The sequence below is a fragment of the Schistocerca americana genome, chromosome 3 (assembly GCF_021461395.2).
Source record: "Schistocerca americana isolate TAMUIC-IGC-003095 chromosome 3, iqSchAmer2.1, whole genome shotgun sequence".
Lineage (NCBI taxonomy): Eukaryota > Metazoa > Arthropoda > Insecta > Orthoptera > Acrididae > Schistocerca > Schistocerca americana.
The window spans coordinates 863,167,516-863,239,604 of NC_060121.1; the positions used below are offsets into that span (position 1 = coordinate 863,167,516).

At 40.8% G+C, this 72,089-nt stretch overlaps 1 protein-coding gene across 1 annotated transcript; it reads left to right on the forward strand.

Annotated features, from left to right (window-relative positions):
• The first annotated feature begins 17,070 nt into the window (after positions 1-17,070).
• On the forward strand, positions 17,071-54,803 carry LOC124605757 (eukaryotic translation initiation factor 3 subunit E). The gene is made up of 9 exons (XM_047137643.1): positions 17,071-17,234; positions 17,316-17,432; positions 33,592-33,753; positions 42,672-42,794; positions 42,984-43,216; positions 51,029-51,143; positions 53,359-53,570; positions 54,338-54,572; positions 54,698-54,803. Exons 1-9 carry the CDS (start codon positions 17,145-17,147, stop codon positions 54,722-54,724), a joined length of 1,314 nt encoding a protein of 437 aa, XP_046993599.1. The 5' UTR covers positions 17,071-17,144; the 3' UTR covers positions 54,725-54,803.
• The last annotated feature ends 17,286 nt before the right edge of the window (positions 54,804-72,089 follow it).

A 72,089-nucleotide genomic window follows, 5' to 3' on the forward strand; every position in this document is an offset into this window, starting at 1 on the left:
TAGTCTGGGCATTCAAGAAATTCAATTATTATTTATTTGGGAAACATACAGTAATTTATACCGATCACCAGGCCCTGACATTTTTGTTAACTTGTAAACTTGTACATCCTACACTATCATGATGGGCTGTTACTCTTCAGAACTAGTCTTTTGAAATTAAGTACATAAAAGGTAAGGACAACACCACTGCCAACTCTTTGTCTAGTCTTCCACAAGGTATGAATGAAACCAACAGTGTCTTAGAAAAAATAAATGACTACAGGATTCTCTTAATGCAAGAGAAGCAGTATCACCAATATTATATTGATATGTGTAGAAACATGGCTAAATTACAAAAATCTGATCCTCACTTGTATAAGACAATAACATTACTGGTAGAAAAACACAATCATCCTTTGACTAAGTATTACAAGTTACACAATGATGTATTACTTTATTGCCGACATCCAGATGCTACTAACTGGCGTGTATGCATTCCCAGAGAGTCTGAACATAATTTGATTTGGCACACACACTTATTTTGGGGTCATTATGGGACAAAAAAGTGTTTGTCAAAGCTCAGCACATACTGTTATTTTAGCAATATGAGAAGAGAAATTTACAGGGAACTGAAAACATGTGTCATATATCACAAATAAAAACCTCAAAATTTATCCACAAAAACAGATACATTCTATTTTTCCGAGTAAACCCCTGGAAATTCTGTGTACTGACATAAGTGGACCGCATCCAGCAAGCTCTGGAGGGGTCAAATATATCTTAGCTTTCTACAATATATTTTCTAAACATGTAAAACTTTATGCTTTAAAATCCGCCACTGCAAATGCTATAATACGCCGATTCTCAATTGATTACCTGATGCACGTAGGAAAACCTAAAGAAATTTCTTGAAGGACAATAACATTAAAAGTATATTTATTTCAAGGTTTAGTCCACAATGTATCGCGACTGAGAGACTTTTACGAGAACCAAACCGATTCATGAGTACCTATATTTCATCAAAACATACTAATTGGGTGTTCTACCTATGTCTTTTCGAAGACGTACATAATAACTTAAATATTTACAATACAAATTACACACCTAACGAGATCATGTTCGATTGCAAACAGAACGATCAATGGATAGAACCATTACCTTAGTTGTCAGACAAGGAAATCACACCTGAACAGAAAATAAAAGAAGTATTGACTACACTGCCACATCACGCACAGATATGAAACAAACATCACACGAACATAATAAAAAGAAAACAAAAATTCAAGGTAGGAATGCTTGTACTACTTCGTACTCATCATAAATCTGTAGCATTCAAGCGACGCAATGCTAAGTGGCGTCTGCTATATGAAGGACCTTATATTATTGTTAACATACCGCATCCTGGTGCATATCTGTTAAAACATCCTAGAACTAACAAAATTATTGGGCTATACGCACACCGAGATCTTAGAGTATTTCATGCTAAATAATGTCAAAGTCATATCCATGAAAACATTGCTAAGCAACTCGCAAAACTCTGTTTGCTACAACATAGATAATAAGTAGTATAGAAATTTTCATTTCAGCTGTACCAGTGACGCAGTTCAAGACAGAAGAACTTTTCTTTCAATTCCGTGGCACTACCAAGAAGATTGAATATTAAGGTAAAATTTACGATTACGTAGCAGTGAATGATATATTAATTTTTCACGTAACATATGTAACTGTAGGTACCACTGACTTGGTATGACACATAACAGACCGACAGACATCATCTGTGAAGTGATCTTTTACTTCGAGAAATAGATTAGACGCACATATCTTAGCAAGAAAAGCATCTACCAGTAGCCAAGGCCACACAGACACTATACACACACGCACAAAATGCGAGGAATCTTACAGTCTTCCTTCTATTATTATTTTGAATATTTATTGAGTAGTGCAAATGCCTGGTCTTGCCTACTGATGTAATAAATGTTGTGTCTAACCTATCTCAATTTCAGATGACATCACAAAAAACATCGATAAAAACCCAGCAAAACCATAAAAGAGAATGTATACATCTGCAATTCTTGTAATCAAATGTGACATACTGTAATAATTTATAGCTGTGTAATGATGATGTAAACATGTTTATGTGTAACTGTATTATGTTTATGCTAAGAAAACATGTGACGTGTACATGAATGATTACTTTTTTTAAAAAAAAATGATGTATAATGTAACTGTTACTATGTGAAAATTTGAATGATAACAAGTGCCAAAATGTGAAAAACTTTTTAAAAAAATTGGATAGTGAACCACTGCTCATGGACATCAACATACATTACTAAGTCTGCAACTATGCAGAAACCTATGTGAAAGAAACTGTTAATGATATTCATCATTCATCGTACCTCTGTAAACGCGATGAACGATTTCTTTGGTAAGTACTACAAACATTTAGGTGAGCTATACTTAACAAAAAACTGAAAATGTGAAGTGCATAATTGGTGCATCGTCTAGTGACATTACTACAGTATCTAACTTCAAGATGTTAACTAGATTAAATGGTCACAACGTGCCTGTCCAGGAAACAACACGACGAGGGGAAGAATTTTGGTTGGAACTTCAGGGAATGGAATGTTCTCGAAATGTGACGGACACATTTACCTGGACTATCCAAGGATCGAGGTTCCGCCTGAGGTTCTGCAACCAAGCTTCCACGAAATATTGAAAACGAACTGCATATGGACCAATTACTCGACGGGTCACGTCCGATCTGTAATAAACAATGCTTTTTGACACAACGAACTGCATCACAACGACTATAATGGAAATAGGAAATGGATATGCTTATGTATCAATTACGTTGTTCTACAGCGATGTTACTGTGATCAAAAAACTACCACGACGACACTAACCTGTGAAACATTGCTGTGCAGCAGATGAATATAAACTGTAATAACGACACGATGTGTATAGGTCAACGCACCTGAAACAAAAAGACATTTTTCTTTGAAGCATTTCAATGCAATACTATGTAACTAAGAACATTCAACAATCTAAAGTTGTATTGTATTATAACAAGTATTGTAATTTTAAAATGAAGTTGCCTGTCATAGAATGTACTCTTCATATGTAATCTTTGTGGAATATATTCTTTGTGCAACAACTAAGAAACGCGCATCCACACGAACGATATGAACTGCAATACTGCGTCGCGTGATCTAAATTTATGATATAACGCCAATGCCAGAGTCAAATAGACGCTTCTCTGCATGCACACACTCTATTTTGCCAGCATAAGAACTTTTACGGCGCATGCGCATCATTCAAATTTTGTATATAATATACTGTATAAAGTATATCATGTAAATAGTTGTAGATAACTTAGATTTTCTTGTGCCTTTAGGTGAATCGCTCGCCTGCAGGGGTGTCCTTTCGCCTCGCAATTCAGGGGGCAATATAAAGGCACATTTGCATGCCGTGTGTGAGTTTCCTCAGAAACGCGAAATCTTAATTAAATAATTAATCTCTGACAAATAAATAAAGCCTATGGCACAGAACTGCAGCGCTATGCCGCTGATAAAACAAAATACAATTACGACACTCATGTTGTATTGTATTCATGAAGAAGAAGTAGGTCTTGTACAATAACTGGTGTGGGAAGCACGTATACTTTATTAACTGGCACACTGCCATATTTGATGTTATATAAGATCACTGCGAGTTGCAATCTCAATAGGCACTCGACCCTGTAAAGATTCTATATTTATGAAAGTAAGTTGAATTATTTAACTGTAGGCTTACTCGTTGAATATATCAGATTTAACTAACTGTGTAAACTTTTTTATGTTTAGTAGACAGTCACCTCTGTACGACGTATTGACATGGCTAGCAAATTGTTCTAATATTGAGATTTTGAGTCCGGATCTACCGCAGCAGTCGTTGGAAGCGATTTAAATACGAAGTCCAATTATTTGAGTTACATTTTACGGTCAAATACGAATAACATTGCATTCACGAAAAAGCCATTGTCAAGCATCTGATACCAAATAATTAAACGTCCACATTCCAGATAAGAAAATATTAATTACAACCAATCACTATCATACATATACAATAATTAATATTTTATTTTATTTTTTTATTTATTTCTTTTATATCATTCATACTGTCGAATCTGTTCCAATTAATTATGTTACAATGAAAATGAATAAGAAACTGTCTCTTGCAGAAAGACTTAGATATACACAGGGGTTTGAAAACCTGCATAAATTGTAGGAATTAATCAGATTGTCAAGTATAAATTTCGTCTACATTTGAACATAGCACCAGTATGTCTACACTGACTTGCTTTTAACTCTGACTTACAATTTCGAATTTAAGTTCACTTCACACTAGCTGTCAGGGCACCGTCACATCATGGCGCTTCACATCAAAGTGTATTCAAATTGTGACGCCACAGCAAGTCAGCTTTTCATCTCACGTGATCTCAACTCAGATGACTGTCCTCAACTGTTTTTTTTTTTTTTTTTTTTTTTTTTTACTGCAGGAATTTCGATCCTCAGACTATGACTTTCAATTCTTTTACATGTGAAGTACAGATACACAACGCAGTAGCTTACATACAAGGATGCTGGAGTCCACATTTGTAGGAAAGTGACATTGATTACGCTCAAGTGGTTTTGCAGCTTTCAGGGATAGCTTACATATTAGTGAAGGAAAACAGAAGTGCAAAACAACACTAAAATGTGTGTGAGCCCGAAAAAGTTATCAAATTGTACAGTAGAAGAATTTCATGTACTATACAAGGAGCTTGAGGACTGTTAATCTGCATTTTATAATTTAAAATGTCTAAGTGTTCAGTATTCCATTTGTTTCGTCAAGCTGCACCAAGAATTTCTAAAAGACACACAATGTTGTGAGCCATTATCACAAAAATTGGTTTGTTGAAAGGTAACTTTAGTTGCTAGTTTAGTGCAAATTTTTGTGCAAATTTTTGTGCAATTGTCATATTTCCTTCAATACGATTCCCTTCACAATTCATAGGTATTCTTTACATATTGTATTTGGATTTTAATTGTTCAAGTGCCTTATTTGTAGTGGGTTCGCTAATGAAACCATATACATATTGCTCACTGATGCTTGCAAAACTGTTTCACACACAATCCAGAGAGACACTTAACAATAAATAGGCCTGCCTCAATCACATATTTAAACAAACAACTTGCAGTATCTGAAGGTTCAGTCCATTTATTTACGCAACACTGCAAATGCCTGACAACATACAAATAAATTATATGTACTCATCAATCTGATTCTACCTACAGTACTTTTTCACTTCTATTTACAGCCATATTGCAATCCATTTCATTGTAAAATATTCAATATGGTATGAGTATGTGTAAAAATCCACTTTACAAATGTAGTAGAGAGCAAGTAATTTACTGTAGTCAATGTATACAGTTTGGACTGCTGCCTCAATGCTTCAATTAATCTTTCATCATTTACTATAAATTTTAACAAAAGAAATAACAAAACGAAACAATTTACAACAAATAACGATCAAAAAATAGCTGGTATTAACTACGGCAATGTTTTTCAACCTTTTTGAAGACGTGACCCCTTTCCAAGAAATAATATTCTGGCGACCCCCAGAACCAAAGTTAAAGTATGTCAGCGATTTCAAAGGCAATGTATTTATTTTTTTCTGTTGATGCTATACTGATCAAGGAATCAAGTGCAATGTGAAAAGATGCCACAGTGATCTGTGAGCAGAGATATAATTATGTTCTTTGCTGTGGTAGAGATGTGGGGGTGAGAAGAGGTCAGCAGGGGCATAGTCACGCGTTTTCGGTCACTACACTCAGTTGTCCGAGTATGCCAGCAAGTATGGACGTGATTATTGTCTTCGCACTTCGCTCTCAGCGAGCATAAAATGGACAAGTTTCTTCTGCTTTATCCTGTGACCGCGACCCTCTAAGAAGGGCTTTGCAACACCCCAGGAGATCGCAACCCACAGGTTGAAAAACACTGAACTAAGGACACTACAGTGAATAAAAAAAAGGTATGGAGATCTGTGCATGTCCATGTATTGGGAGGATATGAGCTGGCGAGTTATGTCAACAACAACAGGCGGATGAACTCAGTCATCAAAACTTTCTTGCTAAGAAACCCTGATGGTGCCCTGATATGACGTGTATGATGGGATAGCCAGTGTGGATGCCGCTATTTGAAATGCATTGCAGAATGTTTTGACAGAACAGGATGCGATAAGGCAGTCAATGTGAAGTGGCCTTTATCTAGCAGTTGTCTCATCAACACATGGCCACAAATCGCAGAAACTATTTCTACAATACTGTGTCTCGTATTTTTCAATATATAAAGTGCCTCATATAGGCCAATTCACTCTGGCCATCACATCCCATCAAAACATTCTGCAACGAGTTTCAAGATGGCAGCATCCACACTGGCGATTCCACCATGTCATATCTCATCAGGGCACTGTCGAGGTTTCTTGGGAAGAAAGTTTTGATGGCTGACTTCATCCATCTGTTGTTGATCGCATGACTCTCCAGCTCATTTCCTCCCAATACATGGCCATGGACAGATCTCCATACCTTTTTCCTTTTGTTTCATTGTACTTCCCATAGTTGATACCAGCAGTCTGTTCATAGTTATTTCGTTTGTTAAAATTTATAATAAATAATGGAAGATTAATTGAAGCAGTGAGGCAGCAGTCTGAATTGTATCCCTTGGGTGTACTAAACCACTTGCCCTCTACTACATTTTTAAAGTGGATTTTTATACATTCCCACACCATATTGTATATTTTACAATGAAATGGATTTCAATATGGCTGTAACTTGAAGTGAAAAAAGTACTGTAGGTAGAATCGGATTGATTAGTACACAAACCTTATTTGTATGTAGTTAGGCATTGCAGTGTTGCATAAATAAATGGACTGAAGCCTTCAGATACTGCAACTTGTTTGGTTAAATATGTAATTGAGGAAGGCTTATTTATTGTTAAGTGTCTCTCTGGATTGTGTGTGAAACAGTTTTGCAAGTATCAGTGGGCAATGTGTAAGTGGTATCATTAGCCAACCCCACTTCAAATAAGGCACTTGAACAATTAAAAGCCAAATACAAAAGTAAAGAAAACCTATAAATTGTGAAGGAAAATGTATTTAGGGTGATATGACAATGGCACAAAAATTTTCTGCAAACTAGCACCCAAAGTTAACCTTGTTATTGTTGTTATGGTCCTCAGTCCACAGACTGGAATGATGCAGCTCTCCCTGTTACTCTATCCTGTGCAAGCTTCTTTATCTCTGAGTAGCTACTGCAACCTTCTGAATCTGCTTAGTGTACTCATCCCTTTGTGCCTCAGAACGTGTCCTACCAACCGATCCCTTCTTCTAGTCAGGCTGTGCCACACATTCCTCTTCTCCCCAATTTTATTCTGCACTTTCTAATTAGGTATGTGATCGACCCATCTAATCTTCAGCAATTTTCTGTAGCACCACATTTTGAAGGCTTCTATTCTCTTCTTGTCTAAACTATTTACTATCCATGTTTCACTTCCATATGTGGCTCCACTCCATACAAATACTTTCAGAAAAGACTTCCTGACGCCTAAATCTATATTCATTGTTAACAAATTTCTCTTCTTCAGAAACGCTTTCCTTGCCATAGCCAGTCTACACTTTATATCTCTCTACTTCAGCCATCATCAGTTATTTTGCTCCCCAAATAACAAAACTCATTTACTACTTTCAGTGTCTCATTTCATAATCTGATTCCCTCAGCATCACCTGATTTAATTCGACTACATTCCATTATCATCGTTATGCTTTCGTTGATGTTCATCTTATAACCTCCTTTCAAGACACTGTCCAATCTGTTCAACAGCTCTTCCAGGTCCTTTGCTGTCTCTGACAGAATTACAATGTCATTGGCAAATCTCAAAGTTATTATTTCTTCACCATGACTTAAATCCTACTCCAAATTTTTCTTTTGTTTCCTTTATTGCTTGCTCACTATACAGATTGAATAACATTGGGGACAGGCTACAATCCTGTCTCACTCCCATCCCAACCACTGCTTCCATTTTCTGCCCCTCGACTCTTATAGCAGCCATCAGCTTTCTGCACAATTTGTAAATAGCCTTTCGCTCAATGTATTTGACCCCTGCCACCTTCAAAATTCGAAAGAGAGTATTCCAGTTAACATTGTCAATAGCTTTCTCTAAGTCTACAACTGCTGGAAATGTAGGTTTGCCTTTACTTAATCTATCTTCTAAGATAAGTCATTCCCCCCTCCCCCATGAACCATGGACCTTGCCATTGGTGGGGAGGCTTGCATGCCTCAACGATACAGATAGCCGTACTGTAGGTGCAACCACAACGGAGGGGCATATGTTGAAAGGCCAGACAAACGTGTGGTTCCTGAAGAGGGGCAGCAGCCTTTTCAGTAGTTGCAGGGGCAACAGTCTGGATGATAGACTGATCTGGCCTTGTAACGCTAACCAAAACAGCCTTGCTGTTGTGGTACTGCGAACGGCTGAAAGCAGGGGGAAACTAGAGCCATAATTTTTCCCGAGGGCATGCAGCTTTACTGTATGATTAAAAGATGATGGCATCCTCTTGGGTAAAATATTCTGGAGGTAAAATAGTCCCCCATTCAGATCTCCGGGCGGGGACTACTCAGGAGGATATAGTTATCAGGAGAAAGAAGACTGGCGTTCTACGGATCGGAGCATGGAATGTCAGATCCCTTAATTGGGCTGGTAGGTTAGAAAATTTAAAAAGGGAAATGGATAGATTAAAGATATATATAGTGGGAATTAGTGAAGGTCGGTGGCAGGAGGAAAAAGACTATTGGTCAGCTGAATACAGGGTTATAAATACAAAATCAAATAGGGGTAATGCAGGAGTAGGTTTAATAATGAATAAAAAAAATAGGAGTGTGGGTAAGCTACTACAAATAGCATAGTGAAGGCATTATTGTGGCCAAGATAGACACGAAGCCCATGCCTACTACACTAGTACAAGTTAATATGCCTACTAGCTTTGCAGCTGATAAAGAAATTGATGAAATGTATGATGATATAAAAGAAATTATTCAGATCATGATGGGAGACGAAAATTTAATAGTCATGGGTGACTGGAATTCAACAGTAGGAAAAGAAAGGAAGGAAACGTAGTAGGTGAATATGGATTAGGGCTAGGGAATGAAAGAGGAAGCCACCTGGTAGAATTTTGCACAGAGCATAATTTAATCATAGCCAACACTTGGTTCAGGAATCATGAAAGAAGGCTGTATACATGGAAGAACCCTGGAGATACTAGAAGGTTTCAAAAAATGGTTCAAATGGCTCTGAGCACTATGGGACTTAACTGCTGTGGTCATCAGTCCCCTAGAACTTAGAACTACTTAAACCTAACTAACCTAAGGACATCACACACATCCATGCCCGAGGCAGGATTCGAGCCTGCGACCGTAGCAGCAGTGCGACTCCGGACTGGAGCGTCTAGAACCGCACAGCCACCGCGGCCGGCTAGAAGGTTTCAGATAGATTATATAACGGTAAGGCAGAGATTTAGGAACCAGGTTTTAAATTGTAATACATTTCCAGGGGCAGATGTGGATTCTGACCACCATCTATTGGTTATGAACTGTAGATTAAAACTGAAGAAACTGCAGAAAAGGTGGGAATTTAAGGAGATGGGACCTGGATAAACTGACAGAACCAGAGGTTGTACAGAGTTTCAGGGACAGCATAAGGGAACAATTGACAGGAATGGGGGAAAGAAATACAATAGAAGAAGAATAGGTACCTTTTTGGGATGTAGTAGTGAAGGCAGCAGAGGATCAAGTAGGTAAAAAGACGAGGACTAGTAGAAATCCTTGGGTAACAGAAGAAATATTGAATTTAATTGATGAAAGGAGAAAATATAAAAATGCAGTAAATGAAGCAGGCAAAAAGGAATACAAACGTCTCAAAAATGAGATCGACAGGAAGTGCAAAATGGCTAAGCATGGATGGCTAGAGAACAAGGGTAAGGATGTAGAGGCATGTCTCACTAGGGGTAAGATATATACTGCCTACAGGAAAATTAAAGAGATCTTTGGAGAAAGAATGAATATCAAGAGTTCAGATGAAAACCCAGTTCTATGCAAAGAAGGGAAAGCAGAAAGGTGGAAGGAGTATGAAATGGGAGATATGATACTGCGTGAACAGTTTGACAGAGCACTGAAAGACCTAAGTCGAAATAAGGCCCTGGGAGTAGACAACATTCCATTAGAAGTACTGACAGCCTTGGGAGAGCCAGTCCTGACAAAACTCTACCATCTGGCGAGCAACATGTATGAGACAGGCGAAATTCCCTCAGACTTCAAGAAGAATATAATAATTCCAATCCCAAAGAAAGCAGGTGTTGACAGATGTAAAAATTACCGAACTATCAGTTTAATAAGTCTCAGCTGCAAAATACTAACGCGAATTGTTTACAGTCGAATGGAAAAACTGGTAGAAGGCGAACTCGGGGAAGATCAGTTTGCATTCCGTAGAAATGTTGGAACACGTGAGGCAATACTGACCCTACGACTTGTCTTAGAAGAAAGATTAAGGAAAGGCAAATCTACGTTTCTAGCACTTGCAGACTTAAGAGAAAGCTTTTGACAATGTTGACTGGACTACACTCTTTCCAATTCTGAATGTGTCAGGGGTAAAATACAGGGAGCGAAAGGCTATTTACAATTTGTACAGAAACCAGATGGCAGTTATAAGAGTCGATGGACATGAAAGGGAAGCAGTGGTTGGGAAGGGAGTGAGACAGTGTTCTAGCCTCTCCCCCATGCTATTCAATTTGTATATTGAGCAAGCAGTAAAGGAAAGGAAAGAAAAGTTCGGAGTAGGTATATAAATCCATGGAGAAGAAATAAAAACTTTGAGGTTCGCCGATGACATTGTAATTCTGTCAGAGACAGCAAAGGACTTGGAAGAGCAGTTGAACAGAATGGACAGTGTCTTGAAAGCAGGGTATTAAAGTAATAAAGGAGTTTTGCTATTTGGGGAACAAATTAACTGATGATGGTCGAAGTAGAGAGGATATAAAATGTAGACTGGCAATGGCAAGGAAAGCGTTTCTGAAGAAGAGAAATTTGTTAACATCGAGTACTGATTTAAGTGTCAGGAAGTCGTTTCTGAAACTATTTGCATGGACTGTGGCCATATATGGACGTGAAACATGGACTATAAATAGTTTAGATAAGAAGAGAATAGAAGCTTTCGAAATTTGGTGCTACAGAAGAATGCTGAAGATTAGATGGGTAGATTACATAACTAATGAGGAGGTATTGAATAGAATTGGGGAGAAGAGGAGTTTGTGGCACTACTTGATTAGAAGAAGGGATCAGTTGGTAGGACATGTTCTGAGGCATCAAGGGATTACCAATTTAGTAATGGAGGGCAGCGTGGAGAGTAAAAATCGTAGAGGGAGACCAAGAGATGAATACACTAAGCAGATTCAGAAGGATATAAGCTGCAGTAGGTACTGGGAGATGAAGAAGCTTGCACAGGATAGAGTAGCTGCATCAAACCAGTCTCAGGACTGAAGACCACAACAACAACAACAAGATAAGTCATAGGGTCAAAATAGTCTCACGTGTTCCAACATTACTAGGAATTCAAACTTATCTTCGCTGAGGTCTGCTTCCACCAGTTTTTCCATTCGTCTGTAAAGAAAGTTAACCTTAAACAAACTAAACTTTCAAGGGATATGGTGGCAGCTCGTAACACTGTGTTCCTTTTGGTGCCATTTGACGAAACAAATAAAAAACTATACGCTTCGACTTTCTAAAATATAAAATGCAGATTCCTGTTCCTCGAGCTCCTGGTAAAGTGTGTGAAAGTACCTTTCTGTAACATATGATAACATTTTTCGGAACCGTAGTCTCATTTGTGTTGTCTTGCACTTCTGTCTTCCTTCTCTAATGCGCAAGCTGTCACTGGAAGCTGAAAACCATTTGAATATAATAAATCACATTTTCGAACAAATGTGGACACCAACATCCACATGTGTAAGCTGTCACGTTGTGTATGTGGATGTGCACTTTGCACATAAAACAATTGAAAGTCCTGTTGCGAAGATCGCAATTCCCGTGGAAAAAACAGTTGAGGACATCCATCCGAACTGAGATCAAATGACTTTAATTGACTTGCCGTGTCTTAGGCAACAGACAGTGTGAATGCACCTTGACGTGACATTGTAATTCCGTGATGGTACCGTGACAGGCAGTATTAATTGGCCTTATTAATATGAGATTTACAGTATACATTTGTTGTATATGCGTATGTAAAGTAACTGGTCCTCTTTTCACATACTTCTCTTGGCGTTTGTAGCAATACTCCACTATAGCTGTTAGTAAAACTCAAACAAGCAGAAACGTGTGTAAAACGAGGTGAATATGTGTTATACTCAAGTTCTGGCATTACAGTGAATTGTAGATAAGCAGCATCGTTCCAAAATCATTTGACTAGTCCGCTTTGATGTTAGGAACGTTCGCAGTAGCTTATGCCCATTCCATAGATATACATACACTATGGTATGTACCACAGACACCTACAAACCTCCTTGGTACGTACACATTTGGTGTTCTACATGGGATGTGTGAGCTTGTAATATTACCCATGATGCACCGGTTCCACTGGCCTCTGCTATGTGGATGAGGCCACTTGCACGAGATTCACGCGTACGATCACTGTTAGATGGAAAAGCTTGGATACTATACTCATGGCTATGAAAGTGCTTCACGTATGCGCAGATGACAGACTGAGAAGGGCAACTGACAAACAGCGAACAAACGTTGTAGTTCGTTAATCTCAAGAACAGTTAGTGGGTGGAACATCTGCTACAATCATTCTCTGTAATTTAAACAATAAGACGCTTCTATGAGGAAGTGAATGTAAAGCCTGTTTTACACTAGACTTGCGACTCTCACAAGGTAGTCCTTGTCTACTACAGCGCTCCATGCGGTAGAACGTCCAACCACAAAAAAGCGTTTGTATGGGACGTCTCTGTCACGTCGTCTGCTCTACGTGTTTCGTGCGATTGTTGATAACTTCCAGCATGTAAATCGGCGGCTTTAGTTCGCTTTCGAGACTTTCGGATATTTTATGTTTTTTAAGGGCTCTACATGTATTTGTGTTTTAGTTGGTCACTATGATGCTGCGTTTAATTGTTTTCATGCAGTTTATATGAACTATAAGTCGCTCGTTATAATAGCCGTTTAAATACTTCCAGAAGACAAGGCTCAGAATAACCCTACCCTAGCTGCGGCTTTCATTATAACGAAAAAATCGGAAGGAAGACTTGATAAAAAGAAGCTGCTTGGTTTGGCTTCGGCTGTGGATTCAAAGAATGGACTAGAAAAACGGCTGTTATTCCCACTTGATGAAGGAGTTGAAGCTGGAGGATCCACAACAGTATAAAATTTTGGTGAGAATGGAATGACAAGCTGTTATCCTTCACTGAACCCAATATTCGCCTGAGAGACACCGTTATTAGGGAAGCAATTTCGCCAAGCAGAAAGACTTTAAATTTGTTCGTATATTTTTTCTTATGATTGTTTGTTCAACTATATTAGCCGAAGATTGTCATATTTTATTCCTTTCCAGGTTAACAGTTACATTGCGACTTTTGGCAACTGGCGAATCTTCCAAGAGCTTATCGTTTGCCCATCGTATTTCAGTTTCGAGTCTGTCTAAATGGATGATAGATGTATGCTGTAAAATCCGTAACTTTTTGAGGGATAAGTATTTGAAGGCACGTGTTTCCTGTATTACTGAATCAAAAACAAAGGTGAGAACTTTCACTCCACTTCTACTTTCTTACAGGCTCCAACAACTGAAGAGGAATGGCTTAAAATAACCTTTGATAAATTGTGTAAGCGAGATAAAGCTTCAAATAATATTTACCAAAAATTGCAAATATTTCACGCGTTAACTCGTGTGAGACAAATAACCTGCTGTATTACGTTTCGCTGAGCAGGAGTGAGGTACAACATAATTCACATAGAACGTCGCGCCGTTTGTCTGCTGTGCTCCCCACTTGCCCAGATAGCACAGTAAGCTGGTTTCAAACTTGTTTCCAGATGTAAAGTTCAAGTATGTAAGCTTGATCAAAGTTGGAATATTCAGGCCTGTTAGTTGGATTCAAGCTTGAAACAAACATCAAAGTTGGCAGAGTTCAAGCTATATTTCAAGCTTGACTTATCAAGTTTGGCTCCAGCTGTATCTACACACGTGGAATACAGCCTGGTATTTACAGCTTGTTTTAAGCTATATAATTATTAATCTGAATTTATTGAACCTAATTAATTAAATAAATATCAGAATGGAAATGATGTGAAACAAACTATTAAGACATGTATGCTTAAAAATTTTTATTTTCAAAGTGTTTAAAATTGTTTTATTTTAAAATTTAATTATTCTGAAGCCCCTCCGGCCCCAGCACACAGACCAGAGCACGATCAAATATCGCTGACTTCTGCTGGTATAATGATCCTGTAACAGGTAAAAGAAAATGTTAGCCATACCTAAACATAAAAAATGTAAAAAGTTGAAACTGATCAACGTAAATATAATTTATGCCCCAGATTACCAAAATAACTTCAAACTCAGTGATGAAGTAAGAATCATTAACTAGTATAAACGTCACTGAGTAAGCAGCTGCTACTGGTGACTTCATTCCAAAGAGTTTTTAAAGTAATTTGAAATGACTTTTTGTTTGAAATTTTTAAAGTAAAGATTACATTTCGGTAATTTTGCGATGACTTCATGAAGAAGCCACACATCACTATTTCTAACAGTTTCAGGGCCATTTAATCTGAATTATAAAGAAACAATTACTTGAAATCATATACACCTCATACTGTAAGCTTATAAGGAAACAACTGTTTAGAAAAATGTAGACGTTTTATTCTATCCACAATTATGTTAGTGCAACTAAACACACACTATTTAAGCTAAATACAACATTAAAAAGGTACAAACATTCACAATAAACTCAGATTTTTTTTAAGTTCTAGTCAAATGAAAAGTGTCCCCTGTTGTTCATAAATGTTGGAATATGGTAAGCTTTCTCAACAGTATTACAATCATTCTCAATAGATTCATCCATTTCAGATCCAAAATTTGCCACTACTTTCCATGAAAAGTAATGTTACACTTATTGTGAATATGCTTAACTTTTGCCAAGCATGAGTCACAAGAAATTTTGTGTCCATCATCACAGAAAGAATTAAGAGCTTCAACAAAATCTCTCAAGACTGATGGCGCAATAACAGACTGCAACTCTGATTTTACTGTTGCCCCAACTTTAAGACTTCCTTGACTTGAATTTCTTGAGTATGTTTACTTTGTGCAAGAGTGTCATACTAACGGGAAGAAATTTCATATTACCGCAATTAAAGAGCAGTCAAAGCTACGTAATTAAAAAAGACTGACACCTACGTAGTGACTAGTTCTTGATGTACTTTTTCCCGTTCACCATGTCATTACGATTTGTATTCGCAAAGAAACTTTTCGCACTTCACGATTATTCATTCATGGTGTGACACACGCGAGTACTTACAAGTAAACAAATGTAATAGGGCGATATATATAAAAAGGCGAAATTTTAAAAAGGTTGTAATTTATTGGTGCCACATACTAGAGAGCTAGTTTGAAATGACCTCTTTTTGCTGAACAACTTGTAATATGTATTTTTAGTTGGTAATCCATTTCAGTTTCACCCAGGCTCAATTTTTCTACGTAAAAGAATATGATATTTCTTTATGTTACATAATAATATTTATCGTTTGTAATATTAACGTACCACTAGAGAAAAATGCACCAACGTACCTGTGATAAACCATGTATCCTCTTCAGACCCAGTGTAGCTGTAAGGCAGGAGATGCCACACACTTACCGAACTATTTTCCAGTATAAAACAAACTTCACAACAGTCAACGATCATTAACGCGCGTCACAAAGGTAAAATGGCTGTCAGTGCAACGCTTATAAACGCTTGTGGCGCTTCCCATGGACGTCTATGGAAGCTATGCTGCGCGCGCATCTGCTGTACAGCCTTCCAGGGAAATTACAGTTTATTTCAAGCTTGGGAAAATTATTTTAATTCAAGCTGAATTTTTACAGCTTGATGTAAACTGTGTAACAGCTTGATTTTTCAATCTTGAATTTTCAACTGAACCTAAACTCAATATCCACCTTGAAATAAGCTGTGTAACAGGTTGATTTTTCAATCTTGAATTTTCAACTGAACCTAAACTCAATATCCACCTTGAAATAAGCTTGAGTGCTAACTGGGTGGTCGTCTGCACTTGCGCGAAGCAGCTACATACACGTGAGAGTAGGGTCTATCTCCTATTCCGCCTTCTAGTGATCGTACGCGTGAATCTCGTGCAAGTGGCCCCATCTGCTGGCGGAAATGGTGCATCATGGATAATCTTGCAGACTGTAGAACAGGCTAAAATCAGTGATCCGGACCTATCTGGAAGTGCTCTAATATGTTCTTGTTCTCTCGCACCTGCACTCACGCATGACCCATAATGTGTCTTCTCACTAAAGGAAAAAACGTGAGTTAATCTAGTGAATTAATGTTGGCGGCAGAAAAGCAGCACTTCTGTTAGTCTGTCCATGGTTTCCAGCTTTTATAGTGATGTTATTTACACATGTAAGTAACTTACTTTCACATAAACTGCGCGAAAACAACTAAACACGACGTCACAGTGTCCGTCTAAAATTCAATTAAATGTAGTAATGATTACAAAAGGACATAAAATACTTGATAGTCACGAAAAGTCAATTTAAGCCGTCGGTTCACTTGCTACTTGCTAGAAGTTGACAACAAAAACAGTTGATACGTAGAGCAGACGACTAACTGGCATGTTTAATGTTAACGCTTTCTTGTAATTGGACCGCCTGTCACGTGGAGTAATACATGACGACTTTCTTGTTCTTGTCGCACGCCCCGCGTAAAATGTGAACGACACATTTGGAAGTTCTGCGATATGCCATCTTTGACTCTGTAATGTCAAAGAAGTTCATCACGAGCTTAGGACGGTGCACGTTGTGTTGTAGTGCTGTGTGTTGTGTATGTGTAGTTTTAGACAATGGCGAAGTTTGATTTGACGTCGACGTTAGGACAGTATTTGGATAGACATTTAGTTTTTCCATTGTTAGAATTTGTGTCAGCGAAACAGGTAACAGGAAGCAAATGTGTGAATGGGTGATACTTGTGCCATATGTAAGTATTGTCTTCAGGTTATGTTGTCCCTTTACAGATTTACGATGAAACGGAACTTTTACAAGGGAAGCTGGACATTCTCAGCAAGACAAATATGGTAGATTACGCGATAGACATACGAAAGCTGTTGTATCCGGATCAAGATGTGCCAGAGGTAATATGAATTTCCGATGCCTCCCTTGGTTGTGAACGCCACTGTTACGTTTTCGCCGTTCTTCTGAGTGTTTACATCACCACTGCAAGATCATCCATCAACTGCTCCGTGCGGCGCCAGTGTTTCTGTTCATACTTTATCATATTTGCAACCCTAGGCACTCTGTGTTGTTTCCAGAATTTATTCACTTAATGTTAATTCGAAATGTCCTTACACGACACCAGTTCTTACAAAGTGCAGCCTGTGGTTATTATCTAGGACAATGAACAATAATTGTCTTGCACATAACTATTCTGTCAGCCTTTCGAAAATACTATTCGTAATTTAATGAACTTGGAGGCTGCTCAGCACGCCGAGTCATGGTAATAAGTTAGCTGTTGGTGTGGTACGTAACACAGGTTCTCTGAAAAACCCTAATACTTGCATACGAAATGAATGTTCCGAACACGAGATTAAATCTGCCACAGTTCACTGTGGAATTGTTTTGTGGCAAATATTAAAATATTCTGTATGCATTCCAACCAGTTGGAACGCAAAAGTGAGGTGTTTTGTGCATGAAATCATAGACAAATAGGCTATGTTACTTGCATTGTGCCATATTTAATCTTAATACATTTGTTGCAAAGTATGTTTGGCAGTTGGCCTACTTGAACATTGTGCGTAAACATCAACACTATGGTTTGGTCTTCAATGAGGATATTAAATGCATTGCAACCTTGTGTTAACTGTTTTAATCCTTAGCACTGAGACTCTTAATTAGAAAACCATTCAAATGTTGGGCTGCACCATGATATGAGACCCCCTGAAATCTTGGTAGGGGTGACACTGATCTGTAGTGTATCCTGCGTGTTAGGTGAGATTGCAAAGTGATAATTAGTTCAAGAGTTGACAAAGCTAACGAATGTGAATGCTAAATAAAGTTTCTGGTAACAGATTGACTGGTAGTGTATCCTAATGTTTACGTTGACATCATATTTAATTCCACCACAAAAAATAAACCTGTAAGATAAATTGAGAAAATGTGTGCTAGGTAATGAACACAACTCCACATATTTTGATGAATGTTGTGTAGCCTATGTATATTGTACATGAAGTTCAAAAAAAATTGTGGAATTACATGGAGTAAGTCAGTGTGATTTACTCTTCAAAACACTGTTCCAAATCAACTGTAAGTTAACAGGTGATTTCAGCTAAATGAACCAATACCAGATATTGGCTTTGTCTCGTTAACATAATGATGATGTGGCAAGTGTTGTCATCAGTGTGCAAACAGAATGAGAATGGAACACTGAGTCTGTATTAGTTTTTGGAATGTAGCTTGTGCCGACACACTGATCTGAAGCATGACCCGAAACACACGTTAGGTTGGAAGATAACAGTTTGATTGTGAGCAGTGAAGCCTATCAAGCGCTTCATTTAATCCAACTACTTTCGTTTGGGAGCATGGTGATATAAATAATTACCTTGACTGGCCATCTAAATTTGCATTTTCCACTGTTCCCTTTGGAAAGTAAATGGTTGATTTTCTTACGTACACAGTGCTTGAACTCTGTCTATAATGATTTCATTGTTATGGATTGTTAAAGCCCTTAACTATTTATGTCATACAATGGTCAATAGTGAATGGGGTGACTGATCGGCCATCTTTACACATTTGGCTCACTGCTCCTCAGGAAGAATTTACTGACATGTTCAGTATTATTTGTGCTGTTCCACCACCGGGTCTAGTGTAGCAGGGGATACAACCCGTCGGCTTTGGACAATGACGTCACAAGTCACCAGAGAGCAGTTTACCATTTTCGCTTTTGCTGTTATGTTTCAGTTTCGTTTTTTTACTGATTGCTTAATAAAGTAAATCTGTTTATTCTATCTTGTGAGATTTTTTTTTAAAAAGCCAAAAAACACTTATCAGCCACTGAAGGGAGCTACAACAAACACTAAGAAGAATCGCTTCTCGATTGGCGACTTGTGACGTCATTGTCCAAAGCCGACAGGTTGTATCCCCTGCTACACTAGTCCCCCACCACCACACACTGACATACCCCGGACACTCTCAAATCTTCCAAATGACTGCACACTTGCATGGCTGATATAAAAGATTGCAAGCACAGTTAAGTGCCACTCACCTTCAAAATATCATGAATAGTTTCATTAATTGTCACACCAGCGGCTATCGCAACTATAAAAGGATAAAGTAAATGGTCATGAATTTCAGCAGAATTAATATTCACCCTTGTGAAAAACTTTACTGTGGCATGTTGTACAGTGACAATGCACTCTTTTTCACTCTCTGTTGCAGTTCTTGAATGGTTGGAGACTGCAACATACCCAGATCGCACACTTCTCTCCAAACGCCTCTTCTCGTGTGAAGTGCAGACCTTGAACCCAACATGCATTTAGTAGTTGCTGATAAAAAAAAAAAATAATTTTTATTTATACCTTGTTTAGTTGCCAAAACTACTAATATAAATGGATCAGCAGTTTTACATGTGTGAGAGGTTCAAGCTCCTTACAACACACGAGGAAAGTTATGTGGAGGGAAGGATTGAGCTGGGTTTGCTGCATTTTCTCTGCATTCAGACTCTTCAACAGAGAGAGAGAGAGGTGCACCCCACTGTTGCACAGCATTTCATAACAAAGTTAGGGCCAACAGAGGTGTCTGAGTCCACCCATCTGCATTGACCCGTAACATAATGGCGTGATGTATGTGATGTCATTATGGTGCGAAGTTTTTTGAGTTGGTTGTGTTTGTAGACGTTGTGTTGGTATTTGATGGTGCCCTCTGGTGGTGGGTGTGCCTAGTTTAACTTGTGGTATTGGGTTCATTTGAGTTTTGGTTGTCCTCATGGTAACGCAGTTTTGAGTGTAGGTACTTGGTGCGGTAACGTGGGTTGTGGAAGTGTGTTCAGTGAGTGATTAAGGTTCATTTTTGTTTACGTGTTTGTCGTTTTTGTTAGGTCCAATTAGTTTCGTGTTTGTTGTGCAGAAAGAAGTCTTTTTTGATGGGTATGGATATGACTGTGAAGTTCACAAGTATATCATTACATTTTGAGATGGGTGATGACATGATGTCTGTCATACAGTTTCTGTAGATGTTTGGTCTTATTGCTGAATGTTGTGTGTCAGGTTTGTGGCTTAGTGTGGCATTGCCGGTGCGTGCACGTGTGTGTGCGTGCCTAGATGGTATTGCTGGCTTTTGTTGGCAAGTAATTTTTGTTTTGGTGGTAATTGTGATGTTTTATGTGTTTATTTATGGTAGGTCGGTTGTGTTATAATTAGTGTAGTTAATATAGGGTATTTGGGTTTTTAAGTTGTGGGGGTTTTGATTCCACTTCTTGGAGTTGTAAGTGTTTGTTTTTGGGCTGTGGTTGAGCTATATAGGTCAAGGGAAATGTAAGATCCCTGTGGTTTTGTTGGTGTAGCGGAATGCTGTAATTTAAATTTTTTTATATATTATTTGTCTGCCATCTGCATTGACCTGTAACATAGTGGTGTGTGTGTGATGTCATAGGGCATATTTTGTCCCTGCCCTAAACCCCAATTTTCCAAGGTTGACCTGTTATTTTTTTTTTTTTTTAAGGTGTTATTGTGTCATTTTTATTTTTGTTCACAATCCTTGGTGTATACATGGGAAATAGCCATTCCACCATATTGATGACGCCATGGGTCAAAGCAGATGGGTGGAATCGGATGCTTCTGTAATGCCCAAAGTTTTTCACAAAGGAGAATGTTAATGCTGTTGAAATTCATGACCTAAGATGATGATGGTCCTTCACTGTCAAGAGTGAAGCTTTACACATATAGCAATAATTACATAGAACAGATTCCTACTAACCACATGGAGGAAGCCCTGCAGAGAGGCACATTTAAAGTACATTTAATGGTAAATTGAGTTATCGGACAAAGTGTTTCCTGAGACATAAAAAAAAAAACACACACACACACACACCTGAATTCCTGCACACACAACTCAAACGCACTATCATGTCAAGGTGCTGAGGGCCAAGCATGGTGAGCAGTAGTCTCAGCTGGAGTGATTAGTGGGAGGGGGAGACATAGCAGAAGATTCTGTAATGAGGCCGGTGGGAATGTGTGCGGACAAGATGGTGTACTGTGAAGTTCACTCAAGGGGGGGGGGGGGGGGGGGCGACAAACTGTGTGCATGTGCACTACGTGGATTGCTGGTGTGGGGGGAGGGGGGGTGAAGTAGGGGGAGAGAAGAGGATAAAGGCAGATGACGTGGAGTAGCGAAAGTTTGCAACTCTTCATGTGAGCTTCAATCTCTCTCATTTTAACTTCAATGTACTAGGAAACGTCTGGTAGAATGTAATGAATTTAGGGGTAAAGGGGACCACTCACCGAATAGCAGAAGCACTGAATCGTTGATAGGCACACACAAAAGAGAAAAAAACTTGCTAGCTTTCTTGAGCCTGGGTACACACACACACACACACACACACACACACACACACACACACACACACACAACCTGCTTAGTGCTGGTTGGATGCACAATGCCGTAACTGCTGTTCAAGGGGGTGGCGGGACTTATACATCTCCATTTATACTCCGCAAGCCACCCAACGGTGTGTGGCGGAGGGCACTTTACGTGCCACTGTCATTACCTCCCTTTCCTGTTCCAGTTGCGTATGGTTCGCGGGAAGAACGACTGTCTGAAAGCCTCCGTGCGCGCTCTAATCTCTCTAATTTTACATTTGTGATCTCCTCAGGAGGTATAAGTAGGGGGAAGCAATATATTCGATACCTCATCCAGAAACGCACCCTCTCGAAACCTGGCGAGCAATCTACACCACGATGCAGAGCGCCTCTCTTGCAGAGTCTGCCACTTTAGTTTATTAAACATCTCCGTAACGCTATCACGGTTACCAAATAACCCTGTGACGAAACGCGCCGCTCTTCTTTGGATCTTCTCTATCTCCTCCGTCAAACCGATCTAGTACGGATCCCACACTGATGAGCAATACTCAAGTATAGGTCGAACGAGTGTTTTGTAAGCCACCTCCTTTGTTGATGGACTACATTTTCTAAGCACTCTCCCAATGAATCTCAACCTGGTACCCGCCTTACCAACAATTAATTTTATATGATCATTCCACTTCAAATCGTTCCGCACGCATACTCCCAGATATTTTACAGAAGTAACTGCTACCAGTGTTTGTTCCGCTATCATATAATCATACAATAAAGGATCCTTCTTTCTATGTATTCGCAATACATTACATTTGTCTATGTTAAGGGACAGTTGCCACGCCCTGCACCAAGTGCCTATCCGCTGCAGATCTTCCTGCATTTCGCTACAATTTTCTAATGCTGCAACTTCTCTGTATACTACAGCATCACCCGCGAAAAGCCGCATGGAACTTCCGACACTATCTACTAGGTCATTTATATATATTGTGAAAAGCAATGGCCCCATAACACTCCCCTGTGGCACGCCAGAGGTTACTTTAACGTCTGTAGACGTCTCTCCATTGAGAACAACATGCTGTGATCTGTTTGCTAAAAACTCTTCAATCCAGCCACACAGCTGGTCTGATATTCCGTAGGCTCTTACTTTGTTAATCAGGCGACAGTGCGGAACTGTATCGAACGCCTTCCGGAAGTCAAGAAAAATAGCATCTACCTGGGAGCCTGTATCTAATATTTTCTGGGTCTCATGAACAAATAAAGCGAGTTGGGTCTCACACGATCGCTGTTTCCGGAATCCATGTTGATTCCTACAGAGTAGATTCTGGGTTTCCAAAAACATGATACTCGAGCAAAAAACATGTTCTAAAATTCTACAACAGATCGACGTCAGAGATATAGGTCTATAGTTTTGCGCATCTGCTCGACGACCCTTCTTGAAGACTGGGACTACTTGTGCTCTTTTCCAATCATTTGGAACCCTCTGTTCCTCTAGAGACTTGCGGTACACGGCTGTTAGAAGGGGGGCAAGTTCTTTCGCGTACTCTGTGTAGAATCGAATTGGTATCCCGTCAGGTCCAGTGGACTTTCCTCTATTGAGTGATTCCAGTTGCTTTTCTATTCCTTGGACACTTATTTCGATGTCAGCCATTTTTTCGTTTGTGCGAGGATTTAGAGAAGGAACTGCAGTGCGGTCTTCCTCTGTGAAACAGCCACTCGGCTCTGTACCAAAGGGGGTGGCTAGAGAGAGAGAGAGAGAGAGAGAGGCGGGAAGTAGGAAGAGGGGTTGAGGGTGAGTAGCTAGCGGCTTGTAGGGAGGCAGCTAGTTCACTGGCTGGGAATGTGAGAATGAGTCGTGGCATGTGTACGAGCTGGACATGCGATGCATTGTCTTGTACCCAGTGGGGGATGTGAAGACATGAGTTAGGAGGAGGTTATAGGACAGAGGAAGGAGAGACTTGGTTGGAGTGGATTAACGGAGGTTGAGGCTAGAAGGGCTATGAGAGCATACAATATGTTAGAGATAAATCCCATCTGCGTAATTCAGAAAAGCTGGTGGTGGAGGGAGAGATACAGATGGCTCAAGTTCTCAAGCAGCCATTGAAATAGGGCATGTTGTGCCAATGGATGGTCATCTTTATTCTTTGCCATTTTTGACAGTGGCCATTCATTCAGATGGGTACTTACATAAAAAAGACTGTGCAGTAATTGCAGCAGAGTTAATATATGACATGGTTGGTTTCATAGGTGGCCCTGCCTCTGTTGTTGTAAGATACTGTGCAGGTGGATTGGGCAGGTCTTGCAACTGGGTCTTCCACAGGGACATGATCCCTGTGGCAATGGGTTAGGGATGGACCGTGGTGTTTTGTAGATCAGATGACAAATCTGTGAGCTAGGTTTGGGGGGGGGGGGGGGTCTGTCTGTGAAGGTTCTTGTCAGATCCTCAGCATACTGGGCGAGGGGGGGGGGGGGGGGGGTTCTCATCAACACAAATATGCCATCCGGGGTCATTTCACTGAAAATCATCAGATTTTATCCAAAGTAGGTTGCATCATGGTTACAGATTTTAATGAAATTTAGTACAGTTAATGCCTGCACTAAAATAAGTTTGTATTTCAGGTATTGAAATTTGAAACACCCAGAAGGCTGAGCTAGGCTCTCCCAAAGTAAGACTGAAGCGTCCGATCCTGCCAGTCTGCTTTGACCCACGACGTCACAAATATGGCGGAAACGACCATAAACCACGATTCCAATATGGCGCATATCAAGTTGTTACGTACACATTATGAGGACAAAAATACATCGAAAAACAAACACACACACATTCCACAAAAAGCCTAATGACACTAACAGGACAAACACAGGAAATAGGGGGGTTTTGGGTGATGACAAACTAAATATAAACAAATTTAGACACCCACCTCCATACAAAACCACACAAAACGATGAAAAAAACCAACATCACAAAACTCCCCAAATACCACTAAATACAATATCATCTGGAATCGAACACTTCCCTTGATCTATATAGCTCAACAGCAGCTCCCGATCCCATAAATTGGGATCGAACACTTCCCTTGACCTGTTATCCTTACGACATCTCCACATACACATCCCTGGTCCGAGACGCCGGAACTTTAAGTAAGCCTCATTTCTTCATGACATACTGAACACTTCACGACTTCATCCAAAAATCCGAATAGTTGAAGGAATTTTATTAGAGACAAAGCACTGTCCCCCATCATAGCCGACAACTGAAAACTGTTGACCCTGTCAGTCATATCCATACCTACCAAAGAAGTAAAAAAATCAGTTTACCAAAATTCACACACGACGCTACACTTGCAAACTAAACCGAAAACATCACCTAACACACCACCAGAGAGCACTACCGATCGCATCAAAACGACACCTACAAACATGCCACTCTCACAAACTAAATTCCGCGCCACTGTGACGTCACACACCACAACAGCCTTACGTGACGGGTCAAAGCCGACGAGCAGGATCGAACGCTTCGGTAAATATTGTAAATACCACAGAATTTGACATAAGAGACTCATTATTCTGCAGCATATTCAACCTGAATTAGAAATAATGTTTCATATTCTGAACACATCAATCATCATGTAAATAGAAAGTTACATAGGAAGCACATGCATTGAAGATTGGTGCCTTTCCTCACTTGGACTGCAGAAAGTTGTTAAACAACTGGAGTATTTCAATTTCAATTGCCCTGTCCAGTGCATAAACACAATATTTGGTTTTAGAATGTTCCTGAGTTTCGCCCAGCTGACTTCATTGGTTAAAAAGTAAGCTTTAGCTGGTCCAGGTGGATGCAGATACTTCACCAAAACATCTCTGTCCTCTTCAGAACAGTCCATAACAAAGGCAAGGTACCACTTAGAATCGTAGACACAAATAACGTAAGAAGACGGCGTGATATCCTGCAATGATACTTCTTGGTATTGTACTGGAGACTGTTGTGCCTCTGCACTGTGTGTGAGATAACCCATATCATATCTCACGGAGCATGAAGTTCATTACGTCTTAACATCATCATTTTAAGCAGTTATAAAGTGGTGGTACTGTCTTGCGTTTGGAATTGTTCTGCACTGATAAAATCTTTCATTCAGTAGCATTGCACTGTTATTTTCAATGTCTTCTGAGGAGACATAGCATAACTGAATACCCTTTATTTATCTCTTGTGATCCAAATTCAAAAAGTGTTTGTGCAGTGAGGACTGGGTGGTGAAGTTCTTGAAGACTCCTCCTGGCAGCCAGTCTTTTGACTGCCCCTCCCCCCTAACTCCATCACAGGCACTCTTCCCATGGCTAGTGGCAAAGAAGTGCCACTCAACATCAATTCCGCAGTCCTCAGAATGTAGTGTCGGATTTTTAAATTTTTCTGGTTTTTATATTGAGCTGATGCTCCATCTGAAAAGTAACGAATTTTTCCTAAGGGTGGTATTGCATCTTTTACATGGGGAATAAATGTTTTCTGATAATAATATCCTGCAGCTGTTGTGTGAATGAGATAAATCACTTACTATGCACATTGTCTTTACAGTTGATGATGCTGATCCTGATTTTGATAGGATGCAACGTGGCCTGGTTGCTGCCAGTGAAATACTTGTGCTGCATCTTGTACAATAAATGAGTAATTCTCAGAAAATCTCCAATCACAGTACACTCTGTTGGGCCAAGTGTTTCTTTCAGTGAAGTTAGATAACATGATTGTTATTTTGCTATAAAATGATGACTTTTCAGCAATTCCAGTTTGTTGCAAAAATTGTACATGAAATCAAGTATTTCCACCACTGATATCAATGTACACCAATCTGTTGTGATCCACTGCATATACTGGACATCTTCAGCCAAACAAAGTGCTTCTGAGTCTGCAAGAAGAGCTGAAATATGTTGCACTCCAGGGCACTTATCACACTTTTATAACATACAGTCCTTGCTCTCTGTAGAGTAGACAATCTTCTCAAGTAAGTCTGTAGTTATCTTAATAAGCTTGGCAACATCTAACATCAGCTTCTTGTTCTGGTGATAAATGCGCACACACACACACTCACACACCATGGGTTCCATGAACATCTGCAAGTACACACCATTTGGGACGCAACTCTGCAGATTTCAAGAAACCAATTTTATAAGTGGAAAACTTCTCTTTGAAGGCTGCATACGGCTCCTTCAAATTCAGTAAAACAAGGTGATTCTGCTTGTGTTCTTTAACACCACATTCCGATCAGACCGAAACAAAGCATTTCATCTCTGGACACAAACAACTGAACTCATCATCTTCATAAAATGTACAAACAGCATGTTGTACAATATCACATAAAGACGTACATCCATGATGCGTCACATCAGGCAAGATTCCTTGTTTTACCTTCAGAGGCGTGGCCTTACGAACCAAATATTATATATATCATTCTAACTGATAATTTAGTATTGGGGCATATGCAGAGGGTATATACTGGCAACTTACAATAGCCTGTTGCAGTGCATGCTCTACAAAATGACATTAATGCCCTTGGCACCTGTTTCACCACACGCACCATCTGGATTCTTCCCCCAGATAACAGTTTCTCAAAACTCTGCAGGTGGGAACTAGCACTACATGTCCTTGGTTCTCGCCACCCATATGGCCTTAATTTACATTAATTTCTTCTGTCTCAGCTTTTCTTCACTGTAACAATTCTTTGCTTCACTCCGTTTTAGTTTTCTACATTTTCCATAGTCTTTCCTGTCTATTTTTCACCACCCCCTGCCCCTCCATTACGTACAATGCTCTTAGCTTCTCACTCTTATTAACTCGTGCACGATGTTTTAATAGTAATCTGTCTTCTATATTACCCTGTCTTCCACCTTTTAGCTCTCAGGCTTTCAAATCTCTTCCGATGCAGTCCCCAACAATCATTCTTTCTTTCTCATCCTATACAGTAAGTCTCCCTTGACCCGCAGTTCTGGGAGACTTTCCCAAAATCCACCCCTTTTCCTAGACGTCTCCAGTTCGTTTCCTTCACTCTTCTTCCTTCCCCTTCAACTCTTCTACCAGGAGGAGGAGCCACTGGCTCCAAAAGCTTGCCAGTCACACCAGTCTTTTGTATGTGTGTGCTGCCACCACTTTGTGAGTAGACTTTTTATCCATCCAATTATTTAATTTTATCAATAATTGATTGTTTTCGTTGTTATATTAAACCATATAAAGAAACTTTTTGCTTCCTGTTCTGTAGATATGACTTAAACCACTCATATTCTGTTCCATTTATACTGTAGAATTGTAATTTCTGTAACATAACGTCATGGTTCATGCAAACAATTGCTTTGGATAAGTCACAGAAAATTTCTGTTGGAGACATTTCACTATGTGAAGGTTCTACTATGTGGCAGGAAAATTGTTTATTGCTGTTTCAGTAGAACATCATTTTTGAAATCCAAACTGTGACTTACTAAGTATCCCATTACTGTTGAGATGGCTAACCACTCTTGAGTACATTACATTCTTGGCGATTTTTGAAAATGCTGTAAGCAAGGATACTGACCAGTAATTATTGACGTCTGTGGTGTCCCCTTTTTTGTGGAGAGGCTTGACAATGGCATATTTTAACCTGTATGGGAAAGTACCTTGAGTTAGTGATACATTACAGATGTGACTCAGAACATCAGCTGTAACTGCTCCACATTGTTTAAATATCTTGTTAGAGATGTCGTCTAATCCAACAGAAGATTTATTTATCAGAGATATAGTGGCTTTCCGTATTTCACAAGATGTTGTGAGATGAAAATTGATCTGACAAGGATTTCTCAAAACTGGCTCTTACATGTACTGCTTGGCTTGTTGTTTTGAACTTTTCCCACCAATTTTTTCACCCACACTTTAGAAATGGTTGTTAAATACATTAGCTACTTGTGTACTGTTGGTTAAGATGGTCTCATTCTCTTTAATAGTAATACTACCTACCCCAGTGGTTAATTTTCCTGTCTCTCTTCTGACATCATTCCGTAGTGATTTGATTTTATTGTCCAAGTTATTGATTCCATCTCTAATATACATATTTTTTGATTTTCTGACAACTTTTCTCAGTATGTTACAATAATTTCTATAGTGTAAAATTACTTCTGGGTCTTCACTAATTATTGCTCTGTCATAAAATTTTCTTTTTCTTTCTGAAGACACTTTAATACCTTTAGTAATACAAGGTTTCTTTGAAAACTGTTTGGCGTTACATTTAGTAATTTTTTTGGGGCAACAATTTTCAAAAAGGTATATAAATTTATCAAGACATCTTGCATTTATCATTGTCATTTGGCTCATTATATACATCTCCCCAATTATCGTTTAAGTGCTGTATAGATACCAGGTTGACCAGCCTTACACTTTTACTTCATGGTTTCTGAACTGCACACCATGATAAGTTTTGTAAGTTAATCAGTTGTGCATCGTGGTCTGAAAATCTATTTATCACAGGGAAAGCGTGTGTTAGTTTTACTTCCTCTTGCTGCACAAGTACATTATCCGTTAGTGCTGCCGCGCAAAGTGGCCACACAGTTTGAGGCGTCATGTCACAGACTGCATGGCCCCTCCCGCCAGAGGTTCGAGTCCTCGCACGGGTGTGTGTGTTGTTCTTAACATAGGTCAGTTTAAGTTAATTTAACTAGTGTGTAAGTCTAGGGACCGATGACCTAAGCAGTTTGATCCCTTAGGAATTCACACAAATTTGATTTTTTTGTTAGAGTGCTACTGTCTTGAGCTATACGTGTAGGGAAATTGATCACTCATTCTAACTTATATGTCATTAATAACGCTCTAGTTTACTTTTCCTATCAGAATTGCTTAGAAAGTTTACATTGAAATCACCACTGATTAATAGCTTCTTCTTTTCGTCTGACAGACAGCATAATAGGGAGTCAAACTTTTTTATGAATAGCTCCCAACCTCCTAATGCGGAGTTGTACACTGTTGCTAATATCTAGCTGTAGTTCACATACACAAACTTCAAAGTGCTGAGCGACACAAAAGTTCCTTGCTCCTACAGTTTTGTACTTATAACCTTGTTTTGTGTAAATGGCAACTCCTCCTTTATCCGTGCTAGAACTGCACGTATAAGATGGTGTATTATACCCATTTATACTGACACTTTGCGTCCCCATGGTTATGTGGGGATCAGGCAGACAAAGTATATCAATCTCATTCTTATTTTCGAGATCATCTAAACACACTAACAACTCATGTACTTTATTTTTTATTCCTCTGGTATTTTTATGAAGTAAATTGATACTACTCTTAGTTTATCCCTATTTAGTGTACATGTAGCTTCTTTTATTCTATGTTTCTTGAATGTTGTCTGTCTGGACTTCGGCGTTAACCTAAACAACCTGTCTGCCTGGTCACATTAACCACAGGGATCATAGTAGAGAAGCTAACATATCTTTTCCCTTTCTAGTTTGGTGCAGGCCGTATGTAGTGTATCCTCACCTACCAATAGCATCAACTGGAACATCACTTATGTGAGATTTTGCCGGTGTCTGGAGCATCCTGTTCAGCTCAGTGTTAACATGCCTTACAACAGTGTTAACACAGGGCTGATCATATTACTAAGACCTCCACAAACCCCACATTTGTGTGCCCAGTTTCTGCTCCTATTTTGTCCAGGTCGCTCCTGATACTACATCTTGGATTCATAGCCAGGCTGTTTGCTGCTCCCCCAACTATAATTACCTGATCTTCCTTCTCAAAGTCCTGTCACCTGGCTAAGGTTAGCACTTGGTTTCACAAAACTTGTGACCTGGTACCCTGCACTTAATTTCTCCTGACCTACACCCCTCCCACGAATGCTATCTAGAAGCAGGATTCTTTTTTTTCTTTAAGCTAATATTGTGCTGAACCCTTCAGTAGGTGCGCCTTTCGTACTTCCGTGAGCGGGCGCGTTGCGGCCTTTACAATGCAATTAGTATTACATTTTTAACCTAAGGAAAAATAATCTTTATACAATTGCCAGTTGCATTTTATTGGAGAAAACATAACATTACATGGCTCAATAAAAATAATCTTTTATTTATTTGTTGCCTTCACAATTGTCTATCATTGTCATTGTAATTTATAACAAGCCGATATCCTATATTACCTTCATGGTTCTTTTAATTATATCACTTAATTGCACTGATTCAAGTGAAACCAAAGTAACAAGGGAACACATTATGAAATGGAGCATTCATAAACTCCCACTCCTGTTTAAGATTGTGAATAAATTAGTTAACTTCCGTCTGCAGCTCACTTTCACATTGCATACATTTTGTATCGATGACACTATGTTTATTGCATACATTTTCCTTGCATTTCATACATGCTGTTTTTATTTTTATTTTAATGCTTGCCACATTTGTAACAAATTCCAGGTTTTGTTGGCTTCTTGGTCTTCTCTTCCTCGTGCCTATACTTGGTGAAGAAGCCGTGAATATAGTTGGGAAGTGTCTCAAGTAATGTTCGTTGATTCAAATGTTCTTCCATTAGGTCCAGAGCAAGATGTTACAAAAAAATTCGTCTTCTTTCTTTATTATCAGGATTGTTGAATTTGAAAATAATGTTTGCATTTATCCCAGCAATGTCTAGATATCTGTAGAAAACTGCAAGTGGCCATCGTCGCGTTATTCTGGAAGTACTGTAGGATGAGCACATCTGATCTACAGTGTGTACTCCTCCTTCGGTAGCATTGTAGTCCAAATTCACTCTCGATTTCTTAGTCTCTTGATCTATTTCATTTGTGCTGTGCATTGTCGATAAAAAAATAGACCATACAAAAATTATCGTGAAAACCAGAGAGACATACTGGACTTCCCAGGTTTTATTTGCTTGGAATTCTTGAGGTATTTCTTCTTATTTTTTTCGTTGTTTCCAAGAAAGTCAAACCTTTGCCGAGGAGATTTTCAGCCACAGGGTAGCCAATTGTCAGTTGTAAGATCTCTGTTGGTTTTCTCAGTTGGTGTCACCAATCCAGATGGTGTCACTAATCTTTGTACAATGTCACTTGTTAGACTTCAGGTAGGGTCCTGGCATCTGCTTGCCACAGTAAATTTCAAAGTGTAGAGTGTAAAATCACACAGGTCATAAATCTTGATCCCATATTTTGCAGGCTTATTAGAGATATACTGAACAAATCCGCAGCGTCCTCTGGAAGGGTGCAACATCTCGTCAATAGTTACAAAGTTGCTGGCATTGTAGTGAGCAAGGAAGTTGTTGACAAACAAGTCCCGAATAGGTGCTATTTTGTCACTTTGTTTCCCCCCCCCACCCCACCCCCACCCCTGAGTAGCCAGGTCGTCGAACCTAAGAGTTCGAAGCAGAAAGCGAAAGTGCTTATAGCTGAAGAGAGCTTGTAAAATAATCATTCCTGTACCATATGCATCCCACAGTTCACAGTAATTCGTGTGTCCTCCTTTCTTTACACCTATTAGATATAATGCATCTAAAAGAGCTTTTATCTCTGGTTTTGTGATGTCTCTGCAGTCGTTCTCTCAAATATTGAACTTTAGCTCTTTTACTATTCTAGATGTATCGGTTTGTATTTTCCACATTGTTGTCAATCTTCCCATCAGTAATAAATAGGTAAAATGCATCAATTTCTTTTTTGGTAATTTCAGCAGTTGCTTTTGGACCTGGCCTGCTCTCAGCCTTGGTTTTAGGAGAAGAATTGAGTGGTTCACTTATCCAGGTAGTTTCTTCATCTTTTCCTACATAAAATCGGTAATCATCTGTTTGTTTTCTCTTCTCTTCAACCAGATGGTCATCTGTTTCCTCTGTTGATTGTTCAAAGTCATCGCTGTGGTTTTCTTCTCCAATAACTTCCTCTTTTGACTCAGATTCACACGAATCTGACAATTCTTGTAATTCTACATCTGACAATTCTCGCAATACTTTCTCATAATCTTCAGGACTTACAGTTAAGACGGTGCCTGTCAAATCCCTTCTTTTTCTCCATTTCCATGTGCAACCAAACTGCTGAAAGCATGAATCACACAAATGTACTAAGTGCTGACACCTGTTGAGAATAACAAATACGTATATGGGCTTGGGCGCAACTGTAACGCTATCTGTGATGCTGACAGAAAACTAAATCTTGTGGCTAACTGCCACAGGCACACCAATCGAAGGATTAAATCTACTTTCAACTACATCTGGTGTGATGTCCATTAACCCTGATTATAATATACACATCATTGGCAGAGAGAGCAATTCCCACTTCTAGGACATACAATGATATATCTTTAATTTTTTTTATTTTTATAATTGTGTTACATACAAATAAAATTAAAGCTGTCATTGGTTTGGATATTGTTGTGAATACCACTGTTGTTTATTAGGTGTTATTTTATTTGAGTTTGTACAGCTCTAACTTCTGTCACCGCCAGAGGGACAAACTTTGTATCAACAAAAGCAGTCTGTGTACCACTTGTGTTGCTTACAAATGCAAAGTGTTGTCAGAGGTGGAAATCATGTAAACTGCTGGGAAGAATTAACATTGTGCCTGCCAAGATATGAACCCTAAATGAATTCGTAGTGTGACACCTACTTGCTGAGCTGCCAAGTATCTTGTTCATGCAACTCCTATTTTTGATGCACTCCTGTAGCATGAAATCTGTCATTATCGGGTATTATTTCCATTATTTCTATGAATATAATTGTCATTAAGTGTGGTAGTAATTGAATGTTATTTCATTGCAGTCCCTGAAACAGAAGAGAGCAGAGGTCGTTACACAGCTAGCAGTGATTCAGAAAGATGTGGCAGCGGTCCTGGAGATTATATCAAATGATGATGTAATGAACAAGATGGAGAATATTAGAGATCCCGAGGCATTTGTACAGAACCTCATCAAAGAACATAATGTGAGTCTTATTACTTGATTGCCAATGGTATTAATTCCTTTTTCTCCCCTCTTTCTCTCTAAGAAACTGAACAGCTTGAAACTGTTAGGATTCTTTTGGGGAAATGAATAATCCTTTACTCTATATATACCATCAGACTGTAACTGTTGGATGACTGGTGATTTGCAATTCAACCAAGATGAACATCACCACACTTTGTGTCCACATGCCTCTTTATTTTTCTTACCACACTTATGCAACTGTCCATGAATTGTCAAATACCAATTAACATTTCTCCAACCAATTAGTTCCCTAGGAGGAATCAACAAAGGGTGGTTTGCTGGGAACATATATCCTTTGTTCTTAGCATCCATTCAATGAAAAGCATGCTGACTAGCACTCAACTTTCTTCCCTCACATATTTCCACATTGTAACAAGAGGATATGACCAGATTCCTTCAGTAAAAGTTTTGTAGATGTTGCTTGTTTTGGTCTGCAACAGATCACAGCATAGAAGTATTATGTAGGGTTTCTCACAATTCCTATTACAGGCTTCTAGGGGTTGCAAGAAGACTCGCTAGATAAAGTTTTGATAAGGAACCCATGTCCATAAATACACTCTTGGATAATGAGAAACGAACACTGACACAAGTGAATAAGATCCACCATACTTGCACTGGACACTAAGAGAAGTCAGTGCATGCGATGATCAAACGCATAGAACTGCGGACACACCAGGAACCGTGTTATCTGGAATGTTGCTAGCTGCACAGCAGTTGGTCACTGCCAGAGCCAATGGCAGCCAGTTTGCCGTGGCACATGGAGCTGCATCTGTGTCTGCAACATTGTTAGCATGCCGCGAAAGAGTGTATGTGATCCATTTGTGCAACCATTTTTATAATTGTGTTACATACAAATAAAATTAAAGCTGTCATTGATTTGGATATGGTTGTGAATACCACTGTTGTTCATTAGGTGTTATTTTATTTGAGTTTATTGTGCAACTGACAGATTTTGAGCGAGGGGGTGTAGTGGGCTAGTTGGAGGCCAGATAGACGTACTGTGGAATTGCGCAACACATGGGTGTGAGGCCTCCACAGTGTCTAGATGTTGTTTCCAGTGATCAGCAGAAAATCCACATCCCCACTGACCTAGGTCTGGACAGCAGCGGCGCACAGATGCACGCCAAGACCATTGCATCCTATGAAGTGCTGTACTAGACTGTGCCGTCACTTCACAGCAACTTAGGGACACCATTGCTCCAGGGATGTAAGTGAGAATTATTCAGAACCGTCTCCATGAAGCAGGGCTACGGTCCTGCATGCCTTTAGGGGTGCCTTCCACTCATGCTGCTATGTCGTACAGCCCCACTCCAGTAGTGTCATGATAGGCGTTTATGGAAGGACGAATTGAGACATGACGCCTTCAGTGATGAGGGTTGCTTCTACCTTGGTGCCAATGTTGGTCGTACATGTTTGTGGCGTTGTGCAGGTGAGCACCAAAATCAGGATTGTATGTGACTGAGGTGCAAAGAGCCAACACTCGGCTGGCATCATGGCGTGGGGAGCAGTATCTTACACTGGCTGTTCTCCCCTGGTGATTGTCAAGGGAACGTTGAAAGTCCACTGTACATTCAAACCATCATCCAACCCATCACATTACTGTTCATCGACCAGTATAATAATAATAATGGCGTGTGACGAGGGCCTCCCGTCTGGTAGACCGCTCGCCTGGTGCAAGTCTTTCGATTTGACGCCACTTCGGCAACTTGCGCGTCGATAGGGATGAAATGATGATGATTAGGACAACACAAGACCCAGTCCCTGAGCGGAGAAAATCTCCGACCCAGCCAGGAATCGAATCCGGGCCCTTAGGATTGACAGTCTGTCACGCTGACCACTCAGCTACTGGGGGCGGACCATGGACCTATGAGGTGATGCGCTTTCCCAACACGTCCACATGTATCCTGTGCCACCCAACGTTCTCTTTAAGGTGTATGTTCACTACCCTGGCCAGCACAGTCCCCGGATCCGTCCCCCATTGTGCATGTTTGGGACAGGAAGAAACGTCATCTTGCGTGGTCTGCACATCTGTCACAAACTCTGGCCCCACTGAGGCACTAGGTGGAAATTGCCTGGCAGGCCATTCCACAAGACTATATTCAGCACCTCTATGATCTTCTCCATGGGAGAATTGCAGCCTGCATTGCTGCAAAAGGAGGGTATACATGGTACTAGCACTGACACTGTGCACACTGTGTTGACTGTACTCACGTGCATATGGCTCTGTATGTGTGATTGTGTGTTTTACGTGTCCTGAAGAATGCGTCAATAAAATTTCCCGCTGCTGGGTTGACAAATACATGGTGTTCGTTTTCTGGGAGTGTATGCTGTTTGAATGTAAAATAATTTTGAAGACCGAATCACTTTCAAATGTGCCATTTCACGGGACATATAGATATTGAGAAATGTGTGCCATAGACTGTTCCTGTTGTAATTATGACATCGGGCACCTTTTCATCCAGCCGCAGCAACAGTGCGAGAAACTTGTGTTTGCAACTAGGAGGGTTCTCCGTGGATGTGCCACACTCTCCACTTTGAAGAGAGCATCCTTTGTTACATAGAAGAGAACCCGACGACGAGTAATCAAAACATTACTCGTGCCATGGACTCCTGTAGACCAGGCATATGAGAACTTATTGGCTCCGCTGTATGCATACTGAGAAGTGGGAGATTTGAAAGTTGTCTGTTCTGCAAACTTATTGCACATCCAAATGGTACATTTCCAGATGTGGGTTCCTATCAAAACTTTATCCAATGATTCCCTTTGAAACCCTTAGAAGCATGTTAATAGGAATTGTGAAACACTTTGTATTTTATGTTATGGACCTTGGAAGAGAGGTATTTCATTACTTTCCTTCAACCCTAGAACTGACTTACCTATAGTTTAATGTGAGCTCTGAACCATGTTGCGACTTTGCACTTCTAATGCTAGCAAAGCTTTACCAGAGGTGAAAGAAGTAATAGAAAAAATAATTGTCTCAAACCCCTGGTATTTGAGTTTCTAATCTGGCACTTGCCTATCAAGTGACACACTTAGTATCTCATTTAGTCTTGTTGTGCCGCCCTTGACACTGGTCTGTGGCACTTACTTGCTTAGTGTTGTAGACTTTAGTTTAGTTAACCATGTTGTTCTTTTTTCATCGTTTAAAGAAAAATGCCATATTCTGTACCTTAGTGAATCATATACTTCAGCATTTCTTTGTCAGCCTGTTGCTGTCTACTAAGCAAGTAATCTAATTTAATTGCTATGTTTACTTTGTTGGTTATTATGGTTTTTGTGAGTTATATTGATAGAGAATGGCTTTTGTCAAGGTGTCTAGCACATTGTACAACTTCCCAGTAATAGCAATAAGTATATTACATGGAAAAGCATAAACATACGAGACACAAAGTACATATAACACAATACACAAGTGGTTGGCGGAGCCTTGCACTCTGTCCTCTATAGTCATTAGTTCTAGCAGGGTGTGCAGCCAGCAGGCTGCACTCACAACTGTTGTCATACTAGCAGGCCTGGTGGCCAAATCGAGCATAAACTTCATGTCCCAACTATGAAGCGATGTACGCACAAATTTTGTAGTTACAACACTCCTCTTCCTGTGCAAAGAAGTGAGCACTGTGCTCACATCCACTTTGTTTGTCTTGGACATTGGTTGTTGTGCCGTGCAATGTGCTGCCACTGTTGCATAGGGTTGGAAAAGGCGCAAGCATGGACAGGTGTAGCGCCTGCCCCCATGAGAAACCATGTGGTAGGACAGATGACACTGGCACGCCTTCCATTTCCACATCCGAGTCCAGCCCTAGTGAAGAAGGCTGCGGTGAAGGTGGCTGAACAGGCAGTGCCAGCTGCAATGGAGGCTTCATCTGCAACAGCGCAGGAGCTGGGTTCCCACCAGCACCTATTTTGGTCGGCTGTAAAGACTGCAATCCCAGGCAGCTGTGGCAGGCTGGAAGTGTTGCAGCACTAGTGTCATAAGATGTCCTGGCATCAAGCAGATGTAGCAGAGTCCGGGGCTGACAGCTGTGCAACAACTCTGCCAGACTCTTTATCTCCAGCAGGGGTAACTTATAAGAACTGAAGAGCCAGTCAAGAGTCCCTTCCAGTGACACACCCAATATGTATTTTTTCATCTGAGTCTTAAATGTTCATAATAATCATTCTTCTTGATTGACGGTGGAAAAGAGGAGCCATGACATGGCGAAAACCACTTTTTTTTAGGCCATTGTCTGTAACTAACATATACAAAAGACCTTCCATTTCAAATATTTTGGACAGAGCTTAAATTGTTGTCGCTGCAGAAGCAGACAGAAAATGCACCACACATGGAAACTTAGAATATGCATTAATTACAACAGTCCAGTAGAAATTCGAAAAAGTTCCTACAAAGTCTACATGAATTCATTCCCAAATATCTGTAGAACTGGCCATGGTGACAAAGATGCACAGGGGGGCCACCGGTGTGCCACACTGTGGGCAGACTGCAACAACTTGTGTTATTTACCCATCAATGGCTGACACAAAAAATGTGCCAATGATTTTGTACAAGGCACGCCCCAATGGTCCGCATCTAATAAACGCATAACCTCATGCTGTAAGGCTGACAAGACTACAACCTGGAGCGTGGTATCCTCTATAACTCACAGCAGAACTCTGTCCCAAACAGAAAGATGATTTTGTAATGCAAAATTATGTCGTAAAGGATCAGAAGCATGGCCCAGAGGTTGGTCCAACCAGTCATATTGCACAAAAGAAATAACTGTACTTAAAACAGGATCAGCAGCTACTGTGGCTGCAATTTTAGTGCTAGTAATAGGAAAACTGTCAACAACATTGTGAGCTTCCACGTCTAAATGAAAATAAAATAATTCCTCTTTATCAAACTCCATATTCAGGCTAGTCAGCAAACACGATAAGGCCTCAGCATTTGCATGTTGCTCCATAGGTGTAAAATGTATCTCGTAATTATATCGTGACAGGAAAAGAGCCCACTACTGTAAGCAATGTGCGGCTTTTTTCGGCAAGGATGCCGAAGGGTTTAAAAAGACACACCAGCAGTTTGTGGTCGGTGATCATGTGAAACTTAGACCAGTGTAGAAAAACCCAAAATTTTTTTAGAGCATACATGATTGCCAAAGCTTCTATCTTTATCTGAAAATAACATTTTTGTGCTGAATTTAGGGTTTTAGAGACATATGCAATAGGGCATTCTGATGCATCTGCATATTTATGAGCAAGGATGGTGCCAAGGCCAAACTGAGATGTATATGAAGTCTTCACGGGTTGTCAGCCGAGTAGCATCGTCGTCTCATAGCAACGTTTCGATGGAATGCATCTCCATCATCTTCAGGCGAAGTTTGCCTGAAGATGATGGAGACGCATTCCATCGAAACATTACTACGAGACGACGATGCTACTTGGCTGACAACCCGTGAAGACTTCATATATGAAATTCGCCGAGAAAGCCTGCACTCGCATACAAACTGTGATGTGTCCATTGATAACACAACATTCTGGCCTGGCTGAAAAGTGACCAAATGAGGGACTAACTGTAGCTCAGATTTCAACTATTTGAATGCCCAGTCACAGGCCAGGGACCACTGGAAAGGAACATCTTTACATAATAATGCATGGAAGTCGGGAGTGCAGCAGTAGCAGCATCCGCTGTGAATTTGTGGTAGTATGCAATTTTGCCTAAAAAATACCTGCAATTCATTGGGTGGATGTGGGGTGTGGGTGTGACAACATAGCAATAGCATCAGTATGCTGGTGCAGTGATTTAATACCAGCACACGATGCTTTAGAACAAAAATAAATAATAGGGTTGAAGAAAACTTTATCTTGTCCATGTTGCACTTTAACCCTGCAGATTGTAAAATAGAAAATGAGTACAAAGGTTCTGCAAATGTTCCTGTGTAGAGACATCAGGCACTATTATGTCATAGAAATAGTTGATGCACCGGGAACTGATGCAATAAGTTGCTCTAAAAAGTGTTCAAAAATAGCTGGTGTGCTTGCCACACCAAAAGGCAAACACTGGCACTTATTAAGCCCAAATGGTGTATTGATAACTTGGAGGCATTCAGATTATTCATCAAGCAGCAGCTGTAAATGTGTGTCTGCTGAGTCAGTCTTTGAAAAATAATACCCCCCCACCCAAATTTTGCTAAAGCTGATCAGGACACTGTAATGATTGACTGTGCATTAAGTGATTTTTTAAAAGTCACCACAGAGGCGTAGTTTACCTGTAGGTTTTTTTACTATCACCAATTATGTTGACCATTCACTGGAAGATATAAGTAGATTAACATCAAGGGATTGAATACGATCTACTTCTACTGGATACAATAAAGTTACCGGTACTGTGTGGTCCCAAAATAAATGGGGGTGGTGGGCAGACTGTTTCATCATGATATGAACCTGAAATTCTGTTGCACAGCCCAGTCCCGCAGAAAATAAGGGAGAAAAGAATTCATAAAGTTTAAAAGCATCCAAACCAGTCAAATTTTCAATGTGAGCATTGTCCATAACTAGGAATGATAATGAATGAACCACAGCCTTTTAATCTGTCGTGTGTTATAACTCTCAAGCCTCCATGACACTGGAGCCCAAACCCACAAAAGTTTGAGAATTCACCAATGTTGCTGATGCACCCATGTCACCCACAGTCTCAGTGATTGCTAAACACATGCACTTCAGTATACAAATTGCTCGGAGACACCATCACTGCTGACACACTGTTCACATCTATGTTTGTTTCATCCTCATTCAGGTCCAGAAGAGTTACAGAAGCAATGTATCCCTTTTTAAGGCACCTATTGCACATTTTCCAGCGCCTGGGGCACGCGGTCCATTTGTGTTGACTGGAACGGTATGGGCGTGAAGGCAGTGGAGCACAAGGTTGTTGCTGTTGTGATGCGGAATGTTGTCACAAACAACAATTACCTATATTATGCTGCAATAGCTTCTCTCTTTCCTTGTGAACTGACTGAAGGCTGAGAGGGGTGAGAGGAACTGATTTCTGAAACTTCAGACCAGGCTTCTATCTGATTAGCAGCAGCTCCTGAAACTTCAAATGACTGAGCTATCTTTAATACTTCCATAAGCATGGGATTTTCCCACTGTGGAGCTCACTCTTTAACTTCCCTGTCACGAGCAAGACATATGATTGCATCTTGAACCATTTTATCTGCACATCCTTCCTTATGAACATTTGTCACAAAAATGATGATAACTGAGTCCATATAGTTTTGCTGCCCATGCCCTAAATGAGTGTTTTGGCTGCTTTAGGTAACAATTAAACACCACATGAGCAGCAATAACATGAGTACTTTTGCAGTCATGGGTAACAACTAACTCAGACATTTGATCAAAAGAAAGACTTGAAGGTTCTGTAAGCGTCCCAGCCTTCTCCTGCATCATTGTACGCGGGGAACAGTGGCAGATATGCTGTTGGTGGGGGTGCACATTTTGCCAATGTATTTGTTAAACTGGAAATAGCAACTGGCAGTGCCTGCTGTTTGAGAAGAGATTTGAGCACTGGCTTCATGGAAATTAAACTCAAAGGACTAATGACTGAAGTGGAACACGCAGTGTCAAATACTGTACTCATTGCCCAAGTGTTCTAACCCAATAAAACTGTAACTTTATTACATGGAAAAGTATAAATATGTACGAACGAAGTACTTGAAACAGACAAGCAGTTGGCTAAACAGAATGCACAGATGGCAGGCTGCAGATGCAACTACTGTCATACTAGCAGGCCAGGAGGACTCTGGTGGCCAAATCAAGCACAAACTTCACGCACAAACACTGAACCAGCACAGACACGAATTCGGTAGTTACAGCAATTTGTATGGCCACTTTTAATCATAGTTGCTTTATAATTATTAAAAATATTTTAAATCCAAACACTATGTAAAATAATTGAGAAAAATCTCATAATGAAAAAAATCCTTTCCCAGCACTCTCTCTCCCTCTCCCAGACCCTGCCACCGACCCCCTCCCCCACAATCAAGCTCCCACTTTCACTACACCTGTTGCTAGTCATCCCTTTTCCTCTATCTCATTCCCCATTCCACTACTGCACACTCACTGTTCACTCATCTTTGGACCCCCACCACACCTTGTCATCATTTAGATCTACGACTCCTTCACTATTCCCTAATTTCTCTTACACATTAAATACAAAACACAACATAAGTAAATGGCATAACACACACATGACAAATCTTAGAGGAAAATAAGTTTTCGATTAAAGGAAAAACTAGCAGTAAAATTGGTAACACTACACAAGACACACAAGCTGTATGTAGCCAGAAAGATACAAACAAAAGAAGTGGTGCGACATTCAGCTGTTTCACATTAACAAATGCCTAGTTCTGCAAAGCAATTTCCAGAATCAATAGTGCCAAACAAAGGAACACCCCCAAAAACATGCAAGCAGAGGGCAGTTCATGACATGAGTGAAAACCAGGCATAAAATAATATAATTGAAACCAACATCTTTTGTAACAAACTGTTTTTCGATTTAGAAACCAAGTCATATTGTAAATATCTTTTGTAACAGACCACTAGTGGAAAAAAAATACATACATCCTCTTGTGAATGCAAAGCTGGGTGTAACATACCGTCAATAGTAATAAATATATTGGCTATTTAATTCCACTTGGGACATACCAAAATTATAATCTAAACCTCCATACAATATGCTATTTTATTTCATCTTGTACACAATTTCAACTTATGGGGTGTTGTTTGTACATTCAACCATTAATTTAATAGACAGCTTAAAAGTGTCTCAGATTAATGATCTATGTTGTCGTTGGTATTGCTGTTTGACTGCATTACCAATGGTTTTCTTCATTTTATTTTTGCAGTTCAATTTGAATATGATGGACAGTATGTACAAGTTAGCAAAGTATAGATATGAATGTGGTAATTACGCAGTGTCTTCCAGTTATTTGTACTTCTACATGCTTGTCATGCCACCGTCTGACAAGGTGAGTGTAAACTAGTTAAAGTAACTGATAACTATTTTCGTTTGAATTTTCCTTTATTTGTTATTGCTGTATAATTGTCTAATTTCAAATCAGTTTTGTTTACATTTATCATTACACTGTTGTAAATTAAGAAGACTTAAACTGGTAGACAACTAATGATAATAACTGGATGTAATTTTTTTCCTCCAGAACTATTTAAGTGTCCTTTGGGGTAAACTTGCATCAGAAATTTTGATCCAGAACTGGCCATCTGCCTTAGAGGACTTGAATAAGTTACGTGAATATATTGATACTACTTCATTTGCATCAGCCCTGCACCACTTGCAACAGCGAACGTGGCTAATACATTGGAGTTTATTTGTGTACTATACACACCCAAAAGGAAAAGAATTGCTGATTGAAATGTTTTTACACAGACCACAGTAAGTAGTAATTATGTGTTTTTAGTCCCTACCCTAATTACTGTTAATGAAAATTTTCACACAGTAATATAATGAAAAAGATAGATTGCTATTCACTGTAAAGATGACATGGTGTGTTGCAGTCTGTACAAGGAAAACACTGTTACACATTTAACTTTCGGCCAAAGCCTTCTTCAGAAAAGGAAAAACACACACACACACACACACACACACACACACACACACACACACACACACGTACACACATATTCATATATTCATTTGCACAAGCAAGTATGTCTCATGCACAAATGACTGCCATGTTCCGCAGCTCAGACCGGAAGTAATAGAGAAATTTATGAAAAAATAAAGCCAATATCAGACACAATGAGGAATGGAAGAGTTGTATTCTATGGACACCTAAAAAGCCTACACAAAAGAAGATAAAAAAGAATTTTTAACTTTTTGACAGAAACATCATTGGTGGTTCAAAGAAGTTAAAGCAGACCTGAGAGAAATTGGAATAACGGAGGAAAAAAGAGGGTAGGGAGAAAATTTTAGAGGAAAGTAAAAAAAGTAGAAACCAAAGAAAAAGGTAGATGGAATGTGTGCAGAAGAAAGAAGAGAGAACTGTAGGGAAAGGTTGAGAACTTAGTGGAAAGAAAGAAGAAGAAGACGACGACATAAGTGGAAAATTATGAAGTGCAAGACCTCGGGACAACAAATTCATAGCTTAGCACCGTACACAACTAAATATGTCTTTGCATGCACTGCATCATAACTCAAACTGCTCCTATCAGTTATGCTGTAGTGTTTAATTACTTACTGCCAAAACATGTCACAGTGTTGTAAATGCATTAATCAAAACTAGTATGACCTACAAGCAGCTGTGCCCAACTACTATTTTAGTAATTCCACAACACAATGGTATATGAAATTTCAGTTTAATTGAACTAAATGTAATATTAAGTAGTGTTGAATGCAATCATTTGACTTGAATCAAACAGTAGATTCGCAAAAGCAAGATTTCATACACAAATTGACATAATTTAGTTTGTGTTAATTTTAAAAATTTCAATCGGTAAATTTAGTCATGCTTCTGCTGATCACTGCTAGCAACACTTCCATCAAATAATTATAATGACATACTCTCCAGTGATCAGTCTCGTATAACCTGACAGCAGAAACAGGCCGAAAAAGTTATGACTAGAGACTGGATTATATGCATTTGCATATATGGCTCCTTTTAACCAGTTATTGCATATTTTAACTAAGAACTAGTGGCAATGCATAGTTTCGTTCTATGTTTACAAATTTAGACTGGCTGTCTCTAACTTGATCTAGTTTTGATGTCTCGTGTATTGACCGCAACCTAGAACTGCATGCAGTTACTAACCGAAAGGCCACTGCCTAGGGAAATCGTTACGCAAGAGGAACAAGAAGAGGCAGACACAGTCAATCCTCCTGCGCCCGCACCCCTGGTTAATTGCCTCCGCTGTCATACCGTATACGTTGGCAACAATTAAATTAAGCTATGCAAGCTTTTAGTCACAGGTCCATTGTTTCAGTTTAGCTTTCTGTTTACTTGCACACAGTTGAACGTGTTCATGATGTGTGATGTGTAACTGTTGTGTGCCACACTGCATGAAAAAAGAAACGTTTCGTGGATAGCCGACCATCCTGGAACATTTACATACGATGGAATTGTTTTTAATAGTCATGTTTGCGAGAAAAAGGTTTCATGCAAACAACTTGCAAATAGACCCGCATGTCAATACAAGTCTTCATATTGCAGGAATGCGGAAGAAAGGACCACAACAGCAAGTTGCAGTAGCAGGCATTTGTCCAAAGGTATCCAAAAAAGTCAGTTTAACATGGATCTATGTGGAGCACTCATTGCAAGCAATATTCCTCTTCACAAATTTACAAACCCTATCCTCAAAGGCTTTCTGTGCAAATATTGCTTAAATCAAAATACACCAGATGAGTCAGCATTGCGTAAAAGTTACACATCGACAATTTATGTAAATGTTCTGGAGGAAATACACAATGAACTCAAGGACAGTTGATGAAACTTGTGGCTGTTACAATTACAAATTTAATTGTTGGTGCTTTAAAAGAGCCACCTTCTTATTTAGTGGCCTGCAAAGAACTTGAAAAAGTAAATCATTCTACAACCACCAGATTTGTGAATGAGGGTATTAGAAAAATATTTCTCGAATCTTCTGCAGGTGAAAATGTGTTTGTGTTTATTTCAGATGCTGCCCCCTATATGATCAAAGCAGGCAAACCGTTCCAAGTATTTTACCCCAATTTGATTCATGTTATGTGCTTTGTTCATGGAGTACATTGACTTGCTGAAGAAGTATGTTCCACATTTGTGAATGTAAATAAACTGATTTCATCCACAAAGAAAGTGTTTCTAAAGGCTCATGTTTGCACCAAGACCTACAAAGAAAAACTACCAAGTGTGCCTTTACCTCGCGAACCAATGGTAACTTGTCATGGTACGTGGGTTGAAGCTGTGTTATTTTACAATGAACATTTCGAGGCCATTAAAGGGGTGGTAAACGACTTCGATAATGCAGAGGCTTTGGCAGTTTACCAGTGCAAGGATGCTTTTAATGATTCTGGTATTAAAAAAGACATTGCTGTGATTTACACTCATTTTTCCCCTATACCTGCAAGTATTAAAAAGCTTGAAACTCAAGGTTTGGCACTGAATGAATCTACTCAGTTAATGAATAAAATTATTCCCCTGGACTCATTGCTAGAGGTATTCCCAATAAAACTTAAAGAATAAATTAAAAATGTTTTAAACAATAACCCAGGCTTTTTGAACCAAATTGTGCCAAATTGATAGTTTTATTAATGGAATGTGTGAACTTTTACCAGAAACAATAAGTGCCAATGTAGCACCCAAATTCAAATAGTGCCCAGTTACCTCAGTTGATGTAGAACGGTCGTTTTCTACTTATAAAAATGTTTTGAATATTCGAAGACACAATCTTACTACCAAACATTTGGGACATTACTTGGTCGTTTACGTTTACAATAGTAAGAAAATGTAAAGTAAATTGTAAATGATGCTTTGATCGAATAGTATTAATTAAAAGTTAATGCTGTTCAAAAAAATTCATGATTGTATGTTTTTTAAATAAAATATTGCGGAGTTTTTGAGCATGCCCCTCTGCATGCAATACATCTCCAAGTTGGTCCTGTACATATCAATTGTTTCCCTGCGACTCACTTGGCATTGTATCTGCTTGTTACCGACAACAATAGCAAAGAAGGAACAATTCTTGAAACACGGTACGCATCCCCATTTTGCAAATTTTTAGAAAATAATCACTGAAAGGCCTCCTTCCTATCTTCTACCAGAGTGTATTCAGAAAATGATATCAGCATTCTAAATGTACCGACTTTTCGCGTGGCCAGTTCTCTTCCTCATAATTGATATGCACAGGTTCGACTTTGAGATATAATGAAAGCAGTAACTACAGTGTTTTTTTGTTATTTGGTCTCGCATATTTTGACACTTTCCATGCATTTTTATGTATTTTTCCTGCATATTTCAAGGTTTTTATGATGAATATAACCCGGTATCTAGGCTTCTGCTGATTACTACTAGCAACAGTTCCATCAAATAATCATAATGATGTACTCTCCAGTCATCAGTCTCATATAACCTGGCAACAGAAACAGACCCAAAAGGTTATGACACATTCATATTTGCATTCATGTCAACACATTCACATGCCTTGATAAGAAATAACATCAGCAGGCCTGACTTCATCATACAAAGAGTTGGGATAAAGTTGTAATTAAAATATGAAAAGTCATTTGAAATATTTAAATGAATTTTGTGTTTTGCAGCATTCAGGTATTAAAGAAGCATAAAGGAAGTCAGCTGTGGTTATACTGTAAAAAATGGGGTTTAGTAAGTTGCAGGCCCTTCAGCCTAACCAGTGTTGTGCTTTAAGAGTTCTGTGCCACAATAGTAGGTCAGAAAACATAAGTGATACAGGCCACCAGCAGGAAGTATCTTAAGCTTCAGTCAGCTAGAGACAGTTTTATTGCAGGCTAGACTGTGGAGAGTCATTGTCTGTGGAAACTTTAATGTTCATTTTCTGTCAGATAGTACTGACAAGGGTCGCCTAGAGTTGGCAGTGCCTAGCTTTGAATTATTTTCCACAGTAAAATTCCTTTTGTAGATTGTAGGACATAGTGCAATAGCTACTGACATTTTGTTTTTAGACACTTTAATCTGTAGTAACTCGGCTGTAAATCCAATAGGCAATGGTTTAACAATAAAATTTATTAGCCAGTTACATACAGATCATAGAATAAAAGTGTTGTAAGACAGAATCGTAAACAGTGATTCAGTCACCACATCAGGAGAGAAATTACTGGAAGAAAACTGGGGAGAAATTTATAAAGCAGTGTTTGTAGAAAATTTTCTTGACATATTCCTACAGCATTTTTGAATCTTGTGTTCCCCTACAATAAATAGGGAAAATAGAACAAAAATATGGATAAGGTGTGGATAACTTCTGAGATTAAAGAATATCATACACGGAAGACAGAGAACAAGCATTAGGCAAGAGTCTAAACACCACTACCACCAGTACTGTAGAATGTACCAGTCTGTCATTAAAAGAGCAAAATTCATATAGTGTGCTAAAAAATTAACCACTCCAAGAAAAAGGAAAGAACTATTTGGAATGTTATTAAGCAAGGGGGAAAAAAATCAAAAATAGTGATCCAAATTAAACCGAGTCCCCAGCAAATAGCTCTGGGCAAAATGGTGACACTGTTTAATGATTGGCCACCGAACTGAATCATTACTTCCTCACAGTGGCAGCAAACACAGCATCCAGTAATAAACAACCAAATGCAGATGCATTAGATTTACTTGTACAGACATTACATGGACCACCATCAGACATTAGTTTAAAAAATGCATCCACGAAGGTGACTGCAGAATTCGTCATGTCACTAAAAAGCAGCAGCTTTGCACGATATGTTAGTATTCCTAGCAGAATACTAAACTCTTGTGATGACTTAATATAATTACCCTTAAGTTATCTTCGGAATCAATCAATGATCATGGTAGATTTCCTGACTATAGTTAAACATGCTGTAGTAACACCTGCATGCAACACTAGATATACGTAAACCACGTACAATTGCAATCCTATGTAACTCCTTCCAGTCTTTACAAAAGCATTTGACAAAGTTGTCTATAACAGAATCATTGACTCATTTAATTGAGCAGTACTTGTTAAATGTCTCTGAGTTCAACTTTTGTGAAGGATTCTCGAAAGAGCAACAATTCTATACTTCACAAATGTAGTACTGGCTGAGACAGACAAGAAAAGTCATCCTGGTAGCATATTCTGTAACTCTGTTACAGCTTTAGATTCTCTAGATCAAAAAATTCTACTTAGCATAAGAGAAAGCAAGTGGTCTCGTTAACAGATGGTCTCAGCTATGAAACTAATCTCAGAGGGACATATAATGTGTGGAATGCCACAATAATTGAAAAATTAAAACCCCACTTATATCAATTTCAGCACTGATGTTACGTGCTTGATCACTAGAGAGCATCTGAAAAAAGTGATTTCAAGTTTCAGGATATTTTAGTCAGGCTAGTGTATGAATACTCAGGATTTTATTATTGGTGATCTTCAGACTTCTATAACTCACTAGTTGGAGCTTTAAAAGCTGTCTTCATGTGTTTGTATGTAATGTCTTTCATTATAGGATGTTTTTCATTTTAAAAAATATTATTCTTGGAATGTAATTTGAAAAGAAATTGTTCACTTAAGGGGTTAAAGGACAGTTCGTAGGCTGTAACGTTTGTTGACGCAAGCATATTAATCAAGAGTCCTAACTCGGCCATAGCAGACACAGCTCATATTATAGACAAAGACTCCTAAATGTGGTTCACAGTTAACATTTTAAGTCTTAAGATACATTATGGACTATCACTTCCAGTCTGCTGTGGGCTGACAACCCACAAGTCCTAGTCTCACAATTAGATGATAACATCGCTAAACCAAACCGTACCATGTACATAGTAATCCCCATCATGCTCCACGGCCAACCAGTTTGAACATCTTAACGCAAACCATTCAGAAGCTATGACGATTTTATTTCATATAGTTCAATAATTGTCATCCTGTATGTACAGCACCAGGAAAGTTCTTTCTTTTAAATTGTCTACTGAAAATTAATTAGTTGAAAGGAGGGCAAGTAATTTATAAATCTGTTCCTTATAAACAATACTGCTTTCCATTAGCATGTAGATTGGGCCAATTCTCATTGTTTATGCTGTCTTTGCACCTTCTCTCCAGCATACAAAGCAATTACATTGCATTTAGATTGCATGTTCAAGATAGTTGTTAACCTCACAGCCAACACTTGAATTGGGCCTGGCGGTCTATTGGTAAAGTGTGTACCTGGAAACTAGAAGGTCGCAGCATCGAATTCTGATTGGACTTGGGATTTTTCGGTCTGCATTTGAACCTATTCTTTACCTCTCAATGATGTGAGGAGTCGTCAGAAATAACACTTGATTCAGATTCCACACTTAAGTGTACCTTTCCAGGCTTGGTTAGGTTAGAGATATGCAAGTCACAGAAGTTTATTATAGTTGTTGTGGCTTGATTAGGTGATGACAAGTATGAATAACTGCAGTGGCTGACAACTAGGCCTACATTCTTGTCTCTGTACTGGTACTGCTCTGCATGCTTCGTACTTTTTAACAGTGCAGTCACACAAATTGCAGTTATCCCTATTCCAGTACTGAATTTTCACTGGTTATCAGAGTATCTCCTTTTAATTTTGTGTGTGGGGGTCGGGGTGGGGGGGAGATACTTGTGTGTGTGCGTGTGCGAGTGCGCACGCGTGTTCATACATTCATAATAACGGGTAAATTTCTTACACATGTCAATACTTATATGAAATAGTTACAAAGTACAACACTAGATGCCAGCTTTTGTTTTTGTGCACTATAAGATTCATCTTGTGAAGGAGGAATAATTATGTAAACTACTCCATGAAAAACTTTTGTATCTTGCATTGCGCTGTTTCATTTCTAGTGGCACAATTTCTCTAGAAACCTTATATTTGATCTACATAATCAAACTAATAGGTGCAGGGTGAGGAGAAGACTGCTGACATTGCTTAAAAGCTTTATTCTGCTACTGCAACCACATTGGCACCTCATTTCAGGGTGATATTTTTTCTCCATCAACTCAGAGAAAGTTGATATAGTACCAAAATTATTGAATAAATTTTCTTCTGATATGTTCATTTGTTAGCCTTGTCTTGTTGCATGTTTAACTCTTTAGGAATCTCAATTCGGGTTTTTGTATACATTGTTTCTTAGTTTTTCATGATTGTGCAGGTTTAGGTATTGTTTGTAGAATTTCATAATTGTTTTAGTGCTTGTTTAATTTTTATGTTTCTATGACAACACATTTGTTTGTTATGTGCTGATCTTTTCTCTGTGTCTGTGCTTGAGAAAAGTCAAGAAGGTAAAATGTGAGATTTGTTGTAAGACTTATGTATAACAATATCTAGAGAGCTCATCTTTGGTTTCTCCTGGAGGACTAATCATCAGCAAATAGTTATAGTAAAACATTGGGTGTTAATCTCTTACCCACAGGTGCTTTGCTTTTCCATCGTCCAGACAGTCAATATATAAATTAAGAAGTGTCAGTAATAAACTGCACCCTTGCCTGAATTCTTTCTATGTTTTACTGCAAGCTGTTTCACCTTGCTCCCAAAGAGTTAATGCCTATAACAAAAGTATTTATTTTTCAGATATTTAAATGCTATCCAGACCATGTGTCCTCACATATTAAGATATTTAGCAGCTGCCATTATAATTACAAAGAACCAAAGGAGCCTCAAGGAGTTAGTGAGGGTGATTCAACAGGTAATTTCATGTAATTTCCTGCAGCTCCTGATATCAGAACCCTGTGTGCCTAAATACTTGCTAAAACAGAAGGCGTAGAGTAGTAACAGGTATCACAGGGTACCACTCTGAAACTTCAGAGATTGTGCAGATATTTACTTCAGTATTGTGAAGTACTGGCTCAGTATCATTTTAGTCTTGGACAGTAAATTTATTTTCTTAAGACCAGTGTGCATTGTGAGCTCACAAAACCTCTTCATGATTGTGTGATTTCTGGTGCTCTGCTTAGAGTATGTGCAGAACATCCTATTGCTTCTCATAGTGGTGTGCAAGTAAGGAGGTGTGCGAGTGATGTGTTTTGCACAAAGACAGTCAGAAAATACTTTGTGATAGCACTAGTGTGTTCTCTTCTTTGTCCCAAACCCCAGCTGTTGCTGCTCTGGTCAGTGGCAATACTGGGTTAAGCAAAAGATTGGGCTAGGTTTTCTGCTTTGACTCCCTTTAGAGAAGTTTCGTGCCTGGAAAACTATCACTGTCACTTGTTAGTGTAATGCTTGACTTGCTTGTTGCCAGCCACTCATAGTAATGATTATAGCGGCATTGTGCCTTCATCATACGTATATTTCATGAAAATCAATGTTAAATGTTCTATGTGCACTGCAAAGCAAAGACTACGGAAGCAGCAGTGTGATGCTATTGACTGGAGTGTCGCTTGGTACACTGCCCCTTCCTGCTGTGCATTGCCACACCACCTACCTTCTTGCACAACTATACTGCTGCTGTTCTTTTGCTGTTTGAATCCTCTTGACTGAACTAGAACTTAAGCACATTGTGTATGGCTCTCCACTGACATCTTTCAATAATTGCTTGAGTATTTAACATTAGCAGCTGTACTACTAACATGCAGACTACTGCTGTTGCCATTCATTCCTGCAAGACCAGACACTTATTCAGTAGAATGCTATTTCCATTATAATTTTCAAGTCTGGAAAACTATCACCAAAAAAATTATGAAAGCACTTTCATCAAAATAGACCTCTTCACTATCACAATTCTTAAGAAATGAATGCTCTTTTTAAGGTCACCATGCTACTGATTACATGACAAACATGCTTGGTCAATTTGTTTTCTGATATACAGGGTGCATCTTGACCGCCCCAAATAACTTCTCGCCCAAAAGCAAAATAAACACTGTTTCAAATGAATCCTGCACTAGGGGGCATAAACCAGCATGATTGCCTTTCTTTGTTATGAAGGTATGAACAGCAGTACATCATTTTCAAATAGCACTGTGTGTAATTTAATTTGTTTAACCTATTTCCTATACTCAAGATCTGTTCAACAATGTGTCACTGTACCATTCATGTAAGCATTATGTTATTAAAAATGTAGTACAAAATTGACTTTGACTGTCCTTCATTAGCATACAGAGCAGGTAATCAAGATGACATAACCCATCCACTTTGTGAAGTTTACAGGAAACGAATGGATACATAGGGAACTCCCATAATTTAATAGTGTTTCTACCTTCTCTTCATTGGTGTACACTATATTCACACATATCTTCAACTGAAGACAGTTAAGTGAATGACCTATGTTTGTTTCCATTGTGTGTCAGTTCTAGCAAGTGGATGAGTTACACTACCTGGTACATGGACTTTTATGTTAGTACACAAAAGTCAGTCACTTTTGTTTTGTTTTTGAACAGGTCTTGGAGAGACATGGATTCCTGAATAAAATAGGGTGAAAATAAATACACTACCACTCTTTATTTTCGTAACAAACAATGCTGTAAGAAAGGCAGCCATGCTGGTTAATATCCCTCTGGTAACTAAACTACTTCCCCCCTCCCCCTGGACAAAAAACTTGGGCTTGATTAGATATGCCGTTAAAATAGATGTGTTCATTGTAATCAGTTTTCCAGAACTGTCCCAGTCTTGGGAGCACAGTGACAGTTGTAAATGCCAAACTAAAGCTCTTCTTGCTGGTTGGATATGACTATATTTTAATTGTGTATGTGTATTAATTTTTCTAGGGTTTGTTGTTTATGCCATTGTGTAAGCAGAATAACCATGAATTACTTATTTGTTTGGAAGGGTGGTGGTGGTGGTGGGGACATTTACACTTAAAAATAGAGAAGTAATGGTCAGTGAAGGATATTGAAGGAAAATAAAGATGTAGAAGTAAGTTTGTGTGAATACAATACATAATATTGTTTGAAATTCTTCTGTTTCAGGAATCTTATACTTACCGTGATCCAGTTACAGAATTTCTGGAGCATTTGTATGTCAACTTCGATTTTGAAGGTGCACGTCAGAAACTGCACGAGTGTCAAACAGTGCTTTTCAATGACTTCTTCTTGACAGCATGCCTTACCGACTTTGTGGAGAATGCTCGACTTATGATATTTGAAACTTTTTGCCGAATTCATCGGTGTATCAGCATTGGGTAATTACATTTCTTTAACTGCAGTGGTAACACATGTAGCACTAACATCTCAGAAAAACAATGACTAGCTAACAGATAAAGTTGTTTCAGTGTTCTTACTAACATTTGTCAATCTCTGACCAAGCTCCTAAAATATGTTACTAACTTTGAGATTTGTGCTTCCATTATCCTCTAATTCATTCCCTTCTTCACACTGACGCATTGCCATTTGTCTGACACTGGATTCTGCTTTTTGTGGCCATACATATTTTCTACTCTGTTTCTCTCTAATACATGTGGAGGACACCTCTGTTCTAAGCTTCATTTCCTCATACTTTTTTCCATATTTCAGTAAGCCAGCATTACTTTTGTCTTCTACAAAGTATTAATTCAAAAGCTAAGCTAAACACACTGTTGATGATTTGATTCTATCACCTTTTACTGTGATTTGACTCACAAATTGAATAATATATTTTACTCTGGATTCCTTACAAATATTTGTAAATGCCACCCAAAGTGATACTTACATTTTTCAATGCAGAATGACATAGTTCTCATACTCTTCATGGCCATGTTTGCAACAGGATGTTAAACCCAATCCAAAAAGAAAATTGTTCCCACACTCACTATTCTTATTGGACATATTATGTTTTTCAGTGTTAGTCTTACAGAAGCGTGTACCATACATGTTGAGTGTCACAAAATAGTTAGTGATGTCCTGTGCTTGTTTTTATTATAAATACAAATTTGTGAAGTTCTTTTGTATGAGACTTCATTTTTTCTCGCAGGATGTTAGCTGAAAAGTTAAATATGAATCCTGAAGAGGCAGAATGCTGGATCGTTAATCTCATTAGGAGTGCAGACCTGGATGCTAAGATTGACTCAAAACTAGGTCATGTTGTAATGGGGACACCACCTTTATCTCCTTACCAACAACTTATTGAAAAGATTGATACTCTTTCCGTTAAATCAGAAACCCTGCAAAATCTGGTTGAAAGAAAACTAAATGCCAACAGCCAAGATGTAAGTTCTTTGTGATATTTGTATTGCAATCTGTGATATTCTTTTAAGATGAAGTTAGGTCATTGTTTCATATAAAATATTCAGATGCAAACAGTACTAAAGGACATATTTTATTTTTGTTTCAGTATCGGTGGGGAGCCCCAGAGTATTGATCTCAATCTTGTAAAATAGTGTAAGGACTGTATTTTACTACACACAAACTGAACATTAATAAACTTTACAGAAACTGTTTCCTATTACTTCATCTCATCATCATCCTACATGTGAGACAGCATCCACCTACAAACATAAGTTTATGTAAACTTTGTAGAAAAAGTCACATCTGTAACAAGAAATTTTTATTATTAGAATCCCCTGCATGATAAAAAAGAAAAACTGTTAATGTAATGGCCTCTCAGTGCTCAGGAAATTAGGTTTTGGGTAATTTGAAATTGATGTTGGCTGAATAACCATGACTTAATTTGTAACAATACCTTAAATTATTTGTGGGGTTATCAAAGCCATCTCGTTCCAGAGGTGTTTATTTTCCTCAAAGTGTGTTAACACTACATGGAATACATTTATGAGTAATTAATAATATTAATGGCCAACAGCCTTGCCGCACTGGTAACACCAGTTCCCATCAGATCACCAAAGTTGAGTGCTGTTGGGCTTGGCTAGCACTTGGATGGGTCACCATCCGGGTCAACTGAGTGGTGTTGGCAAATGAGGTGCAATCAGCCCTTAAGAGACCTATTGAGGAGCTACTTGATTGATAAGTAGCGGCACAGTCATGAAAACTGACAACGGCCACTAGAGCAGCGTGCTGACTACATGCCCCTTCATATCCACATCCGGGGATGCCTAAGGGCTGAGGATGACACGGCAGCCGGTCGGTATCATTGGGCCTTCAAAGCTTATTCGAACTGTGTTTGTTTGTTTGTTCATAATAACAATGGAAGAAAGTCCACAGATAGAATCTGTTTGTTGATAATATTAATGGAAGAAAGCGCACAGATAGAATATGTAAATCACTGCACGCGTTCTACTCTCTTTGAGGGGAAACTGATTCATAGTCATCCTGTACAGCAGGTTCAGCATTCTTCCTGGAAAGGCAACTTGCCTCACCATGGGCACTGCTCACTTTTCAGTTTAGAAATGACACATTATGTCTCCTCAGTATTTCCTGTCTCATTCTTTTATGTGAGTAAACAAAATAATTTTACTGAGCTCATATTTATATAGTACAGTTATTTCCAGTTTATTAATTCAGATCTCTATGTGAAATTTGATATGTGTAAAAGAGAGTGTTACAGTTATCAACTATTCAAATCAAAGCACTGAAAAACGGGAGACTACCAACATTTTTACGGCATCAACAATGAAGTGGGCGAGTGTATGATCAACCAGAAGAAAGCAGGGGAACACTGGTGAAACTATTTTGTGACAGTTTTGACCAAGAAATTTCTCCATCAACCACCAGTCATATCAGTTGTTACAGGACCGGTCAAGGAAATTAACGTTGCCAAAGAAGAGGCTGCTCTGAAGGAGGTGAAGAAAGGAAAAGCTACTGGTTCCAAAGGTCTCCCAGCATAGTTATGTTGCTGTTACTCATGGTAACCCTTCTTCATCAATGTTGATGGTCTCAGCTTGTCATGGATCTGATGTCATGTGCTTAGTTTACTTTTTATTGAGTTGCAGGCCATTTGTTGCAAGTCTGTTGTTCCACTCTTGTGTTTGGTGGTAGCAATCAAGCTTGTTCTCCTCAGCGAACATGACATTTTCAGCATAGAGAAGTGTCCATGGAAGGGGCTAGTGCAAGTCTCATGTGACAGTGTCAGTTATCCAGATGTCACAATAACAGGCACAAACCAGGAAGGTCATATTAACAATTGTCTGGCATTATAGCTGAGTGCTCAGCATGTCTTGGCTGTCGTGTGGAGCATCCGGGTTTAATTCCCAATATTGCCAGAGATTTTTGCTTTCTGGGAGGAGTGGTACAAAGTCTTCTCAGTTTCATGAAGCCAATTGAGGAGCCACGTGTGTGAGAAATAAACCTACAATGGCCGCAAGGGCAGTGTGCCGACTGCATCTGCATAACATCATATGGCATGGGATGACACAGCAGCCAATCGTCATCACGCAGTCCTGTGGGCTTGACTGCAGACTTTCTTTTTACCATATTAACAATTAATGAAAAGTTTTCACAGAGTTGTTTGCAGCAGATTTAAAGTGTAACCCTAGTACATGTACTTCCCCCACTGCCCAAGAGAATGTGGTGGACCATGGGCACTTCCTCAGTTCACAGAACCTCCTGCACGTTCAGGGGTAAGAATAGGCCCGCGGTCTTCCTGCCTGTCGTAAGAGGCGACTAAAAGGAGACTCAAACGTTTCGGCCCTTATGTGATGATCCCCTCTTGGATTTGACCACCATATTTCAAAATTATTCCGAAGACGGAGCCAATTGGGGGAGGGCGCCTTACTTGGTGCATTGTGTCCCTCATGTATTGAGACCTTTAGCCAGCTTATTCGTCGTTGCATTGCAGTCCCGCTCGCTCTCCATCTCTTGGAAACGATTTCTGCCATGCACTCTGCAGTGTCGCTTTCTGCGCTGACGACGACCATGGACCACTTGCCACCTAATATCCAGCACGGTAGCCAGTCCATTGTGGTGGGGCCGCCATGTACCCTGTTGGTTGTAGCCCCCTGACAACACAGGGATCGCTCTACTGATGTCTGCGCCATTAACTCCCCACGTATGCCAAGGAGTAGATGACTATCTCCCTGGGGCATCGGGACTCCCAGCAATGGCCATCCTGCCAGGTGGCCCTTGCTGTGGCTGGGTGGCACCCGTGGCGAGGGCCCTTGGTCGGAGTAGGTGGCATCAGGGTGGATGACATGCAATGAAGCATGGCACATCTTCTCTTGCTGGTGGCCAACCACGAGCAGTCTCTAAGCGTTCAAGGCCTCACTTTAATGCAAACGTGTATGACCCCAAATCGTTCCCCTCCCTGGCCAAACCATGGGAGGAACGAAAGGCTATGAATGACAGCAAGACTTATTCGCCCCAGTATCTAGTCTGTACGAGAGCTGATGGGGAATCCTTTGTGTCCATGAAGCCTCTGTTCTTTGTAGAGCATTCAGAGGACAAGTTCGGGGAGGTGGAGGGTTTGTCAAAAATGTGGTCCAGATCAGTCTTGATAAAAATAGCATCCTCTGCCCAGTCACAGGCATTACTCGCTTGTAAGAAACTGGGGGATGTTTCTGTTACTATCACGCCCCATAAAAGCTTAAATATGGACCAGGGCATTATCTTCCACAGGGACCTTCTTTTACAGTCCGATGACGAGCTGCGCACCAACTTAGAGTGACGAGGTGTCCATTTCATCCGGCATGTCCACCGGGTTCCGAGGGATAATCGAGTTGCCACCAGTGCCTTCGTCTTGGCCTTCAAGGGTGACACATTACCCGAGGAGGTGAAGGTGATGGTCTACCGCTGTAATGTTAAGCCATATATCCCTCCCCCAATGTGGTGCTTTGTTGGAAGTTCGGCCATATGTCTTCCCGCTGTGCTTCCAGCCTCATATGTCACGATTTGGGTTGTCCATCCCATCCCGATACTCAATGTGCCGTGCCTCCCATCTGTATCAACTACGGAGAGCACCATCCCCCTTGCTCACCGGACTGTAAAATTCTACGGAAGGAATTTGGCTTCTCTCGCTAGGAAGGGATCCCTTGGGTCACTCCCTTCCCAGGTTCCTACTAGTGGCAAACCAGACACCTGCCAGGGGCTGATGAAGCCCCATGTAGCTGGTCGTAGGGCTTCACGGTCCTCTTCAGTCCCGGAGATGGAATCAAAGAAGCCCTCCCAGTAAGGGCAACCAAGGGAACAGTGTGAGAAATAGAAATCAAAGACCCCTTAGACCAAAGAAATTGCGGTGGCACCCATTCCACCGCTAGCTACAAGCTCTGCATCTGAGGACGCGGTGGAGATTCTGGCGTATGATGAGGACCTAGATCTCGCCGATCCCTCAGACATGATGGATGTTGCTCCTGTCGGTACTCAATCGGTGGCAGCAGGTGACCCAGCGGCGTAATCTGCCTCCTCGGTCCCTTCACATCTTTCTCGGCCATGGACAATGTCATCCTCCAGTGGAACTGCAGCAGTTCTTTCCACCATCTTGCTGCACTTTGACAACTTCTCAGCCTTCACCCTTTCTTCTGCATTGCTCTTCAGGAAACTTGGTTTCCGGCGATGCGAACCCCCGTCCTCCATGGCTATCGGGGTTTTTATGAGAATCGGGCAGCTTATGAGAGGGTATCTGGTGGCGTCTGCATCTACGTCCTTCACTCTCTTTACAGTGAGTCTGTCCCTCTATAAACACTTTTAAAGGCTATACTTAGAAGGAGAGAGAGCATTGGTTGTATTTTTTTGTTTTATTAACAGCAAAATCGATTTTCGGTCACTTAGTGACCATCCTCAGTGCTGTAATATACAATTTAAATTGTATATTACATCTCTGAGGATTTTTTTGTTTCATTAACCGCAAAATCGATTTTTGGTCACTTAGTGACCATCCTCAGTGCTGTTGCGGTTAATAAAACAAAAAAAAACTACGACCAATGCTGTCTCCCCTTCTAAGTATATCCATTATCTGGTCGTGGTGCACAGGACACTCCATGGAGTCGCCAATCAATACCTTTAAAGGCTGTCGCTGTTTGGGTGTGGACACCTCAGGCTGTAACTGTCTGCAGTCTCTATCTTCCACCGGATGGTGATGTCCCGCAGCATGTCCTGGCTGTGCTGAAAGAGCAATTGCCGCCACCTTTTTTGTTACTGGGCGACTTCAGCGCCCATAACCCTCTGTGGGGTGGATCAAAGGCAACAGGCCGAGGCAGCATCGTTGAGCAAGTATTGTCAGAGCTCGACCTTTCTCTTTTAAATACTGGTGCCTCCACACATTTCAGTGTGGCGCATGGCACGTACTCAGCCATCGACCTTTCGATCTGCAGCCCTAGCCTATTACTGTCTGTCCAATGGAGTGTGCATGAAGACTTGTGCGGTGGTGACCACTTTCCGGCCAATTACACTATTGATGTGGTGGCTCACTCTGTCACCACGAGCATCGTTACTGCTGCAGAATCTGCCATTCCCTGTTCTTCTGGGTCCCCTCGGTGGAGGACTGTGCCTTGGTGGTCACCCAAGATCGCAGAGGCGATTAAAGATCGCAGGCAGGCACTCCAGCGTCACAAGCAGCATCCCCCATTGGAACACCTCATCGCCTTTAAAAGGCTCCGTGTGCGAGCCCGCCGCCTCATTCGCCAACTTAAGCAGGAGTGCTGGGAAAGGTATGTCTCAACCATTGGCCTCCGTACCTCTCCATCACAGGTTTGGGCCAAGATCGGGTGACTCTGTGGCTATCGGACCCCCATCAGTGTACCTGCACTTTCACTGAATGGAGCAATATGTACCGACTCCGACACAATTTCAAACCACTTAGCAGAGCATTTTGCTCAGAGTTCCGCTTCTGCGAATTACTCACTGTCCTTCCGCTCCCTGAAAGAGCGGTTGGAATGTTGGAGCCTTTCATTTCACACGCGCCACCCTGAATTGTACAATGCTCCGTTCAGTGAGTGGAAATTCCAAAGTGCCCTAGCCAATTGCCCTGATACTGCTCCCGGGCCAGATCACATCCACTGTCAGATGCTCAAACACCTCTCGGTGGACCACCAGCGATGCCTCCTAGACCATTTCAACCGTATCTGGGTTGAGGATGAGTTCCCGTTGCAATGGCAGGAAAGCATTGTAATCGCCGTGTTGAAAGTTGGCAAGAACCCACAGGAGGTGGACAGCTACCACCCCATTAGCCTCACCAACATTCTTTGCAAGTTGCTTGAATGCATGGTGAGCCGGAGGTTGAGTTGGCTACTTGAGTCTCGGGGCCTTCTGGCTCCGTCTCAGGTTGGGTTCCGTAAGGGCCGCTCTGCAGCCGATAATCTGGTGTGCCTGGAGTCTGCCATCCATACGGCCTTTACCCACCGTCAGCATCTGGTCGTCATCCTTTTTGACATGCGGAAGTCATACAAGACAACATGGCGACATCGCATCCTCTCAATGCTTCATGATTGGCGTCTTCGGGGTCTTTTCCCAATTTTCATACAAAATATTCTGTCGCTTCGTTCCTTCCGTGTGCAAGTTGCAGCCTCCCATAGTTCCTCCCGAGTTCAGGAGAATGGGGTACCGCAAGGATCTGTCTTAAGTATCTGCCTCTTTTTAATTGCAATTAATGGGCTTGCTGTGGCAGTGGGAATGTCTGTCTCAGCTTCCTTGTATGCTGATGACTTGTTCCTATACTTTAACACCACTGTCACTGCAGTTGCTGAACAGCAACTGCAGGGCACTATCCGCAAGGTGCAGTCTTGGACTGTAGCGCATGGTTTCCAGTTTCCGGCTGCCAAGACCTGTGTTATGCATTTCTGCCGGTGACGCACTGTTCACCCTGAGCTACGGCTTTATCTTGATGGCGATCCTCTTGCTGTAGTGGAGATGCATCAGTTTTTGGGATTGGTTTTTGATACCCGGTTGACTTGGCTCCCTCATATTCAGCAGCTTAAACAGATGTGCTGGAGGCATCTTAACGCTCTCCGTTGCTTGTGTCATACCAGCTGGGGTGGCAATGGGCCTACCCTTCTACGGCTGTACCAGGCGTTAATTCAGTCCCGTCTAGATTATGGGAGCCTGGCTTACAGTTCGGCATCCCCTTCCGCATTGCAGTTGCTGGACCCCATCCTTCACAGTGGGATCCGACTCGCCACTAGAGCTTTCTGAACAAGCCCTGTGAGCAGCATATTTGTGGAGGCAGGTGTCCCTCCATTGCGGTTCCGGCGCCAATGACTACTGGCCGCTTATGCTACACCCGTTTGTAGCTTGCCCGAGCATCCCAATTATTGTCTTCATTCCCTCAGTCGGTCGTCCATCTTCCGGAACGGCGGCCACGGTCAGGGTGTACGATTGCGGTTCCTGTCAGAGTTCTTCTCTGTGGGCTTGAGGTTTTCCCTCTTCCACCTCTTTTCCGGGCCCCTGTGCATATACCCATGTGGTGTGTGCCCTGCCCGTGCCTTTGGCTTGATTTGACACCGGGCCTGAAGCACTCAGTCCCTCCTGAGGCCCTCCGCCTCCACTTTCTTTCAATTCTTGACACATTTCAAGGCTGTGACATTGTCTATGCTTGCTGGTCGTGTCGGTTATGCTCTTACTCTAGGGGATCATTATGAACAACGCTTATAGCCGGCTGGCTGCAGTGTTTTCAGTGCCGAGCTGGTTGCCATCTCTCATGCCCTAGAGTCTATCCGCTCCTTCTCAGGTGAGAGCTTCATTATCTATAGTGACTCCCTGAGCGGTTTATGAGCTTTCGACCAGTGTTTCCCTCGCTCTCATCTGGTGATGGCTATCCAGGAGTCCCTCCATACTCTTGCCCGTTGCGGCCACTCTGTGGTCTTTGTGTGGATCCCGGGTCATGTTGGCATCCCGGGAAATGAACGTGTTGACACGCTGGCCAAACAGGTTGTCGGTGCACCAGCCTGAGATTGCCCTTTCGAAGAGTGACCTCAGGTCAGTTTTGCGGCAGGAGGTACTTAGCAACTGGGGTGAAGGTGAAGAGTGGCGCACCCTTCCTTCACCCAACAAACTTCGGGTCATCAAGGAGGCTACCGGCACATTGTGCTCTTCCTTGCGGGTCTCTCACAAGGACTCTGTTGTCCTCTGCCAGCTGTGCATTGGCCACACCTTGCTGACAGCTATTTACTGTGCCACAAGGACCCACCTTTATGTCGCTGCGGGTCAGCTTTGACGGTGTTCCATATCTCGTTAGACTGCCCGCTTTTAACTCCGCTCAGGCAGACATTTGTGCTGCCTGATACGCTTCATTCACTTTTATCAGATGACATTGCAATGGCAGATTTAGTTTTGAGTTTTATTCGTGCAGGGGGTTTTGATCACTTGATCTAAGTGTTTGTCCTATTTTTTGTGTTGAGTCTGGCCTTTGGCCTACAATTTTAGACGGGTTTTTAGTGCGTTACTTGGTGGTTGTCTTTTCCTTTTTTGTTTCTATGGTCAGCCAATCGTTGTCACACTCGGTGTGATTTTAATTCCTTTTTTCTGGTCTCTGTCTGTGTCTTTCTTGTCCTGTGTCGTCTCTTGTCATCTCCATTGTTTGTTCTTATTCTTTGTGGGTGTTTAAAGTTCGTGGAAAAAGGGACCAATGGCCCTAGTAGTCTGGTCCCTTCAATCCCACAAACCAACCAATCAGTTCACAGAACTGTAGTCTTCCTCCTCCCCCTCCTCATCTAGTGCTCAATGCAAGGATTGGTTGATAGCAGATCTCCAGTCTTAATGCTTTTGTTTTAATTTCTGTGTAGAAGTTACAGCCAAGACCAAGAATATTTTGCCCTCTGATTGGCATCCTGGCGGTGAGTACACTTAAGGACACTGACCGTAGCACCCAAAATTGACTGGGCCAGTCATTGAAAAATCATGCAGAAAGATTTAATCCAGAACCCGGCTGAACACTTGAAAGCACACCATTAATCAGTTGCACTGAGAAAACATGAGATTAGGATTGTACCGAGGGATCAGCAAAACAGGCTCCCGTTGAGGATGCAGGCATGCAGTTGACGCAAAAACTGTCAAAAAACAAGAAAGTGCAATTTTAGAATTGACTGAGGGAGGTGGATGAGTTCCTGCTACCACTTGTATCGTACCTTCTGCCTACAAGAATAAGCCTTTCCATCGCACTGTGAGTGTAAACACATACTTTTGTTTCAGTGTGTGAAAAAGACATCTATCGCTAATATGATTTATGTGACGACGGTATGCTCAGTTCACACATCTACCACCTGCGCAGCTCGTGGTCAGTCATGTTCGACAATGGAGTTCTCATTGCTACTTCGCAACATCCTATAGGATCTCTTAGGTCGGCAAGCGGGTGCTTAAAGCTATTATGTAATAGATTTTCAATTTCTGCTGGCTGGAAGCAGACAAAAAAGGTGGACAGGATATGTGATTTAGGTTATAGCCATATGAGGGTCTTCTCCTCACAGCTCGCACAGTTTATGCTTTTGAAAAAAATTTTATCTTGTTGGCACTCATGTTCCTGCTGTATGTTTGCGTTTTTTGTTGTTCATTATTGGCAGTCGAAAATATTATACATGTTCTCCAGTCCTCAGTGAATCTATACCGTTGAAAGAATTTACATTAATTTTTGCTTAAAAAATGGAATAAAGTGCAACACTGCATTCGAAATGTTGAATTTACAAGTGGTATAAACATTTCAAAGAGGGTCAAGATGATGATAAGAACAATGGCTACCCTGGATGCCCTAGCACATCGATTACTGATGACAGTGCGCAAGAGAGAAAGAGAATGGTTCTGGGAAATCAGCAGCAAAGAGGTTGCTGAGACTTGCGCCAAGCAATTTTTTTGCTTGTTTTGGACACGAAGTATGTAACAGCAAAGTTTATTCCAAAATTTTTGAATTTAGACCTAAAACGATGTCGCATAGCCATCGCTCAGGAATTGTTGATTGAAGCCGACAGCGATCCAGAAGAAGGTTATATGCAAAGGTTCTTCTCATTGTGTTCTTCGATTACAGTAGGCTGGTGCATCATCAGATCCTGCCTTATTGTTACACTGTCAAAAAGGAATATTACCCGGAAGGTATGTGCCATTTACATGAAGCAAACCAAAGAAAATGACCAGAATTGTGGCAAAACCACTTGTGGAAACTGCATCTTGATAATGCTCCCACCCGTACCTCAGTGCTTTTTCATTATTTTTTAGCGAAAAACAAAATCGGTATAATGCCACCGCTACTGTATTCCTCGGACATGTGTCTCTGCAACTTTTTCTATTTCGGAGGCTGAAGAGAACCATGAAAAGATGTCATTTTGTCACCATTGATGAGATAAAAACAAAATCGTTGTAGGAGCTGAACACTGTAACAAAAAGTTGAGTTCCCAAGGTGCATCCAAGACTGGAAAATACAGTGGCACAAGGGTATTATATCTGAAAGGGATTACTTTGAAGGGGACAAAGCTAATGTTGATGAATAAATGAAAATTCTTTAGGAAAAACAAATATTCCCATTACTTTTTAATCAAACCTTGTATATGCTATGATAGTTGCCTGTAATCACCGGAAACAACGGCGTGTGCAAAAAATACTGGACTCATCCAATATTGTGAGAGATCAACGAAGTGAAAGTTTGTGCTTGTACACAGCAAACTGAAGGCAAATCCATGTAAGATTTTTGAGTACTGCAGGACGTTTGTTAATTCATTTTAAATAATGAGGAGGATATATAACCGTGCAGAAGAAAAGTTCACAGTAACTTCAAGGTACGCTTTAGTTTTCTTTATTCTGCCAGTTTGCCAAAAACTGTTTTAATTAATATTTTTGCACAATGTTAAATTTTTTCACTCATGTAATTTGCAAAATATGACAAAAGTTTCATCACTAGCTGTTTCGCTTTGTTCGTTGCACTGCTTTCATAGTGTTTTACAGAAGACTGATTAATGTGAAAGTGCTGCCACTTGGAGAAGATAGTGAGTGAAAGGGAAGATAATGGACACTGCACATGATTGTGAAACTTTGAATGAACTTTAACCGAAAATCGAGTTTCTTGTACCTGTAGTTTCAATTTCCTAATCACTTGCTGTTGCAGCATGAGAAATGTCTTGTCTGCATCAGGCATCTGAGAAATAGATTATGCCCTGTACTGTTTCATCATAATCACCTGTTTCCTCCTCTTAGAATTTGGTCTCGGCATACTTTTTGTGGATTGCGGCTCAGGTGCAAGTATGCTGCTGTAATCTGAACATTTTCAGTGGTCTTCATATGCCCACCATTTTTGAAAAAGATAGCATTCATGTATAATTTGACGAAATATCCTTTCATATTAAACCAGTTGAAACAGCTTCTACAGGTGAACCAGTGAACTTGTACTTGCGCAGGCAGTAATTGTTTTAACCCTCCTTCAAATAAAAACATTTCCTTGTTGGTTTTTCACTTATTTCGTGTACAAATCATTCATGCTCTCCCATCTTTTCTGTACTTCTGTCCCTAAAGGATTCATATAGGTGTTGCGCAGCATTAGTTGAAGACCTTATAGTGACACTGACGAAGAAAAAACCGACTTGTAGCTGTTGGATATGGAAATGGACATCTTGTGGGAATCGTTTGGGAACATCCAATACACTAATGAGGTAGTTCTATGATGAGAACGATGTTTCATTCAAAAATCAATGAGTAAAATAAATTTTGAGGTATATTTATGGCTCTGTACAAAATTCTGATACACAAGTGTAAGATGCCATGCCATCTTTCATTACAACACTGAAACGTCTGGTACCTGGACTCACTGCAATGTACGTACTGCATTCCAAAGAGCACTATTTCTACATTTTTGTTTTATCTAATCACAGGTGCTATAAATATAGTTTTTTTGACAATGTGTTACTTAATTTTACAACAAAACTTCGTACTTTTGTGCAGAACAATCATTACTCAGTGGTAATGTGAATACCATACAAACACAATTATGCAGTATTTCCTTAGGATTTTACTGAGGGTGAAAAGTAGCCACAAGTAAACATCCATATTTCACAATGATACTCTCACTCAAGACGAAAACAAAAAATTATAACCATTATATTTAAATTGAAAAAATACCTTTACAGTATTCACTGTTCTGCAGTGATACGAGATCTGTTCAAAAAATTCTGGAACTTTGTCCACAAGATATTTCTGTGCTTGCCTTTTACTTATTGTGCATGGCCTCCTCCGAAATACTCTCCTCCACAATTGATATGCTGCTCCTAATCCCATTTCCACTTCCGGAAGCAGTCTTGGTATGCCCAGCATGGCTTTGACATTGGACCCAATGTGACGACTTTTTTTATGTCTTGGAAAACTTTTCCTGGCCCATTGTGAAGACTGAACTTAAGGAACATCTCATTCTCATTTGCGCCGGCCACGGTGGTCTAGCGGTTCTAGGCGCTCAGTCCGGAACCGCGCAACTACTACGGTCGCAGGTTCGAATCCTGCCTCGGGCATGGATGTGTGTGATGTCCTTAGGTTAGTTAGGTTTAAGTAGTTCTGAGTTCTAGGGGACTGATGACCGCAGATGTTAAGTCCCTTAGTGCTCAGTCATTTGAACCATTCTGATTTGCAAGATCCAAAAGCTTCCTGCTCATGGCTCATGAACTTGGCAGTAACATGGTGCATTCCAAGATGCTGCTCAGGATATCATGACAGGGTCCAACTGAAATGTTATATTCTTCTGCAATCTCTGACTGTCAGTCTTCGCTTGGTACGCACAATTTTGTTGACTTGTGCCTTGTCATTGGACATCAAAGGGTGTCCTGAACAATAACATCAGTCTGGCCATTTTTAAATCACGTGAACCATTCGTAATACCGAGTATGGCTTAAGCACTCGTCACCGTAGGCTTCCTGCATCGTTTGATGCATCTCTGTAAAGGTTTTCCTTAGTTTCACACAAAATTTAGTGCACATGCGTTGCTCCTTTAACTCTGCCATATCAAAATTCGCAAGCCATGTGACACAACATTCTACTCAATATAGCAATGAGCAATACCCGACAGACACACAGCAATAAAACTTCCAGCAGTTCTACATTAAACACAGGTGTGTGCGGGGATGCCAACCGCATTTCGCTCCAACACAACATTGGCGCACAGTCGCGAATGTTCCAGAATTCTTTTGAGCACATCTTGTATGTATCTCAGCAAGTCCACACTCTGTTTCGATACTTTTTAATCCATGTCATCATTTCAACAGTGGTGCTTTACTCTATTACAAGTAAGCAATTATAAAGATTTGCTGAATGCTAGAATGATATTCCTCCCACAGTGATTAAGAACATTTTGCCACTTTCAAAAGTATTTATTAACTTAGTTGAAGACTAGGTCCATTATTTCAGTGTGCGCAGCTTTCCACTTGCATACACAACAGATTCTAGATCTGCGCTGTCAAACAAACCAGATCAGAATGAGAGCAGATCCACCTATTGGCAGTTGCTGAAGCTCGTAGATGGTGTGGGGGAACTTCAACAAGAAAGTAGAATACCTTTCATAACTATGCTTAAGTTGGCATGACAGTGTGCAAGTAGGGTGTTTCCACATGTAAACTGGCTTAAACGAGTGGTGGTGGGGATGCATGAGATGAAATTCGTGTCTCTGGGAACCCAGCTATATAGTTAAAGCACACATTGATACTGTGAGAAGTCTTGACATGCAATAGAGTGTTTGTTTTTGACTAGAGAATGGGAGTGTGGTTGTTTTTATATATTTCTCATGCAGTGCTATGTCAGTAAAGTCTTCTTTGTCATTACTCTTTACCCATACTTGGTAATAGGGCAAAGTGTATGGTGACATTAGTCTGAAAAGTTGACAGAAGTCAAATGCAAACATTAAAGTAGTAGTTCACCAGTGATATGCAAAACTTTCTTTGTATTATTAGCTTATTTGGTACTTGTGTGTGACGTTCCATGTTTTGTTGTGTCATAAAAGTGTTGAACTTTGTGCAAAGTGTATGTAATGCAAATAAAGTGTTAATCACTTAAAAAACGTATGTGTATTTGAAGTGGAATCATCAGTACCCATGGTGGTGACCCCACATTGAACGGTTAAAACTGATACTCTGTACATGCACAAAGGAGCAATAGCCCCCACCAATAACACTGCAGTGAAAGAGGAGTGCCAGTGTTTGCCAACAGCTAGCAGTGTTGTGTCCTTATCAGCTCCAACTGTGGCGCCGATGACATCGACACCAGTATCGATCTTAGTATCATCTTTGGACTAAGCAAAACATTATCTTTGTGTAGTTCCGCCATCCAGTTCTGTGTAAGACTTAAACTTGTGTGAAGAGGTGAATAAATGAACTCGTGATTAAAGGTGGTGTTTGGTGTATCTCACCCGAGCATCTACCACACTGGTGACCCCGAGTTGTAACGTCTTCCGTTTTCGCCGTTTTACTGTGTCCGCGTCGGTTATTTTCGTGTGTATTACATCAACACAACATACGAACAATGGCTTCGGCCTAACGCCGGATTTTGTGATCGACATGCATCGTGTTGAGGGCGATGTACACCTGCCAGGACTGCAACACGATGCCTCTCACTCGTCGATTTTGCCAGACGTTTTTGTGCCCGCAACAATAAATGAGGTTAGGAGTGTGCATGACTCTGGCTATCAGACGCCTTTGTTCCCGCCACATGTGCTCTCCCTCATCGACGGTGCAGCTACCTCTTACAGATCTCCGTACAGTGCGGGATAAATACTGATTTCTGCAAATGCTTCGTTGGATAACCTACCACCGCCAGGGCAACGGTTTGTCACGCCGAAATCCGTGCAGCACCACGCGGATTCCTGCCACATAGCCAGAACTGCTTTGCTCACAGGTCCACCTCCTCAGCATCCAAACACACCCGCGCCTGCCTCTGTTCAGCATCAGCACATGCTTTCCTGCTTCAGTACCTCAGCCTGCAACTGGAACAATGACTTGTTATCTGTGCCTGACCTCCATCCTACTGCTATGCCTCAGGGTTTTGTGCAACGACATTCACCTTATCCGCACACCATTTTGAGTGGACTGACTATGAACAGTGAACATTCACACATTCCGCCCGACGTTCGACATCATTTTCCTCATTGTGCTTCTGGACAGCCCCCAGCCTCCCTGCAACACAGGTGGCTCCAACTGATCCCATGTCAATTTTTCCGCGGACCGGTACACATTTTCAAACTTTGAACTTTTTCTCACCTGTCGCCTCCGCGCCGACTCCAGTCGAACTTCCGCAACCGCAATTGACACATTACGGTGTCTCACCCGTGTCAGCCTTCCGCGTCGCGACGGATCTCGCTCAACCACAACATGTCACCTTCATGCTGCCACCCGACCAGCCGTCATCTCCACATACCCTGGAGACACACACTCCTGGAATACTGCAGCAACAACAGCTCGTTTCAGGCAGTGCCCCAATGAATTCAACTCAACCTGTTCTTCCAAACGTTCTACAACGCTTACCGATGCTGCCACCATTCAATCCCAACAGGGCGACAACCAGCTTCAAAATTGTGGACAAGTGTTTGATCATTTCAAACTCGACGAACTTTCAGATTTCTGTGCCTTATCACCCACCTGCACGACCAGGACTTGATTGCTGACTTGGTCGATGCCCCAGGCTCTGCTACCTGGTACACTCTAGCCAAAAAGACAATTCTACGTCGGCTTGCGCTCTCAACTGAGACAACAATACAGCAAGTGCTCCACGTCGAGCAACTAGGCAATGACAAACCTTCAGAACTCTGGAGACGGCTACGGACCCTGGTCAGTGACGATCTCTCTGATACAGCTCTCCTCACCATCTGGTCAGATAAACTACCTCCTCACATCTGCTTCGCTCTGGCTCAGAGGTCTCCTGAACCTGTTGAGCAAGGAATGACAATTGCTGACAAGCTACACGATGCATCACTGCTCTATTTTGCCAGCCACTGCCTACCTGACAAGTCTCAGGTTCAGGCTCCTCGTCCCGCGGCCGGGGCCGCACTGTACCGACTGTTCTGCTCGCTCCAGGACGCAGTAAACAAGCAACTGGGATGTCACCGGCTCTGCCCTTGGTCACGCCCCCTCCTGCAACCGAACCAGCTGCAGCCACCGAACCTCAACCACCGCCTCTGGCAACGAACTTTCCGCAGGAAATGCAACCACACTACCCATACTGTTACTTCCACACACGATTTGGTGAGGCGGGATGGAACTGCCTACCACCCTGCTGCTTCCCAAACGCTAATCGCAGGTAGGTCCAGGTGCTACCTCCTGCGCACAACATGACAGGCACCTCCTAGTGTTCCATTCTGTCCGGGAACAATCAAATAATTACGGACGACTTTATATTAAAGACATTTCGTTGGGACACTTTCCTAGTGGACACGCGCCGATGTTTCACTGCTGCCTATGTCCTTAGTGTCGTCGAACATCCGCCCTCATCATACTTTACTGCAAGCTGTGAATTTTACTAAACTACAATGCTCGGAGTTCTACCTCCCACGTTGTCTCACTCCGCAAACTGCAAACTCGAGTGGACTTTTTTAGTGTGCAATATTGATGAACCTATACTAGGCATTGACTTCTTGTGACACCACAAACTTTCACCGGACCTAGAGCGAAACACCATGTTTCATCACCCGTCCAAAACTCACTTCCCCTGTGCTTCATCGAGCAAACCCTCCTGTCACACATCAATTTGGGCTCATCTCATCCGTACATGCTCGGGTCTGTCGACGACGTTACAAGAAACCATGCACAAGTGCCTTGTCGAGCTTGAAAACGTCACTTGCCTACACAAGGAAAACTTCGAGTTCTCCCTCCGGCTCCACGAAATTCAGCTGTAGCTATTTGACGCAGCAAAGGAATTAGACACTGCAGGAAGGTCAGTAAGTGTGCCGCATCTGCTTGTAGTCCCAGCAATCGAGCCTCCGTGTGCTTACCTCCCGCTACCCCTCGCAACTGTGCTATCAAATCTACCTTAATGTAGACTGACAGTTCCACAGGACCATACCCCCCTAACATGGCAGCATTTGACACTCAACCGACACAAATGCGCGATGAGCGTCACATGTTCCTGAACTGACAGCTCCTACCCCTCCCCTTGCGGGCAGCATCTCAAACTATGCAACTTCGACTCCTGCGTGCTGCCGTGCGACCACCACTGACAACACAAACAGTGCACTAGCGCTTCGCCCGCGACCGTGCTGCCACAGGGCGCACCCTCAGACAATGGACTCACTAATGCTTCACGAGCTCACCCGACTAATGCTTCACGAGCTCACCCGACCACGGTGCCACTGCTTCAGGCCGGTGGCCATCTTGTCGCATTGCCTCCTGGGACACTTCGCCGCCTTGGCTCCCGTCGGATCCGCCGAGTGGCTCTGATCGCCACTACCTCGCCTCGCCCGCCCCGCCCACCGCACATTGTAAACAAACCGCCTCCCGTGCCGCCAGCAACATTTCCGTCATCACCAATGGCACGATTCACAAGCTTCGCCTCACGCCAGGCCCTCCCGATCTCCAGTAAACCAGGTCGACTTTGTCCCAATGGCCTCTCTGACCTTAACAAGCAGATTTCTGAGCTTCTAAGCTCCGGCATATCAAACCCTCTGCCAGCAGCTGGCCTATGCCCATTCATATGACACCCAAGAAAGACGGGTCCTGGCGCATGTGCATCAACTACCGTCGACTTAACGCATGAACAATCACGGACACCTACCCCATACCCAACATTGCCGACTTTACCAGTTCCCTCACAGGTGCGACCATGTTCTCTGTCATTCATTGCAAATGGGCCTACCACCAGATCCCCATGGCTCCTAAAGATGTCGAGAAGACAGCAGTTTCGGTTCATGCCCTTCAGTCTGGAAAATGCAACCCAGACCTGGCAACGCTTCATCAACGAAGTGC

What these genes read in the sequence shown, in the direction of transcription:
- LOC124605757 (XM_047137643.1), top strand. Translation starts at nt 17,145, where the DNA reads ATGGCGAAGTTTGATTTGACGTCGACGTTAGGACAGTATTTGGATAGA. An exon ending in CATCGGTGTATCAGCATTGG is followed by an intron (nt 53,571 to 54,337) that starts GTAATTACATTT and finishes TTTTTCTCGCAG; the next exon opens with GATGTTAGCTGAAAAGTTAA. An exon ending in TAAATGCCAACAGCCAAGAT is followed by an intron (nt 54,573 to 54,697) that starts GTAAGTTCTTTG and finishes TTTTTGTTTCAG; the next exon opens with TATCGGTGGGGAGCCCCAGA.